Source organism: Lygodium microphyllum, chromosome 19 (assembly GCF_053477565.2).
Source record: "Lygodium microphyllum isolate KBCC chromosome 19, Lygodium_microphyllum_v1.1.10, whole genome shotgun sequence".
In the NCBI taxonomy this organism is placed as follows: Eukaryota; Viridiplantae; Streptophyta; class Polypodiopsida; order Schizaeales; family Lygodiaceae; genus Lygodium; species Lygodium microphyllum.
Genome location: NC_141153.1, coordinates 31,663,293 through 31,735,381, shown reverse-complemented (window position 1 = coordinate 31,735,381; position 72,089 = coordinate 31,663,293). Strand labels below are relative to the sequence as shown.

General features: G+C 40.3%; 1 protein-coding gene across 1 annotated transcript; it reads left to right on the top strand.

Moving 5' to 3' along the window:
- The first annotated feature begins 14,167 nt into the window (after positions 1 to 14,167).
- LOC148019711 (Endosomal targeting BRO1-like domain-containing protein) lies at positions 14,168 to 51,290 on the top strand. Its single transcript, XM_087699856.1, has 8 exons — positions 14,168 to 14,280; positions 14,373 to 14,839; positions 14,955 to 15,122; positions 15,220 to 15,481; positions 15,570 to 15,736; positions 27,433 to 27,582; positions 27,668 to 27,809; positions 50,778 to 51,290. Exons 2-8 carry the CDS (start codon positions 14,795 to 14,797, stop codon positions 50,981 to 50,983), a joined length of 1,140 nt encoding a protein of 379 aa, XP_087555982.1. The 5' UTR covers positions 14,168 to 14,280; positions 14,373 to 14,794; the 3' UTR covers positions 50,984 to 51,290.
- The last annotated feature ends 20,799 nt before the right edge of the window (positions 51,291 to 72,089 follow it).

Below are 72,089 nucleotides of genomic sequence, written 5' to 3'. Positions count from 1 at the left end.
GAGAGAGAGAGAGAGAGAGAGAGAGAGAGAGAGAGAGAGAGAGAGAGAGAGAGGGAGAGAGAGGGAGAGAGAGAGAGAGAGAGAGAGGGGGGGGGAGCTCATCATATGCCGCCGCTGCTATATATGAAGAAGAAAGAGAAGTGTGCAACGGAGAAGGGAGGGAAGGTGCAAAGAGAACGTACAAAGGGTTTCATCTTCAGGCCTTTGAGGTAGGTACATTGCCTCTTCTTGCTTTATTTTTGTGTTATCTTGTTTTCTTTTTTTGTTTTTCTTTGCAAAGAGATACATGGAAAGAGAGGGAGGGAGGAAAGAAGGGAGAAGAATGAAGGGAGAGAAAGAGAGAAAAAGGTAGAGAAAGGAAATAAAGAGAAAGAGGAAGAGAGAAATGAGAGATGAAGGGAGGGAGAGAGGATGAGTGAGAGAAACAACGAGAGAGAGAGAGGGGGAAAAAACAAAGAGAGAGGAAACAAAGAAAGGAAAATAGAGAGATAAAGAGAGAGGGAGAGAAATAGAGAGAGGGAGAGGGGAGGGGGAGAGAAATAGAGAGAGGGAGAGGGAAGGAAGAGAGGAGGAGGACGTAGAAAAGAAGGGTGAGGTAAAGAGAGGAAGGAGAGTGAAAAGAAGAGAGAGAGAGAGGGAGAAAGAGAGATAGAGAGAAAAAATAGAGAGCAAGAGAGAGGGAGAGAGAAATAGGAAAACAATGAGAGAATGAGAGAGAAGGTTAATAAAGAAAAGTAAAGGGAGGAGGGGAGAGAGAGAGATAAAGAGAGGTGGGGTGACATTTCTTTCAATATCTTTGTTTCTTAAGCTGTTTATTTTCTATCTTTGATTGTCTTTGCAATGAGATGAGCTGAGTGAGAGTGGGGAGGGAAGGAGGGAGAGAAATAGAGAGAAGAAGGGAGGGGAAGGAAGAGAGAGATGGAGAGAAATAAAAAACAGGAGAGAGAGGGGCTTCATAAAAATTTGTCAAAACCCGAGCATGGCATTTTACAGGTTTGTAAACAAGCAAGAGAGAGAGAGAGAGAGAGAGGCCATTGCCACTGCCACCATCCATGAAGAGGGAGGAGATAAGTGTAAAGGAGAAGGAAGGAACTCTCGAATGAGAAAAAAATGAGAAAAGTACGAAGGGATTCTTCTTCAAGCTTTGAGGTAAGTGCATTATCTATTCTCTCTTTGTTTTTCTCTTTTCTTTACTTCTCTCTTTCTTTTTGTTGATGAAGAGTGTATTGAGAGAAGAAGTGAGAGAGATCAACATGTACAAGGGAGATTGAGAGAGAGAGAGAGAGAGAGAGAGGGAGGTCGCTGGCACCGCCAATCCACCACAAAAAGAGAGGGGACAACTGCAAAGAAGAAGGAGGGAGCCCGTGAAGGAGAAGAAGAAGAAGGAGAGAAGCGCTAAGGGATTCTTCTTCAAGCTTTGAGGTAAGTGCATTATCTCTTCTCTCTTTGTTTTTCTCTTTTCTTTACTTCTCTCTTTCTTTTTGTTGATGAAGAGTGTATAGAGAGAAGAAGTGAGAGAGATCAATGTGCGCAAGGGAGATTGAGAGAGCGAGAGAGAGAGAGAGAGAGAGAGAGAGAGAGGTCGCTGCCACCGCCAATCCACCACAAAAAGAGAGGGGACAATTACAAAGAAGAAGGAGGGAACCCGTGAAGGAGAAGAAGAAGAAGGAGAGTAGCGCGAAGGGATTCTTCTTCAAGCTTTGAGGTAAGTGCATTATCTCTTCTCTCTTTGTTTTTCTCTTTTCTTTACTTCTCTCTTTCTTTTTGTTGATGAAGAGTGTATAGAGAGAAGAAGTGAGAGAGATCAACGTGCGCAAGGGAGATTGAGAGAGAGAGAGAGAGAGAGAGAGAGAGAGAGAGAGAGAGAGAAGTCACTGCCACCGCCAATCCACCACAAAAATAGAGGGGACAACTGCAAAGAAGAATGAGGGAACCCGTGAAGGAGAAGAAGAAAAAGGAGAGAAGCGCGAAAGGATTCTTCTTCAAGATTTGAGGTAAATGTATTATATCTTCTCTCTTTGTTTTTCTCTTTTATTTACTTCTCTTTTTATTTTTGTTGATGAAGAGATGTATAGAGAGAAGAAGGGAGACAGATCAACACAAGCGAGATTGAGAGAGAGGGAGAGAGAGAGAGAGAGAGAGAGAAGCTGCCATTGCCACTACCATTGCCACCACATCCACTAAAAGAGAGGGGACAACTACAAAGGAGAAGCCAACCTCTGTCTCTTCTCCATCTTGCCCTCCTCGAGCTTGCATGGCAGGCACCAAGCAAGCATGTCCCTATTTCTCGGCCATGGAGAGGCCTCATGCCAAAGCCCACCACCTGGAGTACAAGGTGGAGCCTCCTCTAGTGCAGCAACAGGTACTCCCCATAGAGCACAACGACCACCAGAGAAAAAGAGGAGATGGAAACCAGGCACGAGTGTGAGATTGCCCACCAGTAGGAAGGTAGACTGCTACAGCTATGACGATAGAAAGAAGAGCCTACATGATGTACTACATGTACCTTCTATTACCAAGAATCTATTGTCGATTGGACAGATGGCAGAACGAAATTTGCAAGAATCTAGTGTCGATTGGATAGATGATTTCAACTGATACACATGGCTGTACATTCGGAAGTACAAGGATGAGGTACTCAATGTCTTTAAGCAAATGGGTTTATGTATACAACCTGAGGTGTATATGGATACTAGCTAGCAACCCCGTCTATCATGCTAGATCCAAACACATAGAGATTCATTATGATTTCATCAGAGAAATTGTACTTGTAGGATAGATTAATCTACTTCATGTGAAGACGCAATACCAGGTAGCCGATATCTTTACCAAATCACTTGGTAAAGGGAAATTTGTTTGTTTCATGGATCTACTTGGAGTACAGTAACTAATCTGAGCTCAAGAAATGGAGTTTGAGAAGGGGGAGGATAAGCTTGATTCTTTTGATCTTAAAACACCTCCATCCATTGAGGTTGAGGGTGAAGACAAGAAAGAAGAGATAGAAGATGACTTAGATGTAGGTAAAAACAAAAAGGAAGAAGTAGAGCTTAGAGACACTACCACTCCCTATATAAGGGTTTCTGGCTCCAACACCATGGTATAACTCTTACAGATGTCCAAATGCTCCCCCAAAAAGACTTGAACAATGTTGGAATAAGCTGGAGTGAGCAGAAGATCAATGGGACTTATTCATACCTCAGGGTTGTGACTATAATGAAAGCTTGAAGTGAAGCTCTTCTTCTTGGGCCTAACAAGTGATAAAAAAGCTCCTTGATTAATACTTTTTTGAATTGATTATATCTAGCTTTTGTAATCACAATCTCTTTTTCTTCTCGGGCCTAAGCAAGTGATGAAAAAGCTCCTTACAAAATACCTTTTCGAATTAATTATATCTTGCTTTTGCAATCAAAGGATTCAGTTTTTTTAAAATAATTTGATACACAATTTTTAGACATTAAATGTAGTTGACATTGGCAAATGAATTATGCAAGAATATTTAGTGCATATAGCTAGAAGGGTGGCAGGGCTGTATGCCTTGCCATCTATTTTTTTCCCCTCTGTAACCGTCGCTATTTGCGTCGCAAATTTACTCTGCAACCGTCGCTATTAGCGTCGCTATATGCGTCGCTATTAGCGTCGCTATTTGCATCGCTATTAGCATCGCTAACCCAATTAGCAACGCAAATAGCGACGCGGTTAGCGACGCTAATAGCGATGAATCGATCGCGTCGCTAATAGCGACGTAAATAGCGGTGATGGGGATAATTTTTTCCATGAATAATTCCATCGCTTTAAACGTCGCTATTGGGCCTATATGTTGTAGTGTGCAGAATCTAGAATCACGATCAGAAATAATGACTTTTGGTAAACCATGGTTAGTGAAAACAATTTTCAAAAACAATTGAGCAGCTTGAGATGCAGTTAAGGTTTTCTTGCATAGAATAAAATATGCTTGTTTGCTAAACCTGTCTACAATAGTCCAAATCATATCATGATTAGCTTTAGTGTTAGGTAGACCAGTGATAAAATCCATTGAAATATGTTCCCATGGTCGTGATGGAATGGATAATGTCATTAATAAACCATATTGTTTACCATGGTGTCTTTTAACTCGTTGACAAATTAAGCATTCAGATACAAAATTAGATACATCAGTGTCCATGTGTGGCCAATAAAAACCTTCAATCAATGTACGCAAAGTAGATATAATTCCTCTATGACCTTGATATGGGGGACAATGAATTTCATGCAAAACAAATGATCGAAATGGAACAGTCACACATAATCTTTTTTCATAAAACATAAATCCATTAGTGTAAGACAATGAATCAATAGGAATCCAATTATTTGCAACTAGTTTATTCCAATCAGCTTGAAAAGTAGGATCCTGATGATAAGTATCTTTCATAGGAATAAGGGAATCAAATGAGATCATAGAAATATTTTGAATTGTCGGTCTTCTACTCAAAGCATCAGCAACAACATTCTCTTTTCTAGGTTGATATTGTATAAGAGGATGAAGGCTTTGAATAAAAGCAGTCCATTTAATGTGCCGGTCAGATATTTGTGGTTGACTAAGGAGATGTCTAATGCTTTGTTGGTCAGTTTTGATCATGAATTCAAATCCCATTAAATAATGTTTCCATTGACGTAAGGCTTGTACTACGCTAGCAATTCTTTGTCATAGGTAGAATATTTAAGTTCAGATGGTTTGAGTTTGTAGCTAGAGTAAGCTATGGGGTGAGAATCTTGCATAAGGACTGCTCCTATTCCAGATCCACTTGAGTCAGTAACTACTAAGAAGAATGGTCTATTGAAGTCAGGTAATTGTAATACAGGAGTATGAGTTAAAGCATGTTTCAGCAAATCAAATGACTTTTGTTGATTGTCAGGCCAATTATACACAATACCCTTCTTTAAGAGTTTTGTTAAAGGTAATGCAAGTAATGAGAAATTCCTCACAAATTTTCTATAAAAGCTAGCAAGACCTAGGAAAGAACGCAATTCATACACATTTTTGGGTATCGGCCAATTTAAAATTGCTTCTATCTTTTTAGGGTCGACTTTAATACCTTCTGATGAAATAATATGTCCTAGATATTCAATTTCTATTTGGAAGAACTCACTCTTTTTAGGATTAGCATACAATTGATTGTCTTTTAATAACTTAAAAACTAAAGACAAATGTTCATAATGCTCATTCTCATTTTTACTAAAAACTAATATGTCATCAAAGAAAACAATGACACAATGCTGATGTTTCAGAAATATGCGATTCATCATACGACTGAATGTGGCTGGTGCATTAGTTAAACCGAAAGGCATAACCATAAATTCATAGTGTCCAAATTGTGTTCTAAATGCAGTTTTGAATATATCAGATTTGTCCAATCTTACTTGATGATATCCAGATTTAAGATCTATCTTATTGAATATGGCAGATCCTTGTAGCTTATCCATAAGATCATCTACCCTAGGAATCGGGTATCTATTCTTAACAGTAATTTTATTTAGGGCACGATAATCAATGCACATGTGATAGGTATTATTTTTCTTTTTCACTAATAAGACAGGTGCACCAAATGGAGAACTACTAGGTCTAATTAATCCTTTGTTAAGCAATTCTTCTATTTGGTTTTGAATTTCTTTCTGTTCAATTTGGTTGTCTATATGGTGCTTTACATGGTGGTTGTGTTCCAGGAATTAAATCTATCTTATGATCTTCAGGATGTGCAGGTGGTAATCCAGGTGGTAAATCAGCAGCAAAACAATCTTGGAATTGGGCAAGAAATTGTGCATGCCTAGGATGCTTATGTTTTTCTTTAGCTTGAATTTCATTCACCCATATTAAATAGGATTTGCTACTTTTACGTAATGCACGTTTAGCCTGAGTATGAGTAAGCAATGGAAAATTATTGGAAGCGTGCATACCATGCAGTGTGATTTGTTTTCCTTGAAAATAAATTTTAATTGAATGCATAGAATAATCTATATCAGGATTGTATTGATGACGCCAAGGCATTCTTAAGATAATGTCACTAGACTGCAAAGGTACAACTAAGAAATTTCTTCGCTCAATATAATCACCAATTTTAATTTCTAAATTATGCACCTCTTGTGTTCCATTATATCTCGTACCTAGGAATGCAGCCTTGATGCGATAATGTGTAGAAACAGTTTGTAAATTCAATTCTTTGACTAATTTTGCAGAAATAAAGTCATGTGTACTCCCATCATCATGTAAAATAGTAGTTTCTTTACCATACACAAAACATTTCATTGTTAATAAGGAATGGGGAGTTGGCATACCTGGCAAAGTATCAGAAGTAGTACCAATGTCGCCATCTTCTTCCGTAAAGTCCGACATCTCCTCACGTTCTTCATCTTCTATTGCTCCCAGATAATTAATATGGACTGATGGCTTTTTGGATTAACAATTGGCTGCTAGATGTCTAGGTTAATGACATTTATAACAAACTATGGGTTTTGCTTTGGATACATTGTTGGTAATGGCAGGAAGTTTAGGAATGTTGGGATTTGACTGTAGAGATGGCTTAGGGTTTGGATTTGTGTTTGATGGCAAGGCAAGTGGTCGTGTCCAAGATTTACGGAATGAAGATGGAAGAAAACGACTTGATTGAATCTTCGAAAATTTGAATTGAATTGTTTGGAACCAAAGTTACCATTAGTTGGGAATTGTTGTGGTCGCTTGTCTCGTCCTCGAATTTTTCCTTCAGTGTCATGGGCCAAGGAAATTGCATCTTCAAGGGTTGTTGGCTTGAACATATTGACTTCTGCATAGAAATGTCCAAGTAGGCCAGACATAAATTTGCGTTTATGAGTTGCTTCAGGTACATCTTCGAGCATTCATAGTTGCAATAGAGCATTCCAGAAACATTCAGTATATTGGGAAATAGGTTCGTGATCCCTTTGTTGTAGAAGATCCCATTGCTTGATTGCTTTTTCGTGGAATTGAGGAGGAAGGAAATTCTACAAAAATTTCTTTTGGAAAGTCTCCCAAGTAGTGGGACAATCAACGCTTTTGCGGACCACAGTCCACCATAAGGATGCTCGGTCAACTAAATGGTTAGTGACACATTTAATTTTGTCTTTCTCAACATATGTTTCTTCATGGAAATAATCATCAAATTGACTGATAAAAGCAAGTACAGTCTTTCCATCACGTGGTCCATTGAAAGTACGAAATTTGAAGTTTCTTTTACTTATCTTTGTTTCTTTTCGAATAGATTGGGCTTCAAGTGTTGCATCGATGGTACGTCGTATAAGATCTTCAGGTTGTGATTCATCTTGGTCGGTGGTAGATCATTGCAGATTGGCCAATTGAGCTTGCAAAGCTTGTCGTGCTCTTCGTTCCTCTTGTAGCTGCATCATAATCAAATCCAACTTTTGCTCCATTGTTGGTTCGGGTAGATCTCCTTCAGCCATAAAATCTTCCATAGTTTGATCAGTCATCCTGCAAATTTCCAAAAGACCTCACACACTCGAAACCTTGTTAGCGGGATGAGCGTAGCTCAAAGGCGGGTTTACAAGGCTTGTATATATATATATATATATATATATATATATATATTTAGTTTGCCTTTTGTAGTATTTCTCCTTTACGATTGCAAAATTCGATGTCACAATCGCCTTCCAAGAAAATAATTGTGCGTATAGACTGCGTATAGTCTACGTGTTGATGATTGTTTGCTATAATCTGCTTCTGTCAGTTCATAGATGTGAACAGGGGCTTCCAAAGGGTAGTAAACTGAGTCGTGTATTGCTGAGTATGAGCTGCCTTTATGGTAGTTGTTGAAGATGACTTGTAGGACCTTAGTAACTTGAGTAACTTAGAGAACTTGGAGCTTTAAGATTTGATGACTTAGCTTGGATTTTGAGGACCTGAGTATGTCCTCGCCCGATTCGGTGACGGCCAATTCGTGCTGCCGCTGCAGACGGATAAAAACGGATAATGAAGCTTTTAATAAGCTTCTTTTTGAAGCTTTATAACTAATCCTTTAAGCTTGAAAAGCTATGGATGAATTTTCTTATATGTACTCAATGACTTGATGAGAGATCTTCCTGTGTGGTCCTTCGCCCAGAGGCAGGTCCCTCACGATCTGAGTGTACAGCAGGGGGTTCTTGACTGCCAGGAATACGCTGGTATCGACCTTTTGCCACGAGACTGACTGTAGAGCTTGATCGTTCCAGGAGCTCCGCCTTCGTGCGAGATGGTAAGCCATTGGAAGCTCTCGATCTCAGCTTCGCTCTGATACCACTGGTGCACAGATCGGACGCTGTATGCGTGCGTAGTGAGCGTCAGAAGGTCCCCAAGAACAAAAGAACTCTACTTTTTGCACAAAAAACAATGAAGAAAGCTTGCACGACATGAACAAGAGACTAATTGGGTGCAATCTCCCCCCATGCCTTGTGTGAGCGCTCCACAAAGCATGTATTTTATATATTATTCATCTTCAAGCTCAAAAAATAGCCCAATTTACAATTAGCACGCTTTAGCTTTTGTGTTTGCTTTTGTGCCACTAAAGAATTAAAGCTATTGGACGCCCAAGAAGTCAAGCAATACCCAAATACAATGTCCAATACAAATATTTAAATCGTGCGCCCATGCGCATACAAAAGTAATAAATAAATAAGCGCTTTTATAAATAAGCGCGTCAAAATATGGATACCATGCCTAAGATACGCGCCCATAAAAAATTAATGATAATTTGAATACATGCTATCCTCCAATGCTTCCCAATGCCACCGCTGCTTGCTCTACAAATCAACTGAAGCATTCACAATTGTTAGAAAAATAATACAATTAAACCGACAAAAGTGAATACCTAGCAGTCTTCAGCTACAAAAATAAATTGGTTAGAAATCAATCCTAACCTTAATTTATTACGATTGCGCACTCTAAACTCATAAACGTTTATTAATTTAAATATGTATTTTGTGAAATCACCCGCTATGGAATCACCTACTTACACATTAAATTAACAAAACGCCCGAAAAGGATAGGCGTCTCCATCGACTTTTCGCACAAAGAATCCACCTTGTGTATGAGCCCCGGTAATAAAATTTTACGGAATCCACCGTGGAATATGCCTCCTGGCATCTGTTTGAGAACATGCTAAAAAATCTAACAACAAAACTAATAATTGGCCTACTGTTGCACAAATAGATCAAGATGTCGACCAACCTCCTAATGTTAGTTAGTGCGGATGTATCCTCAATGGATAAGTTTGCATTGACCTCCATAGGTGTAGTTATCTCCTTGCACTCAGTCATACCAAATGCTTTCAAGATCTCCCACACATACTTCTTTTAAGAGATGAAGATCTTTCCTAGCTCTTGCCAACTTTAATCCCCAAACAATATTACAACAAGCCCAAGTTTGTCATTTCAAACTCAAAGCTCAAAGCCTTCGAGTTTGTTTGATCATATCTTCATAGTCACATGTAATAAGAAGGTTGTACATATGTAATAACTATAGACTTTTACCATCCTTGTAGACATACAAGTTAACATATGAGGCACATCTTTTGAAGTTTAAGCTTAAAAAGAACTTATCTATCTGCTGGCACCATGCTCTAGGGGCTTGTTTCAGCCCATATGATGTCTTCTTTAGCTTACACAGTTTGTTCTTAGAATGGAGGGACCTCAAAGCCTAGTGGTCAAACCATGTACACCTCCTCCTTGAGGTCATCATTCAAGTACATTGATTGAACATCCATTTAGTAAACTGGCCACTTATTATGGGTGGCCATTACAACAAGTACTATGCGAATAGTAGTCATTCTGGTAGTTGGGCTAGATGAATCTTGAAAATCAAACCCTTCAACCTACAAAAATCCCTATGCAACTAGTTTGGCTTTGTACTTTTATAAGGTTCCATCAACCTTGTATTGACCTTCCATACCCACTTGGTGCCAATAATCTTTCTCTTTGATGGCCGATCCACTAGCTCTTGAGTGTCATTCTTCATTATGTTGTCATACTTAGTTTGCATAGTTGCCTTCCATGCTGGATCTACAAGTGCTTCTTCCAAGTCAACTGGCTCCTTTACTTCTCTCATAATCTCAGCCACCAAGGCTATATTGATTATGTGAGCAGAAGCCCTTCTTTGCTCCTCTATTCTCCGAGACCTCATTGGTCCATCTACCTTCTCCTCAACAAATGTGGGCATAGGATTATTCTGGTCATAGAGTTGCTTCACCCATCACGGCAATGGATTTTTCAGTGGTGCAATGTCAGGTTGGTGAACTTTCTCTTCATCATCCAAAGATGATTCTTCCTCCTCCTTAAGGATAGGGGTAGCTCTTGGGACAAGTTCATAGTGGACTACTTCTTTGCTTGATGATAAGTTGGAAGAACTTGCATTCTCCTCTTCCATTGTATATGGCTGCTCCTTGAACACCACATCACAACTTACTATGATCTTCTTTGCCTCTTAGTCATACAATTTGTAGACCTTTTGCTCATCACTATAACCCAAGAATATACATTTTTTGCTTTTTGGTTTTAACTTTGTTTCTTTTCTCATCGAGAACATGTGCTTAGCATTCACATCCAAAAGTTCTAAAATGTAACACATATGGTTTCTTACTAGTGTAATTCTCATGAGGTGTTTTTCCCTTGAGAGCCTTTGTGTAGCTTTGATTGAGAATGTAGATTGTAGTATTTACAGCTTCAGCCCAAAAATCGTTTGATAATCCCTTGCCTTTTAGCATGCACCTTGCTATCTCCACAATGTGCGATTCTTGCATTCCACGACATTGATTTGTTGAGGTGTATGAGGCGTTGTCAATTGACACTTGATCCTTTTGGTATTGCAAAAGTCTTCAAACTCCTTTGAGTTGAACTCACTACCACCATCTATTCTAAATTTATTCATACTTTTCCATGTTTCATTCTCAATAAGTTTTAGCCATTCTTTAAACTTACCAAAAGTGTGAGCCTTATCATGAAGGAAGTATATCCACATCTTTCTACTATAGTGGTCGACAATCAACATGAAGTAATAATATTCTCCCCAGGCTTGTGTAGGCATCTTATTGCATGAGTTAGCATGTGCCAACTCTGGAGGAGCATTTGCTCTATTCTTACTTTCTTGTGGAAATGCCTTTCTCTGTTGCTTGCCCATCATACAAGCTTTATATGGTTCCTTCAATTCAGTAATTGTAGGTAGGTGAGCAATCATACCTTGCTTATGCATCTCCTTCAAAACTACAAATCCATAGTGTCCAAATCTTTCATACCAAAGCTTACTTGTGCCCACTCCAGTGGTGGCTGTAAGGGCACTTAGCTCATACAAGTTGTTCCTCCTTTCTCCTTTGCCAACAATTTACTTGCATTGTAAATAATTTCTGCACCTGTCTTGTTGAAATCTCACTTCATGACCAAGATTAGCTATGGCAACTGATAACATATTTCTCCTAATTTTTGGAACATACAACACAGTTGAAAGCTTTTTAACTTCACCATTTGCAGCAACAAAGGAAATAATACTTGTGCCCGTAGTAGGGTATTTTGCATGTTGGCTATCTCCTTCACCTTACTTTTAAGGGTACCATTCTTTTCAGTTGCCTTCTTGACATGACAATATGCAATTGCATGTCCTTTCTTCTTGTAGTAGAAACACTCTCCTTGAAATTTCTTCTTACTACCCGTCCTCCTTTTATCACCATCATTTTTAGTGGAGTAGCCACCTTTGCCTTTTGCATTGGCAGAGAATGCAGCATCTCCACTGTTGCTTCCTTCTCGGGCTTTTCGCCTCAACTCCTCCTTCATTAATAATGCAAAAAACTCCCCAAAAGTCAAAGCCATCAAATTTTGGTGGACATATCTAGCTCATCGCTAGTCTTTTGTATCTTAGTGCCAACCATCTAATCACCCATATTCTTAAATTGAGTGATGAATGTTTCAGCTATCTCTCCTTTAGAAAACTTCTCCATTGCTAGTTGATTCTCTAGGTTTTGAATCCTTGATTGATTTCGTGTTTCGTACAAATTTCTCAATACAGTCCATACTTTTGATGCCTTGGTTGTATGCTGAATCAAAGTCAAAATATTATTAGAATAGCTTGTAACTAACGCACACAGTGCATCTACGTTTCTTCGTTTCTAAGCTCGTAGAAGATCTACATCTGGAGGAATCATCACACTTGAATTTGATGGGTTGGGGGTCGATTGTGGTTTTGGGTCGATCCCTAGCAATGTCTCCAAGAGCTCATAAGAATCAAGGATTGTAGTGATTTTAAACTTCCACAAAGTATTATTTGTACCATCTAACTTTCCTTCGTTGAAGGCTAGTAGACGAATCCTTAGTGTTTGAATAGCCAATACAATAACACCGCCTCCAGAATTGCTTCCTGATGTACCAGAACCATTGAGGAAGTTGACATTGCTCCTCCTTGCTATTGAAGCCTTTGTCTCTCGCATACTCTTCGATCCCTAGAGCTCCCTGGGCTCGAATACCATGTGAAAGTTACATGGTGCAACAAATAGAATTTGAGCAAGAGATAGAGAAAGAGAGTACACAACAGATAAGAGGAGAAAAAAAAATTCATTTAATTCCAAATAAGCTAATACAAAGATGGCTCTATCCACTTGTGCATTTCTAATGTGAAGCTTAGATGGCGATCTAGATAGAAGATAAGTGAAGAGCTTAAGGCTAGCTGGAATAACTCTAATTGGGTGAAAAGATGGATCATGAAAGCTATGAAGGGGTCTACCTTTTATAGCCTATGAATGGGGTCATGATGGATGACCTTTCATATGCACTTGTGTCTATTGACCTTCCATTTATACATGTGTTATTGACTTTCCATATGCAAACGTGTCAGTTGGCTAGGAAATATTCCCTACCCTTAGCCAAGGGCTACTTCCACGGCCCTCAAACCCAAAATAGGGGTCCCTGATAACTTTCTTACCCCGCAACTTGATATGGTGCGCCTCGAGTTGCTACCAACTTTAATTACTCTGTTTAACCCAAAGGCTAGACCCACAACAATCACCTTTTGGCCATTTGGTCACATAGACCTCATCTGACATATAAGTCAAGACCCACCAATGTCTAGGCTCACACATAGCTTCTCCTCACAATGGGGGCCTTACAACTTTGAGCACCATGGATCATTGGTGGCACCTTACAAAGGTAAGTCATTGAGCATATCTAACGATAACACTGTTTCTTGGCCCTAGTAGGGGTCAATTATGAAATAATCACTATTTATGACAAGAACATGTCCTTGGAGAAATGGTTATAATGATGCTATGCAGCGCTTGGCTTTTGTAGGAAACATGGGGTTCAAACCTTGTTTTTTGATGGGCACACATGTATTTTTTCTTTGGCTTGTATTTGCCATATATTAGAAGGCTCATTTTTTAACACATAAATTTATGGAGCAAATATTATTGTGTGATTTTTGGATCAAGATGAACTGAAATCAATTTCTTTGGTAGAGATAGATGTGATGCGCATCTTTGCAATCTCAAACCTTCAATTATTTAGAAAATAGTAAAAAATCCATTTGCAAACTCTTAGTTGTTCAACTATTGGCCCCTTTACCCTAGCCCAAATGTAGAACTGGGCAAGGGGTTTGGGCTAGATGATTTTGTTCGTAATTGCTTTCTCCTTTCAACGAGAGTTCGACACATGGAACATAATCCCTAATGAAAAACATGGCCTAGTTTGACGACCTTATGGTGTTGTTCGTAATTGCTTTCTCCTTTCAATGAGAGTTCGCAACACATGGAAGATAATTTGTAATGAAGAACGTAGCCTAGTTTGACGACCTTATCATTTGTAGCAATCCAAACTAACTAGGTGCTCCGCGCCTAGACTGAGCTCGATGCTTCGCGCCGGGGCGACCGTTATTTTTACGGGCGGGGGCGGGTGTTGGACACGTGGCACCCGCCCCCGCGTTCTCTTTTTTTTCTTGTGGGGGAGGTGGGGGGCTGCCACGTGGCACCCGCCCCCCACCTCTCCTTAACTAACAGTAAATATGTGAAATGGGCCTAATTCCTTTAGGCCAGGTTGGTCAAGGAAATCTCTTTAGAGAGGTTGCAAATACTAAATATTATTATTAGTATTCTTTCTCATAAAAAAAGAATAAACGGCCGTTATCGGAAAATCATCTTTTTTCCATACATTTTGCATTTGAAATAAGAATCCAGCGAAGGAACAAAATAATTCCGTGTTCACAGTCCAGAGTAGCCGATCTTCCGCGTGTCTTCAGGCCCAAACAATCAGACAGGAACGGCGTTTATGCAGGCAATTATTTGCATCACCATAGCCATCTCGAGAGGTCCTACTACCGTCCATAATAAAATTTCTCACTCTTGCTGCTTGTGACTGTAATGCAGTGTCAGCATCCCTGTGGATTCATTTCTGTGTCAGCTTAGCCGAAAGAAGCTTCTTGATCGATGACACGTACTGGTAGTCAGTGAGGAGAATCGGCATAGCTTCGCTCTTTGAACCCTGATCTTTCTTCACTCTTCAGTAGGGTTTTATTCTTGGTTTGCACCATCCGGAAAGAGGTGTTAAGATCACCAGAAAGACCATCCGACTTCAATAGGGTTTTTTTGGTTGGTTTGGACCGTCGGGACAGAGGCGCTAAGGTCTCCAGACAGATCATCTGCAATAGCAAAGACTACACAAACTGTGGAAGCTTGGTCTTGATTGGATGGTTTACTTGTTAGTGCGGACACGCAGCAAGATGCTATTGCTTTGTAGTGCAGTGAGCTCGTAATACGTCCCTCTGAAAATTCGTTATACTCTGTAAAGGATGCTGCTGCATTACCAAGATCCTGTCAAGCTCAAGACGAAGAAGGTTTAGCATTAACCTGTCCGTTATCTTCTGCTGTTTTAATTATCGTGTCAGCACATCTTTATCCATGTCACAAGGCTTAAGGGGCAAGATAAACAGCTCTGTATATTTTTCGCAGGTCATTTTTGAAGCGACATATTATGCTCGTGATTCAGGTACTTTGGAACAGCTCAAGGAGCTTTCTACACGGAGAAAAGCTATTGAGGACTTCCTCAATGGATCCAATCAGCTTACCCCTGCAATTGCAAGAGAAATGGCTGGTGGTCTTTCTTCTCCAATTCTGCAAGTAGGGCAGTTTATCTCTATGCCAGCATTTTTGCAATCAAATGGGCATGTTTAAAGATGGAGATTGTTTTAGTGAATTTCTTCGTTCATTGGTGCAGGATCTGCAAAAGGTGGAACGCTATATACCACTATTAGAGAATTTGGTGATTCGTGTTGAAGCTGTGAGCAACAATGCACAAATTCATCAGTGGACCTCAGACCTTAGGATCCGATGGACCAGTGTTCTAAGCAGTTCAGGTCCATTTGGGTTGGCTTCTCTTAAGTATTATCGAGTGGACAATCTGAGATTTGAGCTAGGAATGGTGCTTTTCCTTTATGGTGGACTACTTCGTGAGAGAGCTTTGGAGGTTTTGTCTACAGGCAAGCATTCCATGTATTGAAGTCATTTCCATGTTTTTTAGATCCATGCTTTCAGGGAATGCAAATGAGTGGGGTCTTTATCTTTCAGATTTGGTTGAAGCTGCTACTTTGTTTCGAAAAGCGGCGGGTGTGTATAAACACATGGCAGAAGAAGTCCTTCCACCTTTGCAGCCTGTGCTCCCACCAGACAGGATTCCTGAGTCGACAGTATCAATGGCTACCATTATGAGCATCATTTGTCTTGCCGAAGCACAGGTATAACTTGAATCTCCATACAGTTCAGGTTGTGCTACAACATTGGAGGAATTTTAAGAACAGTGAATGTTTCTAGACTTTAAGGATTCATTCAAATGGAATATATAAGTCAGGAAAGGACATGATATAATCTTACCACTCTTGACTATATATTACCTCCGGAGTCAGAATTGCTCATTATGCATTTAAATTCAGGCCTATCATCGGAAAAGTCGAAGCACATATCGGATGCTATTTAAACCAACTTGACTTTATCATTGCTGACATTATTAAAAGGTCTTGACTATGCTATGTCTCCTAACTATGCAAAGAATCAATTGATTGCTACACAAGGGTAGGAAAGTAGGTATGGATGCTAAACAGGATGAGTTTTGTTCCTATGATTAGATCATGTTTAGATTCAAAAATCAGCAAAGAAAATTTATAGAAGCCAAGAAGGAAAACCTTAGAAGATTATAGACAATGACATGTAGCTATGGACTAGAATGTCCTTCAATAAAAAGAGGAGAGGAATTTTGAAGACCTTTGGTGATTGTTTCACAAACATGATCCAAGAGAGTTGGCTTGTGAAAGGCCAAGAAGGTCATACCTTAGAATCAAGTTTAGGGACTCGGAGAGTCCACTCCAAACATGTTTCCATATTAGGTGAGTGAAACACAACAAGATAGATTACATGAATCCATTCTTCTCCTTTCTATTTACTAGTGCTTCAATGCAAAAGAAGGATAGTTCATTAATAGTGATATGGATCTTCGACTTTGAACAAGATAGTTGTACAAATTAGTTTTCAATAGGATCAGAGCTTTTGTCTCTAGTAAGATTGACTTGAAGAGGTGACATCATTAGGACAAGATTGCTCTTGAGATATTCAACAAAAAATTGTAGAACCACCTTTGGGTTATTCTAGTATCGAGTGATGCCATTTGGTTTCACTAAAATTTCAATTGCTTGTAACATGATGGATTACATTTTTTGATCACATGGAAAGTATGCAAAAACATCCATTGATGACATCCATGTTTATTTGAAGGCTGAAGACCAACATTGACATGATACATCCTTGAAAGGTCTTTGAAATGTATGTTGTTGATCAATGGAAATGAGAATTCTAGATACTATTTGGGGCATGTTGTTTGCAATTTATTAATCAATGTAAAGGCTGTCGAATAAGGCTATGAATTGACCTCAATTTGTGATGTAAGCAGCTTATTGGTGTTGTGTTCTTGTTATAGAAGGTATATGAAGCACTTGCTTAAATTGTAGTTCATTTGCATAACAACTTTGAACAAGATAACTACTAAGGTCAAATTTAATAGTATGATTGGTGATATTTATGATCCAACATGGAGATTGGACTGTAGTAGGATTGAAATTGGACTTGAATAGTTGATGTCATTAGATGAATATCACTTTTGAAGATGTTTAACAAAAGAACACCAAAGTCGTCTAATGGGTTAAGTTACTACCTTATCATGCCATATGGACTCAAATGCTCCAGCTTCTATTAACATGATGGAGTAGATCTTTTTATAAGAAAAAAGTACATGCTAACATCCTTTGATGACTTTGTTGTCTATTTTAGATAAAGATGAACATAAGTAGTGTCTTGAATAAACTTTCAAGAACTTTGAAAATATAAGTTGCTCATCAATGGGAAGGAGAATTCTTATTTGTTATTTGTCTCTAATGGACATATCATAATTGTATTTGAAAAGGCAAAGCCTATAGAAGAATGTTATGATTTGACCTCAATTTTTGAAATACATAGTTTCTTTGTTTTATATTCTTGTTATAGAGGTTGTATGAAAACCTTGCTAGGATCACATTCCTCTACATGACCTCACAAAGTAAAGGTTCAAGTCCCAAGTGCATTGATCAAGAGTCTATTGTCCTTAATGGGATGAAGCATAATGCTAGTACAAGATTGATCACTATTTGGGACATATAGTAGCACTGAAAGTTGGTTGTTACAAGCAAATGAAAGGAATCTTTGGTATATACGCAAAGAACATGTAGTAATTTATGCTCTTATATTATCGTGTAGGAGTGAAAACATTTTGGGTGGTAAGAAGAAAGTCCTTTAGACTAAGTGTACAAGTAAATTCCTGAAGTGAAAAATTGGAGTGGCAAAGCCTTGATGATCAGATAGTCGATTTGCTCAAATTGGGCAAGTTTGATAGGTATAATCTATTTCTTAGGGATAGGCATGTGCAACAAAGGTCTATTGAAAATAGTTTCGTTTAGCAAAGGTTGTGCATTGTACCTAAAATTCAAAGTTAATTTTTGATTTTGATCCATTTTTGCAACTCCATCCACCTTGGCTTGCTAATGGACATTGTTTTGACATATGTGAGTGCCCATATAACCCTATTCAAAGTCCCTAGTCCTCAAAAGTTGTGCATGACAAATCTATCGAGTTTTAGAAATTCTCTTGGAAGAAGTTATGGAAAGGCTCAAAAGATGGGAAAATCCCTCATCCTTGTTTCAATTTGAGATTGAATATCCTTGAGGAAAGAAATGAAGTTGCAACTTGTCAAGAAGATCATGAGAGAATGATACTACCATTGCACTGTTAGAAGTGGTGCAACAATGGAAGCATAAACAAGTGCTTATATAAGCTGCTGGACACAAGACAAAAGAGAGAAAATAGAAGAACATTGCAAAAGAATAGAACTTAGAGATGTGCTTGGGAAATGGAATCCATATATCAAACACAAGACTGTTGCATACGATAGTGAGTTAATGGCTGCATGGGCACTGGCACCGACTCCTCTGTTTAACGAAAGACCACTTGAAGAATGATAATGATTGTATATCTGGAGGAGGAGGAGCCCAATAAATAGGCCCAAAATAGGCCATAGCCAACAGCTGGTTGGCCAGCATTAAATGCTGGCCAATTGGCATAAAATGCAAAAATCCACATCAAATGAACACTATAAAATGCCTAAAAACCATACAAATGTGCCCAGCCCAATCAGGATGCATAGACTTACACATGAGCTAACAATCTTGCTAACAGTCTCTCTTAGATCATGGATAAACTGATACAATACAATGATACGAGAATGACTCATCACAATCCATACAACATAGAACCACTAGAGTAGAACCATGGATATCCAATTAGTGGGTGATCAAGCCACTACCAAGATGCCTTGGAGAGAGGATGTAGATGTTGATTGTACTAGCTCTTGAAAATAGAGAAGAAGCATAGCATATCTCTGTGTCCATCATCAATGTTTTGCAGTAGCATACAAGACCATCCTATCAAAAATGTCTTTGAATATATGCGACCATGGATTGGCCAAGACCGCCAAAGTGTCTCCTCATGTGAGCACAAGACTAGGAGCCAAGCTTGCTCTTTGTCAAATACTAGTATGAGTGCCAATACTAGCTCCAGGATTTGAACTTGCCAGATTGCGGTCGATGCATTAGGAACACCCCTCTCTGGAACACGTGCACCTGTATATATGTATAGATGAGGCACGATTGCCCCATCTCACCACCTTGTACTAGAGAGTTGTGAGGGATAACCGCATCATTTGGACTAGAAAGCAGTAGAGGAAGGGGCCACTAAGTATCAGAAGTGGTGCAACAATGGAAGCATGAACATGTGCTGAAATAAACTACTGAACACAAGACAAAAGAAAAGAAAGAGATAACACAATATAGATGAGAACTCAGATGTATGCTCGGGAAATGGAATCCATATACCAAGACATGAGACAATACATATACAATGTGAGTCACCGGCTGTGGAGGCACTGCACCTGCTCCCTCTTCCCAGAAACTGTCAAGTGATGAATGAATGGTGGAGGAGGGAGCCAGACAATATATAGGACAAATAAATGCCTAAAATATGACTTGTTAGCCAGCATTAAATGCTGGCCGGCTGGGTGCAAATAATGCCAATTCACAATAAACAATGGCAAATAAAATGCCTAAATAATCTTTGATGCCAGCCACAAGTCGAGACTCAACTATGAACAGACTAATTTGCTAACACTGTCTTAGATCATGGGGGATCTGATACAATACAATATACAATGATAATGTCGCATCATAGTACATGCAACAATGTCCATCAGAGTAGAACCATGGATACCCAAGTAGTGGGTGCGCAAGCCACCAGCTAGGTGCCTCGGAGAGAACTTGATGTCGATGTCGAGCGTACCAACTCCTAAAGATAGAGAAGATCATAGTAGCTCTCAATGTCTGTCAACAATGCCTCTAATGTAGCATACGTGACCATCTTGTGACCAATGCCGCAATGCAGAAATGACCATGGATTCCCCGTCTTTGGCAAGACCGCCAAAATGTCCCCTCATGTGAGCTCCAGACGAAAGCCACCCGCTCTCTGTCAAGTAACCAGCTCATCATGAACTTGGATGTCAATCCTAGCTCCAGGATTTGTACCTGCCAGACTTCGGTCAATGTGTCAGGGATGTCCCTCTCTAGATCTTGTGCATCTGTATAGAAATATAGATGAGGCGCGGCTGCCCTATCTCACCACCCTCTCACACTCCCTCTATGGCATTGGAGAGTGGTGAGGGATGATTGCATCACCACCACTAGAAAGTAGTTGAGGAAGGGGCCACTAAACCCTTCCCACGATCCAAAGAAGAAGATCCCTTCCGTGCCCTAGACTTTGCCTTGGTTGGAGGATTTGAGTCGGAATCTGAGGCAGATGATGACTCGTCGTCGGAGTCCACATCCCGCTTCGTCTTTTGCTCATTTTTCTTTCTGGAAGCCGCTAACTCTGTGCAATCCTTCCTTAAATGACCTTTCTTGCCATAGTGGTAACACTGTGCCTTCGAATTCTTTGTCTTCAAACCCCTCTCTGAAGCTGCAAGAGCCTCACCTAAACCTCCATGGAGCGTATCATCAGGGGATGTGCAGGGAGGAGCCATCTGGAGAGGATTGAGAAAAGAAGTAGAGAAAATAAGGGATTGGGAGAGGGAACTTAGCCAAACCATAAGCACAGATTGCAAAAAACAAGAGTTCACATACAATGTAACCCAAAATTTGATCAAAATAAGTCAAAATCTGCTGCACAGTCAAAAAATTAGTTCAAAACTGCCAGAAACAGTAAAAACGGCCTGATCTGCCAGTCGCCCAGCCCAAAAGAGTGCTAAAAACAGCAAAATGCAGGCTGCACACTACATAAACAGGTGCAGGGAATTGTCACCAGCAGCTTGATGATGAAAACACAGGCAACAGGAGGTGTTGGACAGGCAGGCGATGCAGATGCTGATCAAAACACAGAGTATGGAAGCCAAAAACTAGTCGCAATCAGATTGACAGCAGTTGCCAGGGCAGCAGAGGGTTAAATTAGTCTTGAAATCAGCAATAAAAACACAACAGAAACACAAACCTTGAAATCTGATATCATGTCAGAAGTGGTGCAGCAATGGAAGCACAAACATGTGCTGAAATAAATTGCTGAACACAAGACAAAAGAAAAGAAAGAGATAACACAATACAAATGAGAACTCAGATGTATGCTTGGGAAATGGAATCCATATACCAAGACATGAGACAATATAGATACAATGTGAGTAACCGACTGTGGAGGCACTGGCACTTGCTCCCTCTCCCTAGAAACTGTCAAGTGATGAATGAATGGTGGAGGAGGGAGCTTGACAATATATAGGACAAATAAATGCCTAAAATATGACTGGTCGGCCAGCATTTAATGTTGGCAGATTGGCTGTGCAAATAATGCCAATCCACAATAAACAATGGCAAATAAAATGCCTAAATAATCTTTGATGCTAGCCACAAGTCCAGACTCAACGGACTAATCTGCTAACACTAAGTCCTTCCCTCGATTTGAAGAAGCCAATCCCTTCCGTACCTTGGACTTCTTCATGGTTGGAGGATCGGAGTTGGAGTTTGAGGAAGAGGATGACTCGTCGGAGGAGTTTGCATCTTGCTTCTTCTTTTTCTTTTGTAAGGTTGCTAACTCCTTGTAGACTTTTTGTAAATGTCCCTTCTTACCATAATGATAACATTGGGACCCCTCTTTGAAGCTATAAAGGCCTCATTGGAACCTCCATAATGAGATGGAAGTCTCCCATGTAAATGCAAAGATGCCTCATGCTCAAGCAACATTGAGGACATTTGTGTAAAGCTCATAGGTGTAGATGATGTTTGTACCCTCAAAGCATTCACAACTCCATCAAACTCCGAGGGGAGCTTGTAGAGTATTGTTCCCACAAGATGTGCCTTTGGAAGGATAGATTGCATGTGTCGAAGTTGGTCCTATACCTGTGTAACACGGAGCAAAAATGACTGAATGATGTCCTTTGGCTCAAACTTCATCTGCTAAAGCTGGCCATAAAGGGTCACTACACGCATGGTGGAAGGTGCCTCGTACAACATTTGAAGCTTTGACCCTACTTCGGGATATGTCCCACATGAGGTAACTGTCGGTAGAACTTTAGAAATACATCGAAGTAGTGTAGAATATGCACTTGCATTGTCTGAATCCCCATGTGAGCACAACTTCCTCATGGTTGTCCTCATCAAAATCGTCAGGAAGAGGAAAAGGATGCTGAGGCCGAGGAATAGCTCCACTAACAATTTACCAAATCTGCTTCTGCACAAACGAGACTGTCATCACATCACTCCATATAAGATAGTCAGGTCCATGTAATATATCATCTATAGAAGTGCATAGAGGAGCCATCTCGAGAGGAGAAGAAAAGAAGATAGAGAAGAGAAGGAAGATAGAGAGGGAAGACAACCAACCAAACAACATAAACTGCACAAAAAATAGAGTTCACACGTAGTATTCACAAGTTGACCATGAAAAATCAACTGTAGAAAATTGAAAACAGCCAATAAACACTGTCAATAGAGAGTAGATGCTGACGCCCAGCCTCTGGGAGCAAGATATGCAGAAAATGCAGCAGTAACTGATTAAAATGCAAGGTAAACAGCATTAAATGCAGGCAACCTATTGGCGGCTTGCATTAAATGCAGAAAATAGGTAAACATAGGCAAGTGTTGCAAAAATGCAGCCTCCAGAGAGGGGGTAGATAGGGTGATGACAGCAGGCAGTAGTTGCCAAGTCAATAGGTGTGGAGATGGCGTGTAATCAGCAGAGAAACACGCAGCAGGAGCCTAGATCTTGCAATCTGATACCATGTCAAAAGTGGTGCAGCAATGGAAGCATAAACAAGCGCTGATATAAACTTTTGAACACAAGATAGAAGAGAAAGAAAATAGAAAAACATTGCAAAAGAAGAGAACTCAAAGATGTGCTTGGGAAATGGAATCCATATACCAAATATGAGATAGTCCTGTACAACAGTGAGTCATTGGTTGCATGGGCATTGGCATCGGCTCCTCTCTCCAATGGAAGACCGTCAAAGAATCATGATGACTGTGTATGTGGAGGAGGAGGAGGAGCCCAATAAATAGGCCCAAAATAGGCCATAACCAGCAGCTGGTTGGCGAACATTAAATGCTGGCTGACTAGCACAAAATGCCAAAAGCCACTTCAAATGAACACTATAAAATGCCTAAAAACTATACAAATGTGCCCAGTCCATCAAGCATGCACAGACTCACACATGAGCTGACAATCTTGCTAACATGCACATTGTCAAGTGCTTAATAACATAAATGATTTTTAAGGTTATGGATTGCGACGTGCACTCGCACACATATTGCATAGATAATTGACTGATCATGCTTTACTCTCAAGTTTTTGAGGGAGATTTTGTTTGGTCTAGTCTAAGGAATGACATTGAGGCGAAGTCTATTTATAAGGGAAAATTGACAAATCTAAGATTTCAAGTTTGCTTAAGCCACAATGGTTGGGTTCTAGCATTCCTTGATCTCCTCTATTGTGACATCTGTTCTCCTTCGGTGCATGACTTGGCATGGAGTAAGGACATTGTTGTCCTTTAGTAGTGGAGTAATGCTCCTTATGCATCCCCAAGCCAAAGAGAGATGATTGTGAGAGGGTAGCAATTGGCCATGTTGATGCTTGTGATACATTTATATGATGCGGTATATCCTAATGGAGGCTTTCTACATGCATTGTCAAAGTATAGCTAGAAGATAAATCCTAGAGGTCCCAACAACACAAATAGGATGTTATCAACAATGACTATACTCTCCCATGTTAAATGGAGATATCTTGGGGCCAATCTCTTCATTGGGTCATTTGACTTGAAGCATTGCTGTCGATGAGCTAGGCCCTCTTTAAACACAAGATAACCAATGAAGACTCCTCGAATTGATGGGTGTGAAGAAACATTGATTTTGTTGAAATGGTGGAAGGAGAGGTAGATGTAGATGGAGGCTTTGTTGTTGCTCCTTCCTTTGCTCCTGGATGAAGGTAAGGATACTTTTTCTAGCACTTATTGGATTCACCACAATGTGGACACTTGGGATATTGTTTGTGTGTGCCCTTTGTGTTTGTATCAGAGTTGGAAGATCACTTCGATTTGTTCAAATTTTTCTTGCCTTTCTTTTGCTTGGATTATCTGTTATTTGATGATGAGATTGCAAAAGCATTGCTCTCTCCCCTTTTGACATGTGTCTTGCTGTAGTACCACAGGGACTGTAGCTCCAAGTAGTAGTATCTTGTGTACGAGAGGTGAGAAGACTCAAATAGAAGACATTATACTTTAGTGACGAGATGTGATAGAGGCATTGCAACAAGGACTTCCAAAGTTACTCTTCTGTAGGGATGCAAGCTCAGCTTGAATCTTCTTCATCTTGTTGATGCGGTCCTTCATTGTAGGGGAATATGCTATAGAAAGGTGCCGTAGCTTCAACTCGAGGGTCATCTGATGCCTGAATATTCAACCTAATATAAGGATGCCAATTTGGTCTAGACTTGTGCAATGTGGATGTGTCTTACATGCATAAGAATAAAATCGTACAGCTCAAAAAGAGAAATGAGTGGGCGCTGGCATCGAGTGGACCTTGTATTGCTATTGAGTTCTGGGTCACTCCAACTTGGGGATCCATGAGGTTGGTGATGGGGGATTGGCATGAACTCCCATAGGTCAAAAGTGTCGAGAATGCACTTGACTTTGCACGACTAGAGTGACTAGTTGGTCTCATCCAGCTTTTTGAAAGTAAGGAGAGAAAGGGTAGGATGGGCACCTGAACAGGTGGTGCCACTTTTGTCAATCGTGGACTCCAAGCCACAGAAGGGGGAATAAGGAGTGAATGATAGAAAGGCGGTTGGGTGGGAACCCTGTCATGGTCTGCCTATCGATCCATATCATGACATTTGTCTTGATCTTAGAAATCTTCTTGACCATCCTTATGATCACCGTGGTTAGGATGTTGGTCTTCTCGGTCTTGGTTATTACTTTGATGGTCCTTGCAGTTCCCATCTATAAGATCATGCTAATTGTACTGGTTTGCCATCTATGTCCTTCGAAAACTCCTGTAATATGCAAAGAAACCAGCGCCCAGCAAGCTGTATGTTGGATGGACACTGCTTCACTGAACTCCGGGCCCCCTCCCAGCAAGGCTCATGTTACCATGTGAGTGTTCAGAGGGAAGGAAAAATGAACATGGAGTGAATAGAGAAGGAGACCAGGAACATATCAAAATGAAGGAACAAGACTGACAGAGATCTGAATTATACAAGGTTGGTCTTAGTTAGTCCTTGCATGCAGCACAGTGTGAGCGAGGGTGTTAGGTGGAGGGAGGAGATGAAGATAATGATGAGGGGGGTTGGCACACAAGGCGAGTGACTTAATCAATGACTGGTTGAGGGGGAGGAAGGCTATAAATAGCTTAAATGCTAAAAGTGGCCGACCTAAAATGCATGTTGGACCAGCATAAAATGCAATAAATCCCAGATTCAATTTACTAAATACTGCCTGTGCCCAATATATTGTTTGCCCTGCCCAAGGCAATAATTGCCTGACCAGAACTGTGGAAAACAGGCCGTTGGGTGACAAACGCCAGGAAGGATCTCCACCTAAAATTTCCTAAACAAATGAACTGATGGACAAATACACTGTTTGAGCTCCTAATGTCCTTGTCTGTCTTAGACTGAGGTTCATAGGCAGGAGATGACCAAACAAGGCACACATGACTGCTAACAGCACAAAATGCAATAAATGCCAGATGCAAAGTGCTAAATGCTGCCCGTGCACAACTTATTGTCCGCCCTGCCCAAGGCAATAAATGCCTGACCAGAAATGAGGAAAACAAGCTGCGAGATGATAAATGCAAGGAAGGACCTCCACCTAAAATTTCCTAAACAAATTAGTTGATGGACAAATACACTATCAGAGCTCCTAATGTCCTCGTTTGACTTAGACTGAGGCTCATAGGCAGGAGAGGACCAAACAATGCACACATAACTGCTAAGAGAATAAGGACTTCAGGAAGGTTTCATGACAAACGTCTTTGGGAAATCTTCAACCCAAATGGTTTGCGAGTTTTTTCCTATAATTTGCAGGTTATTGTGTCCTGTCAGAGCTCAAGCAACTGTAGGTTTTAGCTTGACATTAAACCTCAGTCTTTTGGGGAGACTAGTGACTCCTAAGAGTCATTTTCATGAGGTGAAAAGTTCCGACCCATCAGTTTTGGCATTTAGAAGTTACAACTGATATTTGGATTGACGAGATTCTGGATTGCTCACTGTATTTTCAGAGGATTTTTGCTTGATATAGGCTACTTGGGAATTCTGATCAGGGTTGGAGGAGGATGGTTTCATGTAATTGTGTCTTTCCTATTTTGCCCTAATTTAGATATTTGGCAGAGAGCTGCCCAATATCTTGATTGAGACACCTGAGTAAGTTGTCTTATTGTGAGTGGGCCCTTCTCACCTTATTACTGTTCCCATACTGTCCTTTCAGTTCTTATTTTGCCTTACTTGGAAATTTGACTGAGAGCTGTGCAACATGCTCATTGAGACACCTCAGTAACATGTGTTAGTGCAAGTGGGCCCTTCCCACTCTATTACTGTTCTCATGCTGTCCTTTCTGTAATCTTGTTTTTAATGCTAAGTATGATGAAGAGCATTAAGTTTTAACATTCTGTGGTCCTATTCCTGCTGCCTAGTTAAGGCAACGTTAGGGCTCCTTTTTAGTATGGCTGTTTGTTTATCTGATTTTACTATGGCTGTTTGTTTATCTGATTTATTGTTGTTAATCTTTGCAGTTTGTATTTTAAAAATACTTTAGGCAATTCCCACCTTATTACTGTTCCCATGCTGTCCTTCTAGTAATCTTTTTTTAAACCCTAAACATGATGAAGAGTATTAAGTTTTAACATTCTGTGGTCCTATTCCTGCCTAGTTAAGGGAACATTAGGACTCCTTTTTGGCATGGCTGTTGCTTTATCTGATTCATTGTTGTTAACCTTTGCAGTTTGGACTTTAGAAATTCTATAGTTTTCAAGCAACCTTTGTTTTTGGTAGTAACCCATCCTATCCTACCACTTTGGAGACCTTCAAGCGTTAGTCACTATCTCACTTAAAACAAGGAACATAGGACTATGATCTATCTTGCATCTGTCTTGATTTCTGATGGCATATTTACTCGAACAATGTTGCTACAGTCAGCCACCTGTGTGTTGGTAGTTTTCTTCATCTGTAATCCTGTGTCAAAGTTAAATAGGCTCTCAGTTTTATGTTTGCAAGTGTAACTTGCTTGGTCAAAACTGATTGGATAGTAATTTGTTCCCTGTATTGTTTCCCTAGTCAGGCTGTCATTGTCAGAAAGGCAGAAGAGAAGGCTACTAGTGGTGGCCTGCTGGCAAAATTGCATTATGGAGTGGCACAGTTCTTGGAAGAGGCTACCAATCTGCTTTGCATTCATAACAGTGATTGGAATGATGTCTCGGAGAAGTTAAAGGTAGCCACTATAACTGATTTGTGTTGACCCTTTCCTTGTACAATTAGAGGTTGATTGTAAGCTTGACAAGTGTAAGCTATTGCAGAGATTCATCAACACTTGCAGTCTCTTGCATGAAGCCCGGAGTCAAACCTATATAGCTGTTGATTACCAGAAAATGGAAAAGCTGGGGGTAGCAGTTGGTATCTTGCGATATGGGATGAGCAGGCTTCAAGGGAAGTCACCTGGTAAGTGTGTTATCATTACAAGGCAACTGTGTTTGCTCAGGATTTGAAAGTCTTGTTAATGCCTACAGTTTGAGACTTGAAAACATACCCTTCTTGTCAGATGTGGGTTCACATTTTGAAGTTTGAGATGTTTAGTACTTTGTTTTTTCTATGTTTTAAGTGGGCACTCACGTTTTGCTTTTTATAATGCCAATGAATGTCTAATGGTGCAAATATTTTTTGAGTATTTAAGCATATGAGTTATATAAGAGTTGTGTATGCAATTGTATCTGTTGTCTAAATAATGGTACTGTCTGTGAGCCATAGCAACTTGGGACAGGTCATGGGGAAAGGGGACCCTTTTTGGTTGGGGGGTGGGAAAGAGGGGCACATGGAAAAAATAGGGATAGGGGACAGGGCTGGGATGAGAACCCAAAAAATACATCTTTTAAAGACATAATTGAAATGTCTATAAAGAATTTAAACAATTATGATACTTCAACTAGAAAACCTTCTCAGAATGCTGCATAAAACAACAAATGAGCCATGAAAGTTGAAACACGTCATATGGCATAGAGTTTGATAGTAGACATGGAAGATTAAAAGTAACAATAGTAACTAAGAAATGTCATAGGACATAAACTCTAATAGTGAACACTGAATACTCAAACTGAAGCTCCAAGAAACAATGGTGACCGAGAAACGTAGCAAAATGAGTGGATTGAGGACTTCCAAATGACAATGAGTGTACAATGTACACTGTACAATAAATACTCTATGTGCTCTCAATGAGAAATGCTCATACTTAATATATGATAGCATCATTTGATCATCAACTTGTAGGAGGATGTTCCATCCTATGTATGACATTATTATCATCCTTGGAATCTCTTGCTCAACTTGTTGCTCCTCCGCTTGTTGCGTCTCCTATACTACAAATCAATTTGTGGGTACAATTATGACCTTTCCCAACATATGCAAATTGGCACTAACAAATACCAAGCCATTTGCTTTTTGCACATCCAAACAAACTCTCTTTTTTGAAGCTATGTGAGAATAAGAGCTCCATGATTGCTTCAAATAAGTGGACCTCATAGGAGTACCCAACATCTAGATAGCCAATGTATGTAGCTTAGGCCCATTGGATCCCTAATTTTCCTATCATAGGCCAACATTGATTCTATATTTGTCACCTTGTGCATGCTGACAACCGTACAGACCACAATGAGTTCTGTATTCTGAAAGACTATCTAAGTTTCATCTCACGTTTGAGTCAAGGACTAATTTGTCTAAGATTATATTCCAACTAATTACAACCTCATTATCTCTCCTTTGGACTTTGGACTTTGATGACATTCTTGAAACTTGAGATCCGATACATATGCAGCTATATGTATAGGAAAATAACAATTGTTTCATCTTGTTATGGGTAATGTGTGTATCTCCTTATACCTCTCCTCCATTGAACCATAACCATAATCAAAACATGGAAGAAATCCAATGCCTCTTGCTGTCATTAATGACCAACAGGCCTTTTTGTCAATTTGCCCCTCGATCTAATAGGGGATTGGCCTCCAATCGACCCTTGGCTGGTCAAATCTAGCCCCAAATTCAATTGGGATGGTTGACTTCTTGAAATCTTTGGCAATTCCTTGAATTCCAATTGCGGATCTCAAGTACCAAGCCTTCAATTTCTTGGCACTAGACCCAGGCTGGTTGACAAACCCTAATTTTTGTTCTAAATTAAGGTTTACAGCAGAAAATGCTCTGTTGTCCACCTTCTATCACTGAAATTTGTTGTAAAGGGCTGACAAAAGCTGAGGAAATGATTGCAGATGAGTAGGTAAGCGAGGATAGAGGAATTTCTGATTTTTATGGGGAGAAAGTGCTCAAATTTGCTGCTGCCCTGCTGGAAATGGCTGAATGACTGCAGTCCACCGTCAACAGGAGCCCCTCATGCAGTTGCCTGCCCTTGTGGGCCCCAAACTTGCTATTACTTGCTTGTAGACAGCCTATAGTGGTTGTTGCTTGCCTCCAATGGCCTATTGATGAGTTGGCGGCAACTCTTTGACAGTCTCCAATGGCTGGGCTGATCGCCAATGGCTGGAAAATTGCAGCAACAGCTCTCTCTCTTCCTCTCCAAACCTCCACAATGTTGGAATTGACACTTATTGGCCAATTAAATGCCCTAGGCCCAAACTGTCTCTAGAGTTTGACTCGCACAACGCACATGCTTATCATGTTTACACCTTGATTAATAACTAATCAAATGCTAAGAAAAGCATTAAAAATTCACATCCTTGTGACAACACTTGCAAATAACTAAGTATATTAAAGATAAAATAATTGGAGAAGGGAGCAATGGCTAGTAAAATATGCCAACATCAACAAAAAGTTGGCCAGCATTTGGTGGAAAAAAATATGCAGTCGGCCAATCAAAAAGTGGCCAAGTGGACACATTGTGGCCCAAATAAAACAATCGACTATATCATAAATGCCTAGCCCACAAATACACACATAGACTCGCACATAAACTGAATAATATGCTACCATCCTCTCTTAGGTCAGGGGTGATCATTGATTTGGTACAATGATAATGACTCATAGTGTATATAACAATGACCATTGGAATGGACCATGTATACCTAAGCAACAGGTGATCAAGCCACTACCAAGGTTCCTTAGAGTGCCTTAGAGAGAACTTGATGTTGATGTTGATCATACTAGTGCTTGAAAATAGAAAGTAGTTGTAGCAGCTGTCTATGTTTGTCAACAATGCCTTTGGAGTAGCATATGTGACCATGGATATCTCACCTTCAGCCGCCGCTGCCAAAGTGTCCCCTCATATGAGCATAGACTAGGAGCAAATCCTCCTTTCTATCAAAAAGGCAGCCATCTTAAACCGGACTGTCAATCCCAGTTCCAAGATTTCAAAAGCTGTTAGACTTTTGTCAATGTGAAAGGGAAGCCCCTCTTTGGGTCCTTTGCACTAATTATATATGCGAATTATAGATGAGGCCCAATTGCCCCACCTCACCACCCTCTCACACTTTTCTAGCACTAAGGCACTAAGGAGTCATGAGGGATGACCGCACCACTAGCACTAGAAAGCAGCACAAGAAGGGCAGCTATGCCCTTCCTGTTTTGGGTAGAGGATAAACCTTGTTATGCCTTGGCTGGAGGATTTGAATCAGAGTTGGAGTCAAAGTCGGAGGAGGATAAGAACTCATCAAATGAGTCAATATCTTGCTGCTACTTCTCGTGCTTCTTCCGTGACATTGCTAGTTCCTTGCAATCCTTGCATAAATGTTCCTTCTTACCACATTGATAGCACTATGCCATTGTCTTCTTCCTATCACTCCTCTCTGAAGTTGCAAAAGCCTCCTCTTGGCAACCATATCAAGATGGAAGCTACCCATGTAGCCCTTGCAACTACCATGTCTGTATTTTTTTTATCTACTAGCATCATATGTATCAAGAGTAGTCTGTTTTAACGCATGTCATTGTAGGTGTTGTAGAGTTGTAAGGCATGCCAAGGGAATCGACAATTATATTGTGTTAGATTACGGGAGATAGATTTCTTCAGACTGATGGAAGCACGAGTGTTCTTCACCTCCCAACCACGTCTAGATAAGTGCTGGCCCTCAATCTTATCTCTTTGCCAGCCGTCAACTTGCTGGAGTCTTACTATTCCTGGACTCCCTTACTCTCTAGGCTCCCCTTGACCCCGTTCGGGCGCCCAAGAGCTCGGACGGTCATTCTCGTGTATGTTCCCCTAAATTTACCTTAATGTAACATTAAATATCCCTTTTAATGTCACATTTCACACTTATGACATTAATGTAACATTAAGTATTACTTTTAATGTCACAGTAATGTCACATTTCCTTCCCCTTAAGAATCGGGTTCGTCCTCGAAAACGATATTTGGAAGGTCTAACTGTAAATCGGGAAACCTTTTCTTTAAAGTACTTACTCGCTCCCATGTTGAGCTTTCCTCTGAACAATCTTTCCACTTAACCAAACATTCTTGATAAATAGTATTCCTCGTTCGTCTATTACGAACATTTAATATTTTTTCTGGTTCATGTGGATTAGATTGGTCATAGAATAACTCCTCAATATCATCATTTAAGATTAGATTATCCAAATCACCCAGCTTCTTCCTTAGTTTGCTTACATGAAAAACTGGATGTATTTTACTACCAGCAGGTAGTTGGAGCTTGTAAGCCAATTCTCCCACCCTTTTAAGTATTATGAAAGGACCACAATACCTTGGTGAAAGCTTTGGACAATGTCCCTTTTTCATAGTTTTAGTTTGTTCAGGCACCTTAAGATAGACCAATTCTCCTTCTTCAAAGGAGATGTCTCTTCGGTGAGGATCTGCATATGCTCTAGCTCGACTTTGAGCCTTTTTAATATTTTCTTGAGCAAATTTTAACATATTATTCATATCCTCCAAAAAGTCTTTAGCTGCCTGAACCTTTTCCTTATGCAGTCCTACTGCAAAAGGAGCTCTGGGCTGAAACCCATACATCAACATAAATGGACTATATCCAGTGGAAGAGTGTTTGGCACTGTTATATGCAAACTCTGCTATCGGTAAATACTCTTCCCAATTAGTTTGCCTTTTGCTTACATATGTCCTAAGCATATCTTCAAGAATTTGGTTAACCCTTTCAGTTTGCCCATCTGTTTGCGGATGATCCGCCGTACTCATGCTAAGTTTAGTATCCAATTTCCTAAATACCGCACGCCAAAAATGGCTATCAAATTTTCTATCCCGATCAGAAACTATATTTGCCGGAAGGCCATACAATCGGTATATGTTCTCTACGAACAATCTAGCCAATTCTGGTGTTTTAACATCAGTTGAAGTTGGAATAAACCTAGCCATTTTGGTTAACCTATCCACAATTACCCACACAGAGTCGTGCCCCCTCTGTGTTCTAGGTAAAGCAACAATAAAATCCATGGAGATACTCTCCCATTTTCCCGAAGGAATTTCTAATGGATGGAGAAGTCCTCCCATTTTTAATTTTTCAGCTTTATTAACCTGGCATTTATTACATTTGACCACATAGTCAAGGACGTCCTTATTCATTCCAGGCCAATAGAACTGCCTTTTAATAAGACTATAAGTCTTATTAACTCTTGGATGTCCCGCACTAGGGGTATCATAACACTCAAAGAGTATCTGGCGCCTTATTTCTATATCTTTCGGGACACATACCCTACCCTCGTAGAGTAAATAACCATTATCAATGGTAAAATTCTTCCACTTGAATCCAGTTTGAGCAACCCCTGATGCTCCATTTCCTAGTTGAACATCTTCAGATATTCCTTCCTCAGTAGAAGCACTTTCATTTGGATCCCCATTTTTTATTGCTTCCCATATGTTGGAATATGCCGGATCAACCTGACATTTCCCTTTTAAAGATTCAAGCAAATTGGAAGTGAACTGAGTAAAACTCAATTCATTAATGATGGGCATTCTGCTGAGTGCATCAGCTACTATATTATACTTTCCTTTTCTATATCTTATTTCATAGTCGAACTCTTGGAGGAGTTCGGCCCATCTGGCTTTACGCCCATGTAAATCTGGTTGATCATTAAGCCACTTAATGCTTTCATGATCCGATAAAGTCAAAAGTTTGGCACCATACAAATAGTGCCTCCATTTCTTCATTGCATGTACTATTGCATACAGCTCCCTCTCATAAACAGAATAATTCTGTTTTGCACGATCTAATTTCTTGCTTTCAAAAGCAACTGGTCGACCTTCTTGTAATAAGACCACGCCTATTGCCTTGTCACTGGCATCAGCTTCAACCACAAATGGTTTATTGGGATCCACTATTAATAATACTGGAGCTGTAACAATAGCTACCTTAAGTTTTTGAAAACCTTCTTGTAATAAGACCGCGCCTATTGCCTTGTCACTGGCATCAGCTTCAACCACAAATGGTTTATTGGGATCCACTATTAATAATACTGGAGCTGTAGCAATAGCTACCTTAAGTTTTTGAAAACTTTCATTTTGGTCTGTTCCCCAATTAAAACTTTTCCCTTTCCCTTTAAGTTGGTCTGTCATTGGAACAGCTATTTTGGCATAATCTCGAATGAATCTACGATAAAATCCAGATAAACCTAGGAAGATCTGCAGCTCTTCCAGGTTCCGTGGAGGTGGCCATTCAATAATTGCCCTTACTTTTTCTGGATCCATGTTGATTCCCTCTTTCGAGATTATATGCCCTAAATATTTGACCTCTTGTGCAAAGAATTCACATTTAGTTTTCTTCGCATAAAGGGAATGTGTTCTTAACAGTTGGAATACTAATAATAAGTGTTCCAAATGTTCTTCTCTTGATTTACTAAAGATCAAGATATCATCCAAAAAGACTACTACAAAATGTCCTAGATAGGGCCGTAAAACACTATTCATCAACTTCATAAAGGTAGCTGGTGCATTAGTGAGTCCAAAAGGCATCACCAAAAAATCATAATGCCCGTATCTAGTACGAAATGCCGTTTTGGAAATATCTTGTGCCTTAATTCTTATTTGGTGATAATCTGATCTTAAGTCTATCTTTGTGAAGAATTTTGCCCCTTGCAATTGATCAAAAAGATCTTCCATTCTGGGCATAGGAAATTTATTCTTCACCGTTATTTTATTAAGTGCTCTATAGTCAACACAAAGTCGCATAGAACTATCTTTTTTCTTTACCAATAAAATTGGTGAAGCCCAAGGTGAATTACTGGGTTGAATAAACCCTTTATCCAGGTAATCCTTAATTTGTCTTTCAACTTCTTGATGCTGTGTTTCACTTAACCTATATGGTGGTTTTGAAATTGGGTGTGTATCCTTATTTATATCAATTGGATGATTTATTTCACCCCTATCTGGTGGAAGGCCACTAGGTAAATCAGAAGGAAACACATCTTTAAAATCATCTAACAAAGTGTTCAATTCATTATTTACATTCAATTCGCAAACATAAGAAAATTGTTGCTTTATATTACAGAAAGTAAAAATACTCTGTACAGGAAGAGACCATAACATATATACCTCACAAACTTCCTTCTTTATCAGCTTCTGAACTTCAGTCGAACACAGCAAAGGATTATCAAATACTTCATGTTCACCTTGAATGACAAAAATCTTACCATCCCTTTCAAATTCCAGTGTATTATGGTGATAGCTACGTTTCAAGGATGGTTCCAATCTCCATAGCCACTCCCTCCCTAGAGCAATGTCAGCTCTTTCCATGTTCATTATTTGGAAATCAAGCTTATCTTTATATCCTTGAATCTCGATTTCCAAATTGGATACCATTGTATCCCATATTTTATTGTCTTGGCCTTGCATCATACGCACAACGTATTGATGCTCACTGTTTTGTTGGGGAAGTTTCAATTTTTTGACAAGTGCATAATTTATAAAATTATGTGTGGCAGAGTCATCAATCATGACTCTAACCCGTTTTCCAGCTATCAATCCATGTACTCTAAGTAAATCATGTGGCCCAAAGGTAGGCTGCCACAAAGAAGTTGACATACAACACTTATGTTGTACATCCATGTGCAAGACCTCTAAAGATTTATACTTTTCATGCCCCTTTAATTCTAAGGTCTGCATTACATGGATTTGTTTTTCTTTTCCCTTGCCCTTGTCCTTTTCTTTGTCTTCTCCCTTTTTCTTTTGAGGGCAATTCCAAGCAGCATGGTTAGGGGATAGGCAATTAAAACACAATTTTTGTTTTTTGGCCTTATCAAAGTCATCAGGACTTAGCTTTGGCCTCATATATGGTTTCTTTTCAAAAGGTTGTTTTTTACCTTTGAAAAATGACATTTTTCTTTTAAATTTGCCCACAAATTTTGAGGTTTCTAATTCCTTAGACTTGGGCTCCATATCAGTGAGACTGGTGAGTGTACCTGGACGCATACTATCTTCATAAATTAATGCAAATTTAATTGCCTCTTCAAGCGTCTTAGGTAAACTCCGTTTTACTTCCTTTTTACAGGCTTTATCCAGTCCCCTAATGAATCCTCTTGTTTTTTGGAATTCATCAATTCCTTCTAGTTTGAGGATTATCTCATGATATTCCTCCAAATATGTCAGTAGGGGTCGTCCCTTTTGTCTGACATAATCCCAATCTTCCCAATTTCTTTCCATTTCATTTTCAAGAAGAAATTCTTTTAAAAATACGGATTCAAATTGAGCCCAAGTTTCAGGTATTTTATTCGCCTCCTTTAAGGTTCGTCACCACTTATATGCTTTGGGGCCCAAAGTTAAACTGGCCTCCAGTGCTTGGAGATGTGGTGGTGTATTTTTTAATTTATGTAAATCTTCCCATTTTTGGAGGAAATTAAAGATTGTATCTTTATTCCTATCTTTTTCCTCCCCGTAAAATTGAGGTGGTTTCATATCCTTTAAAACCAGATTATCCCTCAATTTATGATAGGTTTGGGGTTCTTTAGAATCTCGAATGGTCGCATCTAAATCTTTCGATGAAGATGGGACATTTGAGATTTCTATCTTATTCTTGTCTTTTTCCAACAATAAAGTTAACTGAGATTTTATTTCAGTTAGTGTTTGAGTTAAAAACTCCATTTGAACCCCCTGAGTTTGCACACGAGCAGAAAGATCATCAAATTGCTCTCTTGTGGCAAAAAATTCTTCCCATTGTTCTTCTTGTATGTCTGGTTCATGGGGATCTACCATAGGTTGATCCCCAGAACTAGAACTTTCCATTACCCTTTCTTTCCCTTTTTCTGCCATTAATACACTAGAATTGGAAAGCAAAAATAAGAAATTTGCATACAAGATAAAATACTTCCCTGATTTTTTATGGCAGGCTGTGGCTTCAGTTATGTATGAAGTTTTCTGCCTGTCTCACAGCAGTTGCAGTCTTATCCGCCTCAGAAGCAGTCCTATCTGTCAATAGCAATCTGATACTGGCAGCTCCACTTCTGATCTGTTTCTCGCGGTTGCTGGCAGCTTCACGTCTGAGCTGGTTCGTCCTCGCGAATGCTGGCGACTCCACTCCTGGTCCTCGCGGATGCTGGTGGCTGCTCGCCTGGTCCTAGTTGGTCTTCGTGACCTTGGTCCTTACGTTTTTTTTAATTATTCTTTTCTGTCCGTAACGAGACGGGTCGCCTTGATATGGTATAATCGTTTCCTGCCCGCAACGAAATGGTCACATTAATGTGACGTGACGTGGCTTCTCCTCTTAATTTTTTCTTTGCGGCCCGTTTTCTTATGTGACGGGGCAGGGCGGAAATACTCCGTCAGATCGCGTGACGGTTTTCTTATGTGACGGGGCAGGGCGGAAGTACTGCACGCGACAGGACAGGGTAGACGACACGCTTTCTCATGCGATGGAACAGAACACTTCTAACTGATGGCCCGCTTCTTGACTGACGGCCTGACAGATTCTTAATGATCAGAAACATAGGCTCTGATACCAATGTTAGATTACGGGAGATAGATTTCTTCAGACTGATGGAAGCACGAGTGTTCTTCACCTCCCAGCCACGCCTAGATAAGTGCTGGCCCTCAATCTTATCTCTTTGCCAGCCGTCAACTTGCTGGAGTCCTACTATTCCTGGACTCCCTTACTCTCTAGGCTCCCCTTGACCCCGTTCGGGCGCCCAAGAGCCCGGATGGTCATTCTCGTGCATGTTCCCCTAAATTTACCTTAATGTAACATTAAATATCCCTTTTAATGTCACATTCCACACTTATGACATTAATGTAACATTAAGTATTACTTTTAATGTCACATTAATGTCACATATTGCTAGTTGTGGGAGCTGTTTTTGATGACGTCCTAGATAAACTAGGCTTGCCACATGCATCAACAATGTTAGTGACAAATGTGTGTAGATCTACTACCATTGGTTGTGATCCTCTCCTTTTTGTTAAAAGGGTATCTTGCTTTGCAGCCTTTTGTTGAATAAATTGATTTATCTCTTGTTGACATTCTCACAAAAAGAACCTAATGGCTTGACTCTCTCAAAAGGACTCTTACTTTGTTTTCCCTAATTGTGATTTTGTAGCCACAAAAGGTGCATTTCCAATGTTGGGATCCCCCCTCTCGATGTTGGCTTTTTTGCCGCAACTTCTATGTGCCAAAACCAATTGTCGGATTCTTTGTCCTTACCATTAGTACAAGGGGTGGGAGTTTGGGAAGATATTGCTAAGGGGGCTTGGAAATATGATGCCATGGTGAACTTGTTACCTTAGAAAAAGGAAGAGAGAGATATTAACATCTTTTGAGTCCAAAATTGGCCCATGAGACAAAACCATGCAAATGATGATTGCCACTAGATATCAAGGTGTGATATGCTAAAAGATAATCAATGATATACTGTGCAAAGAAGCTAAGGTGACGTATAAGACAAGACAATGCACATGTAGGGATACAATAGGAGGATGAAGTAGTACTTGTTTGGTTGCATGGCTAAATATGAATATGATACATTGATAACTAGCTCCACTCTATAAGGATTAGTGGTAGAGTATGTCATGAATACCTAATGAAATAGTATGGGGGTAGCATCTTGACTGATCTCTCAGCTCTGGCAGGTATTGCCTGTGTTGTTTGTGGGTCTCCCTTCTCTCTCTCATGTAGCCTTTGTGTCTAGTATCCCTATGCAACCGGTCTGCATGCTTGTAGTAACGATGTGTGAATCATTTGAATCACAACTAGGAAGAAGTGGCCCAAGGAGCATTGGTTTGGGGACTCTAAGACCAGTTTGAGGGAGGTGTCCCCATAGCATGGGGTATCTAGCTCAGATTGTATTGTAGGCACTACATTTGCAAATGTAGTGCTCCTCACTCTCCTCCTCCTCCTAGCATAGCTTGTAGATCCACCAAGCTTTAGAAATGCGGGTTGCTTGCTTAGTCTTGATCTTGAGTTGATAAGAGGCGACCATGAGCTTGTCCAATGCTCTACCTGTATCTCATGTGGCATGTATAGGTCTAGGTATCTAGGTCTCTCAATGAAGTCGTCGTTGTAGTCCTCAAAAAGTGGTCGTTGTAGTATGACATCTTCGAGGGAATAGGTTGGCGAGATGAGATCCAGGTATGCTATTTGTGTGGTTGGTAAAGGTCTTGTCACATGACCAAGTTCCTCTTAGTGTGAGAGAGGTGTATGAAGGGGAGTTAAGTCATATTGAAAGGGGGGGGGGGGGGGGAGTGGTCCATGTCGATTTGTATCCTGTGAGCTATTGCTTGCCCTATGCATACCATGAAGTTTCATGTCTTGTAGGAGGTAGCTGCGTAGAGGCCTTGAAGGCTCTCCTAGCTGTTTTGTTTGGGTGGATGTTGTGTATGCTATGTATGAAGTTGATGGTTTGAGAAAGAGCCTCCGACATCATGTTGGGTACATAAACTCTCTCTAATGATCTCATTGTGAAGATATGATAGAGTTTGCATTGAGAAAACACAAAGCGTACGAGCATGACTAAAACACAGTAACTCAGAGAGTAACGCAAACACAAACTCTAAACGTAAAATGTAAACTCAAAACTCAAAACACAAAAATACAAACACAAACAAAGAGAGGAGAACTTTGGAGTTTTGAGTGAATGAATCAATGAAGTAAATGAATGTAAGAGTGTATAGAATGCTCAAGGATAGAGTGTGAGTGATGATGTGCATCAACGATGGATTGAGTGCTGAAACCGCTAGTTAGAGCTGTAGGAGTGTAGAGGAAAGCTGAAAGCTGTTCACCACAGGTTGTAGACAGCTAGGCGACGAGAGGTGTGAGATGATGGAGGCTGCTTGCTGGACAGTGAAACACAGCTGCAGCAGTTGTCGGAGAGGGGGAGAAATCAGTCAACCAGTAGAGCAAGAGGTGTAAACGCAAGTTGGAAATGTGTCAGAGAGAGGAAATCAATTGGCGATGGCAGCAGGACTGCACATGCAGCTGAGAGGGACCTCTAAGTAGTAGGTGGTAGTAGTACACTGGGTGCTAAGGACTGTTGATTTGGGTTGGGGATGGTTGATGGCTGAAATCTGCACGTATGAGTGAGAAAGCTACACACAAGGATGGGGTTAAATGGTGAGTAGCCTATCTGTTTATGGATGTAGAAGGATTCTCCTAAATTAGGGTTTTTCATGTGGGACATAGAAACTCTCTAGAATTGCTCCCCATTTAATGACACTTTTGGTAATTTACATGTTTTGGAGTTGTTTTGAAGAGGTCATCAGTATGCAATGAATTTTTAGCTTAAGATCCCCTCTTAGACCCAAAATTGGAATCAGAAAGGGACTGTAAGAAAAGATCAGCTTAGGCCCATTTGTATCCTAAGGCCTCCCACACTCCAAAGTAGACAGGGCATTAGACAAATGGTGCATGTTGGAATGGCCTACCAAGACTACAAAGGCAATGGTATTTTACCAAGGGAGTCTTAAGTGATCACCGTAGAGAGGCTAAGGCATCAGACAAATGGTGCTTGTCGACTGCCCTGTAGCCAATTAGGTTTTGCAAAGGCGAACGGAAGCACATTGAATGTTTTATTTAATTTTTTTTAAAGGAGAGGAGATATAGATTGTGGCCTTTCAAGTAATTGTACCTTGTTGGAAAAAATGAAAGGGGATGGTTAGATCCAATACATCACAAAATAGACATGCTATCCCAACCACTTGTGGGTATCGATGATGAGGTAAAGGGTAATGAAGTATGGTGAGGGGTGGTAAGGAGGTGAAGAACCTCCAATAGAGACAGCTCAAGATTTGCCTAGATATGCTCTACAGAATGAGATGCATAGGGTAATGCTAGATGATGAGAATGTGTATGTAGTAGTTGCCACTTGGACAGTGTCCCTTATGGGAAAATCGTTTACTTTCCAAAGTGCCCTTTTATAAAGATGATGATGATGATTATGCAATGTAAAGGGGAGGTTCAACAAGGGAGAGAGGTGGATGTTGAAGACAAGTTCCGAATCTTGTAGAATAGCAAGAAAGGGTAGGAACCCCCCTCATGTAACCAACCTTTTGCATATCGATTGTTACTAAGACATATTGGCTCAATGATTCAAATTAATTTGATTCTCATATGCTTTGAAAGGCAATTTGTATTATTATAAGTGTTTCAAAATATGATTAAATGTTTATCTTTCTATTCAAGGTGGCCAATGGCCAGAATGCCTTATAATTATACTTGGGCTATCATTAATGAGATGTCCAAGAGAAATTAAAAGTTTAGTTAGACGGTTAGATTGATCAAAAAGCTCAAAAGACTAAGACTTTTATACTCGAGTAGTCACATTGACTAGAAGCCCATATAATGAGTGGTTTCAAAAGTGAAACTAAATGCTTATGATCAAAGAAATAACCATGAACCAGTGAACCTATACAATTAAGCTTTTCAAAATCTAAATTTGGTAACTCCTAAAATTTAGGAGATTACTATGCTTGAAAGTTATCAAAATGGAAAATTTGTTCACGTGAAAGGATCTAGAATTTCACAAGGAATAATTTTACAAGGAAAAATTTGTTCACGTCAAAGGATCTAGAATTTCACAAGGAACAATTTTATATTTAGTGGCTGTCTCAAATAATTAACCATTTGAGAGATTTTTAGAGTAGAAGGTTTTGAAGTTTCTTTCTCTGGAAAAGTGACATGTGGCATCTAGAATAGGACATGTGTCGTTTTGAAGAGACTAGTGTCCCTAAACTTGTCATTTTCACAAATACTTATCATTTGTAGCCTCTACTTTCCACTTTTGAGCACTTAAGCTCCACATCTATATATTGGAGGTCTCTCTCTTTGTTTCGAACAAGCCCATGCTGAAATTTCAGTCATATGCTTTGCACTCTCCTGTCTATCACTCATCCAAGAAGCACTTTCTACTTAGCTTGGTTTAATCTCAACATTGAAGAAGAAAATCAGCTTGTTGCTTGGAGTGCACAAAAATTAGGATTTCAAAACCCTAATTTTCAGAAGTGTAGCAAATCAATCCTTTGTATATGGTTCATGTACTTGGTATCCGTGGTTTGTTTCAATAAATTCATGTAAAGGGAGAGGGGCCAGTTTTCCTCTCAATGTGGTGTTGACGCTCTTCTTTCGCTCTCTTCCTCTTTATTTACTGATTTTCATGGTGATAATTGATCAAGTTGGTTAAGTTCAAAGTTTCGTCATTCTCATATTCTTCTGTGCACTTACATCTCAACCTTGGATGTCGAAGCCAAAGGAGGAAGAGGAGCATAATATCTGTCTTCATATACTGTCGATAACCATGATGATAGATGAAGACGAGGATGAAGTACCTCGATTGGAAGAGCAAGGTAAAGGACACCGCCATGATAGTATCAAGAGAGATACTACATGATCTACGTTGGGAGTGGAAGCTTCCGTGCTGCTAGAAGAGTAAATCTCCGAGGAAGATGAAATCAGGAAAGGAATGGTGTGTATCCCAAGTCTCAAGCCTAGGAAGAATTGATGTAGACTTGCATGTCAACCCTACATTGAAATTCAAAAAACCTGCAAGAGAGATCAAAATCTGCAAAACAAAGGTTAGTAGTGAGAAGCTTCAAAGTAAACAAAATAGAAAAATAAAGTGAAATGAAAGATGTGCAATGAGTGTGTGTGTATGAGTGAATATAGTGGAAGAATAAGGAAGGAAAACCTAAGGATATGGCCAGTATTGCATTCTTCCATTAGTAGATCGTTGCCAATGAAAGATGTGACAAGGTATCGTTGCCAATGAAAGATGTGACAAGGTGGGGAAGTATACCCAAGGTGGGGTGCAAGAGGAGATCCTAGAATGGATGCAAATAGTGCTTTGGGTGAGGAACCAATAGACCAATCAGGTAATCCTTTAGGACCAAAAGGAGTAGATGGAGCAGTAGCAGGAGGCGTAGCCCCATTGGATTGTCTAGCAGGAGTGTAGACATTCGCAGTGGTTTGTTGTGGTTTTCGAGGTGGGAGACCTTGGGCCTTGATACAACACTCCTTGTCCATATGGCCCAATCGCTAACAATGTGCAAATCCCATTCTTTTTAGGAAGTTGCTGCCATCTAGGTTTCGTTTCTTTGCTTCCATCTGAGAAAGGGCTGTCACCCTTGTTTTGAGCTGCCTTCATATCTTGAGAGTTCTTGCCATCTCTAGTTTTCCCTTGCGAAGAAGAGACAACCATATCCCTCTCTGAATAAGAATGTGGGAAGGACTTCTTGTGGACTTGATCATCCATCACCATCGGCCAAGGGTAAAAGAATGTGCTCACATGTGGGTACGCGGAAGATACAGTGTTAGAATGGTGACGTTCCCCCTAATGATGTACTAGGGTGCAAAGTGGCATTCATTTGAGGATAGATGACATGGGGTGTAGAGAAAGAGAAGGAACTAGGGGCAAAGATGAAAGACCCAACTCTCTGTGTGTTGGATGGAGAAGTGGAATGCAACCCTAAATTATTGAATGTAAAAGAAAGAGATTCAAGAGATGTAGGTGGGACCAGAGAGAAGTGTGAAAGAGAAGTGCCAATTCCATGCTTAGAAGAAACAAAAGATACAATTCTAGGTATATCTATGGATGTGTATATCTGCAACTAGAGCCTCCTTGATTAAAATTGACATAGTGAAAATTATTTGGATTGTGCACACCAAAAGGAGAAATAAGAGAGGGTTTTGATTCATAAGACTCGAAAGGGTTATATGAACCTAACATTGGGCTTGATTGAGATGAAGAAGATGGTTTGCTAGTCATCCAAAATGCTGTATGTTCTCCTTGATTAGAGAGGTGGCCAGCCTCACCAACCGGTCTGGACGTAGTAGAAAAGATGGTGAGGGAGATAAGTTGGACCATATTTGTTGCACATGAATTCTTCAAACTCCTCATTTGTCATGAAGTCAGGAAAAGGAGAAGAAAGTGAAAGTGAAGGTGAATGGTTGTCTTCCCCGTTGAGTCTATAATACTTTCTCAGGGCTTCTAGTGTTGGAGAAGCCTAATAAGATAATAGGATCCCAAGAAGGAGTCTGAGACATTGTGAAACGGTTGTGTGTTCGTGTATCTCGCACAAAACCAAGCCTTTACGATACCACATGATACTCCTTAAAAGAGCATCGGCTTTGATACCATGTGAAGATATGCTAAGGTTTGCATTGAGAAAACACAGAATGTATGAACATGACTAAAACACAAAAACTTAGATAATAATGCAATAAATGCAAATTTTGAATAGAAAACGCCAACTCAAAATTCAAAATGCAAAAAGACAAACACAAATAGAGAGAGAAGAGAACTCTAAAGTGAATGAATCAATGCAATAAATGAATGTAAGAGTGTAAAAAATGCTCGAGGGCAGAGTGGTGAGTGATAACACCCACTGGAGATGGATCCTAAGCGCTGAAACCACATGTGGAGCTATAGAGTGCGGAGGAAGGCTGAAAACTGGTCACCTCTGGCTGGAGACAACCAACAACAATAGAGAAGGTGTAGGATAATGGAGACTGCCTAATGGACAGCAAAACACAGCTGTAGCAGGTGTCTGAGAGGGGGCAGTCTTAGTTGTTGACGTCCAATGTTGTCAAATCTGTCTTGTTCAGTACGACATGTTTGATCATGTCTGATGGCGTCTAATGGAAATTGTTAGACTGTTGTAAAGTGCATGTTTGTGACCATTTGGGGTAGTTGTAGGTGTTGTTTAGGCTTCCTCTTCCACAACACGTGTACATGCCCCCATGTTTGGCACTATATTCTCTCCCTCTTTTTCCTCTCTAATTTCAAATTCAACTTTCAAGCTTAACTTTCAAGCTCTCTATTCTCAAACTCTTTCTCCTCAAGCTCTCTATCCCCACTCTCTCAAGGTCTCCTTCGCCCTATCTCCACTCTCAAGCTCTCCATCCTCTCTATCCTCAAGCTCTTAATATGTGAAGTCATGGTATAAAGTCTCTAAATGTTTGAAGTGTATTATTGTAAGTCCCAACCTTAAGTATATGCATTAAAATTATATGTACAATTTCTTTTTAGCGAACGTAGCATTGGACGTAGGTCCAAGATTTATTAGTCCGATTAGTACTGTACTAGTATCGGATGGTACTAATTAGATGCCATCGGATGTGACAACCTTGGGATCGGTAACTAGTGGACCAGCACTGTAGCAGGAGTTGTAAATGCAAGCTGGAAGGTGTTGGAGAGAGGAAATTGGTTGGCAATGGCAACAAGACTGCAAACATAGCTGAGGGGGACTCTTGACAGTAGGTGGCAGTAGTAGACTACTGCAAGGATCTGGAAGACGTTGAGCCGTAGTTGGTAGGGGTTGGACAACAAGGAGGTGGTTGATGGCTGAAATCTGCACATATGAGTGAGAAACTTGCACATAAGGATGGGGCTAAATGGTGGGCAGCCCATCTATTTATAGATGTAGAGGGGTCCTCCCAAAATAGGGTTTTGCATGTGGGACACTGAAACTCTTTATAGCTACTCCCCATTAAATGATGCTTCTTTTAATTAACATGTTTTTGGGCTGTTTTAAAGAGCTAATTAGTAGGTAATGAATTTTTAGCTCAGTGCTCATGTAGTATTGATGGTTTGCTGCAGATAATTCGTGAGAGCATGATGATCTATAGTCTCTCAATTTGTGTCCATAGATATGCAGCCAAGCCACAGGTCCAAATGGGTGCACCATACATCATGGCTAGTGTGACCAATGTGTCAAATAGCCACCTCTAAGTGTGAGGTTCCTCGAAATGTGCTTGGTGACATTCTCTCTCTGGCATAGCCAATGTTGCTTATCCTCGTGTGAGTCGATCTTTGGTTGCCTATATCATGTGAATCTCCCAATGGATGTAGTGAATGTGACCTCAAGTAGACATACGAGTCCACAACCTTCATGTGTCCATCCCCTAGATCGATCTCCTCCTCATTGGGGCTAATGTGCGGAAGATTGGGATCTTGGTTTTCCCAAGATTAGTTGTCAATCCACGTTGTGTGCAAAAGTCATGAAGGGGATGGAGATGTCACTGTAGACCCTCCTGTGACTTAGAGACCAAAACAATATCGTTCGTAGAAAGCATAATAGAGACCGGTGTCCTTGCTATGTCTATCCTATCACTTCTTTGTGTGATGTGGCCTTTTGTCTCATCAATATTGAGTCCAAAGAGTGTAGGGGAGAGAGGGCATTCTTGCTTCACTCCAATGATACTAGAGACCATGCCCCAAAGTCTTGGGCATCTCACTTGGCCTATGACCCTCTCGTATAGTGGATAGATGCCCCAAATCATGTCCCATGGAATCCCTAGTGTTTGTAGCTTGTGTAATAGTCTATCTTGTGGAACTGTATTGAAAGCTTTGCGGAAATCCACAAAGCAACAATAGAGTCTCTTCTTTCTCACTTTTGCCTACTCAATCATGCCTCTCAGGGTGAAGATGTGGTGGTGTAGAGAATCCCCATCTAAATCGAGCATGTCCCTCTGCTCTCAATCTCACTCTCTCTGCATAGGCATTGAGCTCTACCTTCATCATTGCTCCATATATCTTGGCCAATGTGTGGCCCACCATGATGTTCATGTAGTTATCAAACTCTAGGGGATCTCCAAACTTGTGGATAGGCACAATGGATTATGGTATGCATGGTCCACTCATATGGGAAGCCTTCTGTTGGAGCTTTGTTAAACATAAAAGCAAAGAGAGGAGCCAAAATGTCCACTGTGTGAATGAAGTGCTCACCTTCTATACTTGTGTGATCCATCAATCATCCATGTCGTATGTGCTCTATCACTCTCCTCACCATATCATGTCTCAAGAAGGTGGATGTGGTAGGGTGAGGCTTTGGTAGCTGAGGAATTGGTAGTTGGTGTGGTGCATCATGTAGTCTCTTTGCATTGAGAGAGAGAGAGAGAGAGAGAGAGAGAGAGAGAGAGAGAGAGAGAGGCAGTTTGTAGGTGATACTATGACAATCTGTAGAGCAGCATATAGTGAGTTGGATCTTGGGGGAAGCTACTAGGTGATATTATGACAATCTGTAGAGAGAGAGGCAGCTTGTAGGTGATACTATGACAATCTGTAGAGCAGCATATAGTGAGTTGGATCCTGGGGGAAGCTACTAGGTAATCTTGATTAGAGAGAGAAGGGGGGGGGGCGGGGGGGCAGCTTATAGGTGATATTGTGACAATTTGTAGAGCAGCGTATAGTTAGTTGGATCTTGGGGGAAGCTACTAGGTAATATTGGTTGGTAGGTAGTTCGGGTGGAGGAAACAGTAGTCCAGAGGTTGTTCTAGAGTCCGTAGAGAGCTTGGGTGTTGGTGGAGGTGGTGGAGATGGCCTTGCAGTCGATGGAGCTACTGGTAGGCACGTAGAATAGGGTGATGGCAAGTGAAATTGTCATGGCAGAGATGGCTGGACAGTGGATGGAGCTGTGAGCAAGCTTGTAGAGCAGAGGGGCGATGGCGAGTTAAATTGTTGTGGCGGGGTGGAAAATGTGCAACATCTCTTTTGGGAGCAATGTGTAGAGCAGGGCGATGGCGAGTTAAATTGTTGTGGCGGGGTGGAAAATGTGCAACTTCTCTTTTGGGAGCAATGTGGGAAGGTACAACCTTTGTGTTTTAGTCTAGGTATGGTTTGAATCCAACGTTCCATGCCACGTGGCATCCCACATGTCATCCTTGTCCTGTCATGTCCTGGGACACGACCTCTTGTGGTAGGTGATGAAATCAGAATAGGCCAGTTTCAGGATGCATTTGATAGGCATCTCGGGTTTCAGGAAACGTCCTTACATCTCGAAGCTTGTCTTGTGTGTCCCTCGTTGCTCTGTTGTGAGGTTATGGAATAAGTGAGTTTCATGGATCAAATGAAATTCTAGGCTTATATATATGTGATTGAGTCCTAATTTTGTATGCCGTTAGAGTTGTAAAGCTTGTTTATGATGTTGCACTGGCTGCTTTATAGTGCTTTAACTTCTACTTTTTGTGAAGTTGCAAATGAAGAAGGGTTACTTTTTGGTAGTAGAAGGGAGGAAATCTGCTCGACTTGGCCTGTTTTCTGAGGTTTGCCTGCTTGCTTGCTGTTTGACTCAATGTTTGCCTGCACACTTTAGCTGTCATGTCATCATCTGCACTGATGCTGGTCACAAAGTTAGGTTTTTCCCGCTCTCTTCATCATGCTACTAGAGCATGGATCCTGAGTTCTTTTATGGAGCCAAAATTTTGACTCCTATGCAAACATCAAAATTGTGGGAGATTGGGAGCTAGTAGCACTCCGGGTCACAACCACATCCCAAGGATTGGCGTCCCATACCACCAATCCACACCATCTCGATGTATGGATGTGACGGCCAACGGGCCTAGAGTCCAAGAGTGGTGATCACACAATGAATGTGCACAATAGAGCCTTGAGTCCTATAAAAAGGCATGTGGTGATCACACAATGAATGTGCACAATAGGGCCTTGAATCCTATTAATAGGCCTTGATTGTCCTAATCCCAAATTGTCCTTGGTTTATTCACACTAAGTCACTTCATGACCATTGTGATCCATGCTACTAGCGCCCACCTGGATGTCCAAGGATGTAACACTATCCACCACTCCACTATTTGAAGTTGGTGACAAGTCCCATCATTTCCTCTCCTCTCCAACACTTCAGCATGGCTTTTGAGAGTATGCAATTACTAGAAGAGGATGACTAGTTGTGCTCATTTGTGACAGTGTTTTGGTCTTCTCTCGATCAAGCAATATCTTCAACATAGCGAATCTTTTCTTGAACACTATTACCATGTGGTCACTCCCTATGAAGGGTTGACATTCAAATTTTACTTACACTCTTTCTGGAGTGTAATTCTTGTTGGAGGTCACTCAAATGGCCACTTCTCAATTACTCAATTAAACTCCAAGTACAATGTTGTAAGGCCCCCAAATGAGGAGAACCCATAATGGGCATTGGATATCTTAGGCTTTTTTTTTTAAAACACTAGAAGGGGTCTAACCTTGTAGACTAGATGATTATGAGATGGCCTATGAGGACTTGACGTTGGGTCAGATGGGGAATGGTTAATGATGGTAGTGGAGTAAAAATCTGAGGTACTTTACATTGGGTGCCTATCATTTACACTTCATCCATGGGGTCTGTGCCCTTATTGGGGGTTTGAAGGGGGACCAACAGCCCCTTGGTGGGGGTTTCGGGTAGGAGCCCTTGGCTCGATGGCATAGGAAGTATTCCTTAGATCGTTGTATGTCATATAAGTAGTGTCCTTGGCAGCGGGTGGTGGATCGATTGGACCCGATGGCATAGGGAGCATTCCCTAGATCATTGTATGTCATACAAGTAGTGTCCTTGGCAGTGGGTGGTGGATCGGTTGGACTACATGGGGGGCAAACCGCCCATGTGCGTCTAGACTCTATGACTAGTTGGCCTTAAGCAGTATAGATTGACAAATGCTGTTATCCTCCAGCCCATTATAGCTATTGAGGACTTAAACCTTCTGTACTCACTGTCCTCCATCCAACATCTGTTTTGGATCACCATTGAAGCTTGTAAGAGCGCACGGGTGGAGAGCTTTTGGCCACTAGTTTTATTAGTTTGGTATATAGAAATTTTTATTCTGTCCTATTCTCTTTTGTACTTGTCTCTGTCGTTATCCTCTGTTGTGCTGTGTTTTCCTTCAATTCTTTGTGCGGCTTTAATTTCTTTTTGGATTTCCCATTGATAACAACATATTTTGAAAAAATGCATGTGCACACACGTGGAACAACCTACACAGGCACTAATAAGGAATGGGTTGGAGATGCACAAACCTCCTCAGAGCAACAAGATCCTACTTGAAGGATCTATGGGCACACTATAGACAAGTGGCCATGCATTTCATTGATGTTGAAAATGCTTCTGATGGAATGGTGAAAATGCTTAAGATATTGGGGAGCATTGAGTGAGAACCCATCCAGGGTATATTGATGCTACCAGCATGTATGGACTTCATTTCTCATGCAGGAGTCGGAGTTCCAGTGTCCGCATGGAGGTTTGGATGTGTATCCACTGTTGTGCTGTTCTGGTAGGATAGTGAAAAAGCAGCAGGATCCCAGCCTTCAGAAGTGATAGATAGCTTCTAACTCCTAAGAATTGGACTGTCTGTGAAAAGGCTTGGCAACTCTGGCCATGACAAAATTGCTGGTAGCAAGGCTTTACCTGTGTCCAGTCCAAAAGGGCATCGAGTCTGCTTGATGGAGGCTCATGGGGAAATATTTATGGTTTTCAAGGTTCACCACAAAAGCAGCAGCAGACTTCATGTATTGCCTGTGTAACATGGCATCATGATCATGTACAATGGACCAGTGAGTGCAAGGGGGTGCATGACACAAGTGGATGTAGTGGGGTAGGTGGAAAAACCATGGTTTCTGGGCTGAATTTATGTTAGAGCATCACGATTGTGTACAATGGTCCAATGAGTGCAAGGGGGTGCATAACACAAGTGATGAAGTGGGCTAGATGGAAATGTCATGGCTTTCTGGGTCTGAATTTATGTTTAGCTGATTGGATCTGCAATGTAAAGGTAGATGGCTGGAAGATCAAAATCATTGCTGTTTGGAACAGTACATTTATTTATAGCCTGCTTTCAAATTTTACGAAGTGGGCATGTGTTTAGGTAGCATCTGAGCTTCTTCGGCTTCTGTTATGGTGTGCCTGTAGATTTGCTTTATGTTCTGTTCTAACAAACTTCTGTCAACGTTCCGACTTGACCAATGAATGAAGTTTAGGCCTCACTGTTCCTAGAAGGGTGAATGGTTGCTGTTTTCCTTGAAGTTCAGTTGTTGGATTGTCGATGCTTAAGGGAGGCCCTTTGTCTTTTAAATTCTCATAGGCTTATACATGTGAAAGCCAAAGCTCGTTTTAGGAGCTTATTGTTTCTGTAGTCAAAAGACTTCTGCTTTATGGTGGCAAAAATCTGCAGAGCTTTGTTGTATGCTTACCACTGTTATTCTCCTGTTACTTTTGCACTAGAAGAAGCTTCAACGTCTACTGATTTTTGATGTTCTTTGGCTACTGTTGCAGGTGAAGATGCTTGGAAGGCTGTATTCAAGCGTGAAACTGATGTTCTAGGGGATTTACTGAGAAGGTGTGAAAATCAGAATGAGTTCATCTGGCGTGAAAAGCTTCCCAGGTTAGAGGAATTGCCTGTTCTGGAAGGCAAAAAGATTGTATCTGTGGTTGACTATAGACCATCAAGGCTGGATAGGGAATTCATATTTGTAGCCTAATGCAAACTGATGCAGCCAATTGGTAAGTGGTTTGCTGTAGACTGTGCCATGACCCAAATTCGGTTTAGGCCCCTGTTTACAGACTTTTCGGTACATAAGACATGTATAATAGCCTAAGAGCCTAATTCTTTGCATGTAAAAGCCCGTTGATACTAGCAAAGCTGTGCAATACGAGTGCGAAAGAAGTTTTGACTCTACTACAGACCAATTAAATAGGGATGGATCAAAATGATGTTTGGAACAAGTACACCGAACCTTATGGCAAATCCTAATTGGAGTAACATACTAGTTTGGAATGCAAGATAGTGTACCTACTCAATCCCTTTTATGTGAATGATGGTCACACACACAATGCAAGATAGACTAGTGTATCTAAAAATCCCTTGAATGTGAATGATGTGGTCACACGCACGTGCGCGCACACACACACAAGAAGAGGTTCGGATAAAGTTTACCGGAGGTAAAGATGGAGATTTAATTGGGTAGCTAGATAGCTGAAATTTGGCACTATGTTTTGTGAGATGATTGAAGCATTCTTCCAATGGTGCCTTAGCTGAAATTGTAATAATGGAGTCGACACTTGGGGTTTTGATCTCAAGAGGTTTACAAGGCAAGAGTTCCCTCTTGATTACTATTTGCATTAGCCCTCTCTTGAGAAATATGGAAATGGTAATAGGGATGTATTAGGGGCTTTCCATTGCCTACTAGTAACGAAATTTGGAATGTGGGTTTGAGAATGAGAACTTTAATGTGTTGCAGGATGATAACTCTTTGAATGCTATTTTGAATGCACATTCAGACTTTTGAACTTTTATTCTATAATCAATGCCTTAATGATTGGAATGCCTCTCTTGAACTATGAGGTAGAGGACGAAAGATGGCTAGGTGAATCTTTGTCTTTCCCTCCTCTACTTCCTTGGCTTGTTGCCAATGCTCTTGGGTAGGTTGTCTTTCAAGGCATTAGATTTGTAGGTCATCTTTTGGAAAAATGAATGGTTTTAGGAAAACAATGAACAAGTTAAAATGGAACCGTGTTTGTATGGTCAACAAATTGATTATATGTAAAACCATTTTTACTCCAACTTGGGTTTTGTAGTAGTAGTTTTTTGTGGTAGCAAGAATGCTTGTGAATCTGTTGAGCTCTTCATAATGTTTCACAGCACCTTATTGCTTGGTCTCAATCACTACTAAACTAAGATTGGTGGTTTGGGCATAAAGATGTTGAGGGAGAGAGCTAAGATGCTATTTGATATAGTGAGGAGACTAAATGAAGAGCAACTTTGAGCAATCATGTTAAGATGCATGATTGCTCATGATAAGATGTATGATTGCTCACTTTACTTTTCTTAGTGGACCTTGGGATAAGCTTTGTGGAAGGAGTTGTAAAGGGCTAAAAATCAAATCACCTTTTTCTAAGATAGCTCAAGATGACATGAATCCTCTCTTTGCCAATTGTGGTGGATTTAAATTATGTTTGAGGATGTACTTTACATTGTCAAAATGAATGTTGCCTCTCTAAAAGGGTGTGTAAAGCAGGTGACAAGACCTCTAGAATAGCAGTGCCTTTGCCTTTCTTGGACTAGGACAATATACAAATCATTTGCAAGGATAAACCTACCATATTTGGTTGATAGCTTTGGCAAGCCTCTTCTTTAGTGCAAGGCAGTGTGAATTTGAAAAACATACAAAATGAATTGTTTCTAATGGCTACAAGCAAATGGAAAAGTTGGCATCGTAGTTGGAATTCTTGGAGATACAGGCCTTGTAGAATTTGAAAGGCCACACCCCTCTAATTAGTTGAATCTATCTTTATGGAGGATTTTGATTGTTAAGAGAGAATCAAGTAGAAGCTAAAGCAAGGACAAAGATCATACAAAGGCTTCTGTCCAAACTTCCAAAACCTTTGAACCATGCATTACATATGAGTTCTTGTATCATACTACTTGTGCACATTTATGCATGTAGCTTACATGCCATACAACCATAAGTGATGAGCTAGGGAGCCTGTTAAGATTGGAAAAAGCTCATCTTTCATCTTAAAAAACTCTATGTAGGAGACTTATGGGCAAGGAACACCCCTTAGATCATAGGTATGGGATCATGGCCTATGAATTTTGCACTAGCTTACTCACCTTTCAGTTTTTTGTCATTTGTATCTTCCATATGATGCAAAAGCTAGATTGCAAGATCAAGCTATGTACTTGTACCTGTCTTCGAGCTTGTGTGGTAGAAAATTGAGTGAGGTGTTAGATCTCTTATTCCTTGTTTTGCTTGTATTTTGGAGAGATTATCGGAGCTCAACCAATATTTATGGAATCAAAATTCTTGATATGGATTGATCAAAGAAGTCCAAGATTAAAGCTTATTAGTGAAGTCATGGATCCATTGACCTTAGTCATTGAGTTTGTTAGAGTAGACTACAATGGCTAGTAAGCTAGGTCAGAGTGTGAGGATAGATCACCTTCTATCTCACATAGAGAGGTCTAAATATGCCGGTTGGTAAGGCTTCCAAAGTCATTATGTGCATGTGACTGAGATGTAATACATGGTGATGTGCATGATCAGGCTCACTATAATGCATCTCTCTATTGTGGTTCCATTGTGAGGACCTATGAAGCGTTTGAGAAGAGCCATTGATGCTTATCCACCCAGGAGCAGAATATGTAGAGATGGTTTTCAAAAATTGCTATCACAATTGCGGAATTTGCAATAAAGCTCAGTATTAGTGTAATGCTTGAGCTATGTGCATTGGCAAGGTTGCTTGCTTAGTGTAGAGTTTTAAGATTGTATCATAATCACAATTTGTAAGTACAATTGGTTACTAGACTCATAATGTATTGTCTCATTACCTAGCTCTCTCCCTCCCCCTTCCCCATTTTGATGATGATCTTGTTTATTCATTTTCATCTCCTCATGTTGAAAATATGAGAGAGAGAGAGAGAGAGAGAGAGAGAGAGAGAGAGAGAGAGAGAGAGAGAGAGAGAGAGAGAGAGAGAGAGAGAGAGAGAGAGAGAGAGAGAGAGAGAGAGAGAGAGAGAGAGAGAGAGAGAGAGAGAGAGTTTATTATCATCCACGGAAGGCCAAATTATGACCCATGGGACCTTTCTAGATATACAATGATTCTCCTCCCCCATGGTAGGAAAGGGTAGCTACAGTGAAAGAACGATGTATGTAGCGTGGTTCTCTTGAAATTGTAACATGCAGGTGATGAGAGCCCCTAACTTCGATATAGGAGTAGTGGTCAGAAACTAGTGAAGTGGCCCCTGTAAAGAGATGTCAAAGTTAGCCCGTATGTGTGCATATGCTAGGCATGTCATAATCATGTGCTCCCCTGATTCTACACTCTGTAGTCCACACAGCTTGCATAACCTCATCTCTCTTGCTTATCCACTCCATGCACCTGTCTCGATCAATAAAGTGTGTGATCGAGTTTGAAGATATGCAATAGTCCATTTAAATACCACTGAGAGCGGGTTGGCTATGTATGGCTGTGTGTGTGCCTCTGCCTGCATGTAGGATTCCCAACATGAAGGATAGGTATGCATACTGTAATCAGCAAGTTTGCCATGTGCGCGCACACACACACACACACACACACACACACACACACACACACACACACACTCTCTCTCTCTCTCTCTCTCTCTCTCTCTCTCTCTCTCTCTCTCTCTCTCTCTCTCTCTCTCTCTCTCTCTCTTAGAGGCCACATCACCTTCAACACTACTCATAGAATAGGAAAGGACCACTCAAAGATTGCAACTCACTATCCCTCGTAGGGCCATCACCACTCATTCAATCTTGCATTTACCTAACCATGCATGACCTAGGATACTAGGATTTGTCGGAAGCATGCATCCTTAGGTACTTACAATAGTGAACATCACACTACACAAGGGTGTAGATATATGGTATCTTCAATGGCATAGGGACACAAACCTAATCATTAGGTCACTCATGCACCTGATTTATCCACCCTTGGTCTCTCTTGTCCTACTTAGGCACTTAGGTGCACTTAAGGCACATTCTAGGTCCAACTCAATTAGAGTCCTTGAATGAGACATGTAGTAAAATCTCACTCTCCTTGTGTGGAATTGAATCAATCACTCAACTCAAGGTGCCTAGGAAATTCTCATTATACATCAGGGAAAGATAAGAAGTGCTCGAGGTCGTGAAACAGTGAAGTTGGAACTAGCTAGAGATTGTGATTTAAGGGACACTACAATTGAGTGTCAACAAAACTTGATCCTCTTCACGACCAAGACTTGTGTGAGTTTAAGCTTTGAATTGAGTTGATACTTACCCTAACAAACATTACCTAAGCTTGCTTTAATAAGTTCTAACAAAGTGCTTGTCTCTTTGCTTGCTCATTTCAAGTGGGACTTACTAAGTGAAGTGACATTAGCACGACTCATGACATTGAACTAGCTTGGTTGAAATAGCCTATCAAAGCAAAGCTTGGACCCATCATCCTAATTGCTCATCATAGTTGTTGAACAAATCCAATATCTTAAAACTCTGAGAAAGTTTTCTAAAAGCATGAGGAGCAACAAAGAAACTTAGAACTTAACAAGGAGAAAAAACACATCAAAGGATTGATTGTAAGTTGCACAAGTGCACACAATTTAATCAAACACAAGGAGAATGGACAATTTTGCTTCAATAGATCACATCTAATGGGAAATCAAACTGAAAATTCAGAGAGGAAAAAGACATTAAGCAATAAACTTGTGGTAATTAACTCAAGAGACTCAAAGACACAAACTCCTAGAAGGAAAACATCAACATATCCTAAAGTCACACACACACACACACACACACACACACACACACACACACACACACACACACACACACACACACACACACACACACACACACACACACACACACGCACGCACGCACGCACGCACGCACGCACGCACGCACGCACGCACGCACGCACGCACGCACGCACGCACGCACGCACGCACGCACGCACGCACAAATAAACTTAGCTACAAGGAACATGACAAAAGAATAGGAAGATTGAAAGAGTTTCATCAAGCTGTCTAGAGCCCAATCCTTTAGTTGATGTGCTTGCATACCAAACTAGAACTCCCAACGTGACCTCTTTAGACTCAAGACAATGTTAGAACTAATCATAACCACACAAAAAGAACAAGCAAATATGCAAAGAGAGTTGACCCCATCAAGAAGTTAGATTTAAACTCATAAGGAACATAATCATCCAATGGTTCCCTATATGATTTAGTACCATGTCAACTTCTATGACTCCGACATGCTCCAAGATGGAAAGAAAGTAGCTAATACATTGCTAAAAGGACTTGTGGTACTTGAGCACAAGCAAAAATTCCCCTCATTGCTAAACAAATGGAGAAATATAGAGTAGGAGATAGTCCCTACAGCTTGAGTAGGTATATGAGGCCAATGATCTCATATCAAACTCAAGAAAAGTGCAAGACTTTGGATTGTGCTTATGTGAAAAAGGGAAAACTTCGTGTAAGGCTTGGAAGTTGCAAAAGAATCACATTTCTCTACAATGAAGGACCTTTTCATAATGCACTTTGTTGAAGCCTTGTATGGGAACAATATCATAATATGGATGATGAATGTAGCATAGTAGGAAGAAGAGAATATGAATGATTATGTGGCTAAGTGCAAAGTCTTTACATGAGAATCCCATTTATAGGAAGGTCTAGTGCAAAATTTGGGATTAAGACCTTCACCTAAGGCATTTGGGTGATAGAAATCTATTAGATGATGATTGAAAATCAACACTAGGTCAATTCAATATCAATAATGTACAAAATGGTGCAATTAGAATTGGTGACAACCTCTCTAAAGAAAGTAGAGATAGAAGGGGAAGAGGAATGGATGAATTCCAATCAAGCCAAAATAGTGGTGAAACCAATGCAACAAAAGAAGTCATTGTTGTGTCATTTCATAAAACAACAAGTTGAGCTCACAAAACTCATGGAAGCTATGAAGTAGCCAAGAGTTTATAAGCCACATATATGCTTCATAGAATGTGGTGGAAATCACTTTTCTTCAAAATATAATAGACTCACTTGAGTGTGCTCTAATTGTGGTCACTTTATCCATGATACAATCTATTGCCAAGCTCGTACAAGACTTGTGTAACTTGTGCCACATGCAAATGTTGGATCACAGTAGCCCAATAGAGACTCTTCCTATGCAAGAGACCCACACTTAGTATTGATCACCTTGCCTAATTAAGGACCAACCATTCCAAGGGCCAAGTTTAACCCTTTAACTATGCTGAAATCTCTAGGGCCAATCATAATGTTCCCTCTTATCTATTTCCTTGCGCATGTTATCAAAGAAGAATACAATGAGGAGTATACATAGCCTTACATTGCTTACAAACAAAGAGAGTAATGTAGTCATCATGGACTATTACTTGATTCTAATCATGTTATTAGGACGTGAAAAAGAAAGAAGCATGAACTACCTAGGAGAAACAATTCAATGTTGGAATTGGAATCAACCTAGGCGTATGTCAAAAAACCATCTAAAAATCAAGAATCTATATTAGAGGGCTAGCTTGTACCCAAGATGCAATGAGTGCATCATTACTCAGATGTACCTAGATTGTCCTAAATACTAGGCATCTACTAGTACACCATTTCTTTCTATAGGTCCTAACGTTTTAATTCAAAAGTTCAATGCCACAAACATTGTCCTCAATGATGAAGAGCTATTACCATTAGCATTTCTTAGGCTCAAACTTCTTGCTAAAAGAGATTTTTCATTGATACTCTCATTGGTGAAGGTGTGGATTTTAATATCAAAACCTATGATGCATGGATCAAAAAATTAAAACTATACCAATGTATGCAACCATAAATCCTCATGGACTTTTCACTCCCTCCTAGGAAGATGCAACAATCTCATGAACATCGAAATTGAAAGATTGTCAATCATGTTTTATGTGCTTCCAAATTGTAGAGATGTAGGAAAAGAGGTCTTGCTTGGAAGAACTTTTAGGTATGTGACTAAATGTGATGTTGATTATGGAGCATAACAAATACACTTAAACTTACCAAGCATAAAGATAATCATAGCTTTGAATAAAGGTAGTCTTGCCTACCCATAAGGAAAAGACAAGAAACTAGCTTTTGAGTCCACCACAAACCTTTGTGGAGATAGTAGGAAAGCACTTAAGGAACCACTTAAGGTGCAAGAGGAAAAGCACAAGCTATTCAATACTATATCTCTTAGAATGGATAAGAAGCAAGCTAGAATACTAAAGCATATTCCATAGGCTCCATGGTTGCCAAGTCTAGACCTTAGACAACCTCATGAAGAAGAAACAAGAGACCAAGAGATTCCAACTATAGGTACTGACGAAAATTTATCTTGAAGCCATGTTGGGTCCCCAGCTCCCTATTGCGTGCTCAAGAGTACTACATGGGAAAATAATATGTATGGTTGCCTATAGCACATGCACAACCACCTCCATGGATCACAACCAAAGCTTCATTCCATTCAAGGAAGAAGAGAATTAGACCTAAATGCAAACCTAAACCAAGAGCCAAGTCGATTGAGGAGTCAAAACCAACCAAGAAAATTGTTGAAAAGCAAGTGGTAGTCTACTAGAAAAAGACATCAAAGCCTATAACTATTGAAGTGTAATTGTTTAAAACATTTGTAGTCCACAAGGGAACCAAAAGGTGTTTGAGAAGCAATATCCTCAAAATCTAGAAGCAGAATAGCATTGGTCTAATGCCATAGCTTCATAAAAATGATATGTATTAAGAAGTATACTATCAAACCATATGACATCAATAAGCAATGGTCTAAGGTAGTTAATAATCTATCAAAGAGTCCAAAATGGTATGGATCCACCTTCATCACCTAAACAAAAAATAGATAACACAACAACATCAACCTCATACCATTACCTAATCTAAGAAAACTGATCCTCAAGGGATAGCTAAGGAAGCACTAAAGGATCTAGAGTGCATTGTCAAAATCATGTCCAAAACTTTTAAGACTAAAACTACTTGTAATAGTCAAGGATCAAAGTAAACAATCATTCTTGAGTGATACTGTTAAACCTACAAAATTGGCAGATACTATTTTCAAATCCAAAGTGGATTCAAAACAGTCATCACCCTTGATTGTGACCAAACCATCCAACTTAGCCATGGACCAAGAAACTGACCAACTTAGCCAATGAATAAGATATTAGTATCAGATCAAAAGTAAAAGAGAACTAAAAACTTAATAACATAGTCAATATGGTAGTTCTATTTCCTTTGTTGGACCAAACCCTCAAATAGGTTTAAAATCAAAATCCTTTGCAAGATCTCTTAAGGAAATGGCAAAAAAATCCATAAGAAGAAAATAGCTCAATTATTAGACGCCTCAAAGAAACTGATGATATGCAAAAGCTACTTGATGTGCATATATTTAGACCAATATCAAAATTTTGGTTGAAAAGCATGCAAATCTCCTAGAATAGCCCTTGACATGCAAAGAAAAAGAATATATTTGCACACATTACCCGACGATTATAGGAGAATTCATGGGACACATTTCTAAGAATGAATCCAAAAAGCTTCACATGATTTGCTCTTTTCACATTGACCATTGCTAGAAAAGCACGGAGGAAGTACAAGATTTGCACATGAAAAGAAAAAGGATGAAGCAAAGTCAAAAGGAAATGGTATATCATTCAAGCTTCGGCATGCAAAATTGGAAGTTGATTAATGACCATTGTTGAGCAAAGATGAGCTCTATGGAAGTTCATGAATGATCTGAAATATGTAGCTTCCACTTCCTTGTGAGTGCTTACTACAATGCAAAACTTCTATCTAACAAAGCAATTCCTACATCACCCTCTGATTGGCAAACTCCTTATGTAGGAAGAGCTACATGTTGTGAGTAAAATGTTACAGAACATGGTAATACATTTTCAGCCTATGTAGTGTAAAAAAGAGTGTAGGTAATACAAAAATCTAGAAAAGAGTCTCATTACATTGTTTAAAAGATGATGATTCTTGTACAAAATTAGCTCTTTGATTCCAATAGTCTTTCTTAGCGTGTTTAATTTTCTCGCAATTCTTACAGTTGGGTTTTTCTTTATTCTAATAGTCTTGTTCCTTGTGTCCAACTTTCTCACATATCTTGCAAAAAATCTTTGAAGATCCTTTGGTATAGAGTTTAGATACTATGGGGCTCAACATAGTCTCTTGGGTCTTTTATTTGATTTTGTATTCTTGCTCATAAAGTGTAGTTTGTGTTGCATTTAGAATCTTGTTTGGCACGTTTCTCAAGGTTGCTACCACCTACTCATAATGTTTGTTAGGTTTGTCCACACAATTAAGTAGCACAACAATTGCTTCATCTTCTTCGATATATTAGCAATAGTAGAAAATTGCACCTTCAAGCTTTTAAATTATTTATGAGTGAATTCATAATTATTTAAATCCAACATGAAGAACTTGATAAAAAACAAGAACTTTACCCCTTTCTAGATCCCATGGTAGAATATTTTTTCCACAGAACGTGAGGAGCTTTCGATCTGATCCGTAGGAGGGAAAGATTTGGGGATGTGTATCTCATTTGAACAGAGAAGACTAAAATTTGAATTTTTGCTTGTGCGTTGAAGGCTTAATCTAGTTCATCCTAGGCTATTTTGCATTTTTAGGGCCTCATTATGTGATGAAGAATATCGTCTATCAAGCCCCATGTTATTTTCTCAATTGCTTTATTATTTGTTCTTCTCCAAGTTGGGTCATTAGGAGCCTCAAGTTCTAAAAATATTTCCCAAAGATATTTTTGCATTAGGTGGTGCCATAACTATTTAAATCCAACTTGAAAAAATCCACGGAAAGATTTATCTTTGATTTTTTGTCTTCCAAGCTAAAGCTTTTATCCAGCTCATCCTAGGCTTCTTTTGTAATTTTAATCCCTTTTTTTGATATGTGATGAAGAACATCATCTTACAAGCTACATGCTCTTATCTCAAGTGATTTGTTATTCTTTCTACTCCAAGGTGGGTCATTAAGAGCCTCGGGTTCTTAAAATATTTCCCAAAGATATTTTTGCATTAGTTGGTACATGGTTTTCGTATTCCATGTGTGAAAACCAATACCACTAAATTTCTCCAGTATTTCCATTTTTGTTATTGGGATTCAAGAAGTCTTATTATTAGTGACTCGTAGGACAATGTCTATCTCCATACAAAAGAAGAGAAAGGAAGATTTCTTAGGATTTATAAAGAGTTTGATCAATGAAAGATCATGCATACAATAGCCTTTTATGCTTGGATTCGGATTTAGAAGAATAATATGAATAGGCCTTTATAGGCAAATTGGTCTAATACAATTGCAATGTGAATGTAACTTACAAAATATCTAGTTCAAACTAGTTTAGTGTGAATATTCAAAACTAATTCAAGACAATAAGTAGTGTGAATGAAGATTCATTACGAAGTAGTTCAGACAACACAATGTGGACATGGCTTAAAACTATTTGGTCCTTATGATGTAATGTGAAAGGGATTATTGAGAAGAGACTTTGTAAGACCTTAGTGATACGATTTAGAGAGGGCTTATTAAAAATAAGAAAAACTTTTATTGATCCACATGGACTTTGAAAGGGAATGAGGATATGCTTGAAGGTGTTGAATTTAGAAGGGAGACACTCGATCCGCAGAGATGCTTGATTTTGGAGCTCCAGTGGTAGCAAAAAATCTATTCTCCCTTTCTCTTCACTTCTTTTTGTCTTTGAGTATAGAGATGAGCAAGTCCTGCTTGTTTGAGCAAGGTATTCCCCAACTTGTTGATAAATAACCCCTTTAAGATAGGGGCTTAAGAAGAACCGTTAAATTGTCCCCTTGGTGCAAGTAATGTTAGCCAAAAAAATAGCTTGATAGGACTTGAAACTAGGCCTTTAATGGTTGCAGTCTTCAATAAAGCCACCAAGAAAACCTCAAACGTGATAATGACCAAGGAAAAATTGTATCTTCTTAATATACCTTGATTGAGAAGAACCTCTTCCACACCTCCAATGCTATTACAAGCCTTCAAACCCAAGCCTTGAACTTCTTTGAGCAACACCTACTTCCTTGTCGTGAGCTTCTTCAAACTTGTGTACTACTATGGATGCTTCTCTAACTCACAAGCTTCAAGGCTGAGGCTTTGATACCGTGCTACAGAACATAGTTTAGTTTCCATGAGTGTGCAAAGAGGTTGTTGTGATAATCAAATAGTAGTTGATGGAAATTTTCCATTGCCAAGTTGAGCTAGTAACATCAACTCTTTGAAAATGAGTTATTTAGCTTCATCCTCATTCTTCAAACAAGAATGCCATTGTGTCAAGATTTTGCAAAGCTCTACGTAGTTTATGGGGCTAGGGTATTCTCTTGGCTTAGTGGTGGCAATGAGCCAAGATTTATTGTTAATGTTGGCATTGAGAATGCTTCTTGATGAGGTGTAGCAATAGTTTCTTGTGTGCCTTTCTAACTTGTGTGCTCACGAGTATCTTGATACTCCCCCTTCCTCCATGAAGGAAAAATTGTAATGTGGCCAATATGTGCATCCAATCTTCCTTTTCATCGGGGCATAGAATGTGTTGATTCAAAGGCTATTGTGTAAGAGAACACTTTTTATCTCTACCTAGCGTGCCTCAATGCTCAATAATGTGACATTGGATTAGAACTCTTATTCTTACAAGAGCCTCAAACTCCTTAGATCAACTATCTCTCACTTTTTTATCACACACATCCAGCTTCAAATCAAGCATGCAACCTTGCTCTCTACTCGAAGAAAGAAAAGAATATTAAACTAGCTTACCAAGTATAGTGAACTCACTGACTTCTCTTCCCATGTTATAGTTAAAAGCTTGAAGGTTTGAACATAGTTTCACAATCCAAGTGATGTGCTCCACAAGTAAACATCTCAACCTCTTTATATCCACATTGAGCATGCCCATTGTTGTTGTTATAAGAAGATAGAGAAGAAGACATGATTTGCCTTGTCAAGTTCCTCAATCTCTCACAAAATCCCCCTCCCAAACAACTTTCAAACTCAACCTCTTACCTAATGGGAAGAAGACAAGGGAAGCAAGAGATGGAGCTAAGCTTTGCTTTGCCAAGTCCCTCTCGCAAACACACACACACACACACACACACACGCATGCACGCACGCACGCACGCACGCACGCACGCTCACACAACAACAACAACAACAACAACAACAACAACAACAACAACAACAACAACAACAACAACAACAATATTTGCACAAGGTGGAAGACAAGATGCAAAAAAAGTAGTTTCTCAAAGTTTGCACACATATGAACTGTGTGTTCCATTCACTTTTTTCCTTTTATAGATGAAAATTAGGGTTAGCACTTTTAGCCAAGTTGGATATCCTACCCACTATTGTGACTCATGACTAGTCCTTCTCTTGCTTAGTGCTTCCATCTTAGCTTAATTAGACCTTGTCTAGGCTAAATTGAATAGAGTTACATGTCTATAAGCTTGACATCAATTGTGGGTTGTCAAGTCTATCATTACGAAATATCACAACTTGCACCGCCTCTCACAAAATTTGCCAAAATAATATTGTTACACATGGAATACATTAAAACTGCCTTAAAATAATACATTCAAGATGAAAAAGTTAATTCTCCTTTTGAAAACAAATTCCAGCACTTTGACTTTGTCTTTGCCTTCTTGACTTTGTCTTTCACATTTTTTGTAAACATATCTTTACCTCTAAAAGGAAGTATGCATGGGAGATCTTGAAAGCATTTGGCATGGGAGATTGCAAGGCAATAGCTATGCCTATGGAGGTCAATGCAAAGCTATTTGTTGAGGGTACATTCATACTAGTAGTTTTGTGTAATATTAAGCTAGAGATTACTTTTATTATTAATGTTTGAACTAGTTATCAAACAAATCCTATTAGAGTCATTGGAAAGCTCGGATGTGGGTGTTTAGATACGTGCATTTCTTGACTATAGTATCACATATTGTTTTAGAAGTTCTTTGGTTTGGAACTAAGACTTGGATCAAAAAATCAAAATTGTTAAACTAATTTTCTGTTTGTTCATGAATATTCTTTTGGATTGGTATAAGAAGGAAGTAACAATGGCATTGCATTTTGCTCAAGTAGAGCACAAGTTAGCTTGTTGTGTGGCATGTGAAGTAGTATGCTTTAGGAGGACCCTATGCTACATGGGAGTGCATGATAAAGAGTTAATTGTGCTAAGATGTGACAACCAAAGTTTCTTGCTATTGCCAAAAATGTAGTATTCCATGCCTTCACCAAACATGTAGAGGTTCAACATAGAGGATCGGATAGTAAAGTTGGTCTCTTATCTAACAGAGGAGAATAGATTAGATATCTTTACAAAATATCTTACAAAGGATATGCTTCAAGTTGATCTTCAAAGGCTTAGTTTTGGGCCAAAGAAATGGTTTGCTTATTGTGGACATTGATAGAGGGTGTTTGATATGCTCAATACCCTACCCTTGTAAGGTGCCACGAATGATCCAAGAAACTTAGAGTTGTAAGTCCCCTCAATGAGGAGAAGCCATGTGTGAGCCTAATAATTGGTTGATGGGTCTTATCTTATTAGTCAAATGAGGTCTATGTAACTAGATAGCAAAAAGGTGACTTTGTGGGCCTAGCCTTTGTGTTAGATGGAATAGTTAAGCTCATAGAGCAACTTGAGGCACATTATATCAAGTTGCAACATGTAGGAGTTATCAAGGACTCTTATTTTGGGTCTTGAAATGTGGAAATAGGAGTGGAAGCACAATTGGAAAGCAAGAGAGAAGTAGAAGCTATGACGGTTCAAGTAAGAGAGTAAAAGAGAGACACAATATGTGGGAACTCTAATAGTCACAATGTGTGACTTGCCTTCCCTTATTCTATTCCCAATGAAAGAATAAGGAATAAAGTGACAATGATGGGAACTTGCAATCTACAATGTATAGGTGTGCAAGAATAGTATACAAGTAAATGTAGGTGACTAGACAAAGGTGGCCTTTAACCCCCAACAACCTCCCACTTAAAGGTGAATGTGCCTTGAGTGAGGAGAAAAAAAGAAAAGAAAAATTAAAGTACAACATGTATATAAGTATAACTGGATGAGGAAAGATGTCATCTCATCCTCTGCCCATCCTCTTTCTAAGGAAGGCAAGCATAACATTCCACTAGAAGAGTTTTAATGAGTAGATCTATAGGATTCATATCCATAGGGATTGTAACAAGTTCAATGACTTGTTCTCTACCATCTCCCCGATGAATGATAGTGTATCTCAATATGCTTTGTCTTTTCACGGAAGATTGGATAATGAGCCAACTGAATGGTGCTCATCAAATTCATCAAATTTGAATGCGGTGTAGGAGCATAGTTCTACCAAGATTTGCAACCAGATGGCCTAACCGTAGGGCCTCCTTGCAAGCCTCACTAGTTGCAATGTATTTGGCCTTTGTAGTAGACAATATTGTGCATTTTTGTATCCATGGAGATCCAAGACATAGCACCTCCAGAAAGGCAAAGACACACCTAGAAGTGGACTTCCTACTATCTGCATGTCTTGCATGATTTGAGTCAATGTAATCTATGACTCTTGTATCCTAGCTACCATTAAAAAAAAACAGATATCTATAGTGCCTTTAAGGTATGATGCCCTTCACATTGTCCTTATGTTTCCTACCACATGTAGCCATATAATGTGCCATAACTCCCACAGCAAAGGCTATATCAGGTTGAGTGGCTATTGTGGCATTACATCAAATAGAACCTTTACATGAGAAGATAATGGGCAGCCAATATGCTTACCACCTTGCATATGGAATCGCTCAAGGACTTTGTGAATGTGCTCTTTCTGTGACAAGTAGAGGAGTCCCTTAGAGGGATTGCATGTAATGCACATAATAAGTATATGCGAGGCATATCCCATGCCCTTCATCTCAAAGCTCTTCTTGAGTTGAGTCTTGAAAGCATCCAACTCATCATGAGCACTCCCAATAATAAGCATATCATCAATATATAGCACCAAAATGATAAGGCTACGATCGCAAGACTTCTTTGTGTAAATGGATGGATCTATATCACTACGGGAGTAACCCTATGAATGAATAAAGGCATCAACTTATGATACTGTTTCCTAGGTATTTGCCCGAGTCTATAAAGACTATTCCTCAACTTACACACTAGTGTTCCTTTCCCTTTTCCTCAAATCTCTTAGGCTACTGCATATAAATATCCTCATGTTGGTCCTATTGTAAAAAAGCTATCTCAACATTCATTAGATAAAAATCCAAATCCAACTGAGCAACTGAGCAACCAAGGCTAATACCAAGAATAGGGTAGTCATCTTAACCATAGGGGAGAATATCTAATCAAATTCATCTTTATTTTCTTACTCAAAACCTTTAGCAATCAATTTGGCCTTATACATTGGCCTAGGGAAACTAGGGATCTTCAACATCCACTTGCATGGCAATGCACACTTTTCATCAGGCAAGTAAACTAAGTCCCATGTGTGGTTTTTCTACAACAAATCAAACTCAGACTATATGACTCTCTCCCAAGAATGGAATCACCTTTGCATATAGCCTCCTCATAGGTAAGTGACTTAGTAGAGTCTTTGTCACCATGAGATTGTCCATAGAGGGCTCATAATGATTAGGAGGACATAAAGCTATAGTGGAGTGTCTCAAGACTAGTTGTGGGGCTTGGATGACTTGTCCTCTCTATCCAATAACATGATCACTCACAATAGGCAGATCTTGGGTCACTACATCATCACCAACTATAGTAGACTATCTCATTGGGGCATGTTGTACTACTGGCTCCTCTTGAAAGATCACCCTACATATCTCAATTACCTTCTTTGGTCTCATATTTCCTCATGGAAGATACATCAGGGTTGTGGATAATCTTTTGAGCTTGTGGATCCCTAAGGTGATAGCCCATCTCACATGTATCACCGTATCCAAGGAATATGAATTAGATAGACTTCAAATCACACTTGTTGTACCTATCTTATGTAAATAATCATCTATGGAAGTAACAAAGTACTTTGTGCCACCCAATGACTGATAGGACATGGGACCATAAACACTTTAATGACAACAACCAAAGGCTTGCCTATGTGTAGAGAACTAGACTTTTTATGAGAGTTATGTGTCTACTTGCCATGAAGAAAATGATCACATGAATCAAAAAATGAGTAATCAAGAGATGGAAGATATTGCAAAGAAGTAAGTACTTTAATTTCTTTCAAAGACATGTACCCAAGGTGATGATGCCATAAAGATATATGTGAAAGATCGATCACAACCAAAACATGGTCAGTAGACCGAGAGATAAGCATTGTATGGTCCTTACATGAGTTGAAGAAAATAGATCCAAGTATTGTGACTCACAACATCCCCATGACCCATGATGCATCACTAGTCAAGCAACGACCATATACAATGAATCCTAAGTATGCACATGCCATAAAAGAGGAGATTGCTAAGCTATTTAAGGCAAGATTCGTTTATGAGGTAGAGCATATAGACTGGATGCCACCCATAGTTGTAGTTATGAAAAAGAATGGGAAGATTCAAGTGTGCATAAACTATAAGAAGATCAACGCAGCTACCAAGGGAGCCAATTACCTACTACCATATATAGAGCATGTGCTAGAGAAAGTGGTAGGAAAGGAAGCCTACAGCTTTTTGGATGGCTTCTTAGGCTACAACCAAGTACAAGTCTCTAGAGGCGAGCTCAAGCTCAACGTGCCAAGATCCATGTATCACTTTTTGTTCAAGCGTTTCAAGCGAGCACTAATGGTTACCTCTCACATAGCAACCGGCGCGCTATCCCTCTCTACGAGTGTAGTGAGCTTACCTTAATGCCCGATTGAGTTACTTCCTCTCTCAAGCACTCCGATAGCTCCACGATTCATGATTCACGCTCAAGCATCCTCAAGTCTCCTCCTTCAAGCTCCATCCTTCATAGCCATGTGCGAGACGAGAGAAGAGAAGAGAAGAAGAAGAAGATAGGAGATGGCGGAGGGATTCACCTCCAAGATTCCTCATCCTCACGCACACACTCCCTCACTCACTCACACTCCCTCCCTCAAGCACTCACAAGCAAGCAAGAGAAGAGAAGAAGAGAAGTAGAAGAGTCCACTTTGCCAACACACCAAAGAATGAGTTCTCATTCATTTTTTGAACTTTAAATACAAAACCCTCTTTCCCTTGGGCGGTCATCCCCTTTTTACATGGCTGGCTATGGCCTAGGCCCTTTTTTTTTCCATTATTCTCGTATCTTCCTAGCTTCCTTCCTACCACCCATATACCTTTACAATTTACACGGGTGAGAGCATGACGCTCTTAAAAATAAATCATGATGCGCATTGTGCCTTTTTACCAAAGTATTGACTTGCACTTTTGCTTGTGCACATTTCTCCTTGATTTAGGACTCTTTTGCGCTTCTTGTGTTTCCATTTTTTTCTTGGTGCGTCTTCATCTTTTGCTTTAGATTTTTTGAATTTTCCACCTTGTTTTCCACCTTTTTCATATGAGGGTTAACATTACCCCCTCCTAGATGAGTGCCAGTCCCATGGCACTGATGTGAAGTGGTTGGAAGGGGTGATGAGTGTAGCCAAATGGCTTTTTTGAGTTTGTATATGAGCCCTGGTTGAAGGTGTGTTGGAGGGATTTATGCCTTTGAAATGGAACATTGGGTTGGACAAATTCCTTTGCTGGCCCTCTGTGATTGCCTTCTCTTGTGTTGTTCTAAATGAGCTTCTTCATTCACTTTTTGACTGTATTATGGCACTGCTTGGTGGTGAGTCGGGTGGTGTTGCTAAGGTAGCCAAGTGGCCAGTTTGTATACGAGCCCTGGTTGAGGGTGTGTTGGAGGGATTTATGCCTTTGAAATTGAAGATAAAGTTGGACAAATCCTTGCGTGGAGAGAGGCGGATATGCGGATCCATATTTGAAGATAAAGTTGGATAGATCCGTCATTTGGCCCTCTCTGGTTGCCTTCTCATGTGCTGTTCCAAATGAGCTTCTTCATTCACTTTTTGACTAGGCTATCTCAAATTGCCTCTACCTTGGTTTGCCTTCATGGGAATGTTGTCACATAAAATGGCCCCTCTCATAAGTGGTTGCTAGTCCCGAGACATTGTGGTTTTGAGCTGATGAGGGTTCTATGAGAAAGGGTGGACGTGTGAGTCGATGATGTGATGGGGTTGCAGAGGAATTGAGCTTGGGAAGAAACAAATTAGCTGGTTAAGGTGGTGGGGGTCGAGGGTGTATTGCATGGATGATGGGGCTACTGAAGTTGGTGGTTGATGCCTTTGTTTGTACCTGGAAAGAAAAGAAGGTGCACTACCTGGGGGTGTCTTTGCCTTAGCGTGGAGTGTGTGATGCATATGCTTGTGGAACTGGGAGATGGGCCCTCAGTGGTGTCCCACACTTGAGGACCTAGTTTGTGCATAAGGGATGTGTGGTGCAGGGGGCTTAGAGTGACGGGTTGAACCATAGGCAAGAATTACCTTCCTAGGTATGTCTTGCCCTTGATGTGCCCTAATCATGTGTCGTGGGGGATTAAAAGGGGCCAGGGGGCCGAGCAAGGCCACAAGATGCACCTAACCTGAGAACCCCTAGGTGTAGTGATTGTGACCCTTGTGCATCCTAATATGTCTACGTGTGATATCTCTTTTCGTTTCCATGTTCTGCGATTGCCTTTTTTTCTTTGTACCTCCTTGTCTTTCCTTTTCTTCTTCTTCTTTTCTTTATCTTTTTCTGTTTCTCCTTTTTTTTTGGTCCAAGTTACATGGTCGTGACAAAAGTTAGTCTTTGTTAATCGGAGTGGGGTAGAGAAGGGGGCCTAATAGATTTGTTAAGGAATTAGCGGCTTTGGAGGTATCCCTTGAGGTTTAGGCGGACCTAAAGGGTGGTGGTGGAGAGGAATGGATGATTGTAGCAAGTGAAGCAACTATCATTCATATCCTCTAGAAGAGGTAAGAAAAATGAAGGCAATAGAGTAGCTTGCATCATTAGTCGAGCCATCGCGCAACTATTTATAGCGTTAGGATCAAAATGGAGCACTGGGAGGTTGTGCTCCTACGGGGTGGGGTCTTGCCTAAGGAGTATCCTAAGGAATCTAAGGTAATTACAAGTAGTAATAAAGGCGGGGTTAGGGCATGAAGAGAATTCATTAGTGAATTGGATTAGGGTATCATACAAGTTCTCTGATGTGAAGATGAGGGTATCTTCATATGTAGTATAATGAGGATTATAGATTATAGGGAAGTTGTAGCGGTTGTGGGCATTGGAGTCAAAATTCACTCCCACTCTTCGAGGGTAGGGCATAAAGGTTGGGTCATTCCACTCGAAGGGTTGAGTGTTGCAAAAGGCCATCCCCAAGTGTCTAGGTTGGTGTCGCACACCCTTCTTCTCCATTTAGGTTGACATTCGTAACTAGGCACAGACCTTGGCACTTCAAAAACCTTATTCTGCCAAAACTTGGCATCTTCAGTGGCCCATAAGGTGGGATTCTACTCTCTCTCCTCCATCCATTTCTATCCGACCCTGCTTTCAAAGTTAATCACCTCCTCCATCTCCTTGATGGGCAAGACCCTTGCAAGGTGGTGGGGAACTAGAAGTTAAAATCAAAGGGACTCCTGGATGTTTCTTGACTCTCCTAGATTACAAGGTTTGGCATGGAAGCTCGCTGGGGCAGCATCCTCGCATGGTGGGATAGGTGCCTAGGGTGCCCTCACTCCCTTGGCATTCCATTTTCTCACTGTGTCGTCCACCATTTTTTTCTTCTTTCCCTCAGTGCCACCTTTCTTTCTGCGGAGGTGTTTGCGTGTTGCTACTCTTCAGGCAGCGGGAAAGCAGGTGGTGGGACAAGCTCTTCTTTGCATGATCTCATTTCAAAGTTCACATCTACCTCCCTCTCCTGGCTTGGCTCCTGCTGCTCTTCTTTGAGGAACAGGAGTGCGTCCACTTCCTGCGAGGTTAGGCTTGCCAATAGGAGATAATGGTGTTGCTCTTCCAAGCTTGGGCCAACTCCACTAGGTTGCGGCGCCATCTGCAGTCTTGCTTTCAGTGCTCTACAAGCCATTCCCAGTTTCTTTTTCATTGCCTCTATGGACTCTCCCTTCTCTGCCTGGGTGACGTACATTATGGTATCCAAGAAGGCGCATTGCTAGGTTTGAAAGCTCACTTGGGTGACTTCTGCTTTGCTTTCAATAAGTATCTTTTGTTTTTTGACTTGAGCGAGATTGCATACTTGTAAAATATTACACGACGCAGCGAACAGAATTTGAGAAAGAGATAGAGAGTACACAATAGATAAGAGGAGAATTGGTAAATTCTTTAGCTCCAAACAACTGATACAAAGATGGCTCTGTCCACCCGTGCGCTTCCACTGTGTGAAGTTTAGATGGCGATCTAGACAGAAGATAGGTGAAGAGCTTAAGGCTAGCTGGAACAACAACTCTGACAGGGTGAAAGATGAATGATAGATGGCTGTGAAGGGATTTAGCTTTTATAGCCTGCGAAGGCTGTTAGGTCGGCCTGACCGACCTACCATATGAGCCTCCACTAGGGTAGTCGGCTAGGGAATATTCTAGGGAATATTCCCTTTACCATCGAGCCGGGGGCGCTGCCCTCGGACCCCTGCCAGGGGGGCCGTTGGCCCCCCTGGAACCCCCTAGCCAGGGGCTGCTTCCGCGGGCCCTGGACCCCACAATAGGGGCCCCTTTTAACTCCCTTACATCGCAACTCGATGCAATGCGCCTCGAGTTGCTACCAGCTTAACCACTGTGTCTAACCCAAAGATTAGACCCATAGTGGTCACCTTTTTGCCATCCGGTCACATAGACCTCATCTGATATACAAGTCAGGACTCAACCAATGTCCGGGCTCACATTTGGCTTCTCCTCATAATGGGGGCCTTACAACTTTGAGCACCATGGATCATTGGTGGCACCTAATGAGGGTGGGGCATTGATCATATCTAACATCCCCCCTCAATGTCCACCCATAGGTGAACTATCTCCTCGGCCCAATGCCGAGTCTCTGAAGATGAACTTGAAGCAAAT

What these genes read in the sequence shown, in the direction of transcription:
- LOC148019711 (XM_087699856.1), top strand. Translation starts at nt 14,795, where the DNA reads ATGCTGCTGCATTACCAAGATCCTGTCAAGCTCAAGACGAAGAAG. An exon ending in TCAAGCTCAAGACGAAGAAG is followed by an intron (nt 14,840 to 14,954) that starts GTTTAGCATTAA and finishes TATTTTTCGCAG; the next exon opens with GTCATTTTTGAAGCGACATA. An exon ending in ATGTCTCGGAGAAGTTAAAG is followed by an intron (nt 27,583 to 27,667) that starts GTAGCCACTATA and finishes AAGCTATTGCAG; the next exon opens with AGATTCATCAACACTTGCAG.